We start from the raw sequence: 72,089 nt of genomic DNA on the forward strand, positions 1-72,089 counted from the left end.
TGGGAAGAGGTGTAATCCAGGTAGCTGTGGGAGTCGGTGGGTTTGTAAAAAATGTCAGTATCAGGTCGGTCATCATTAATGGAGATGGAGAGGTCCAGGAAGGGGAGGGAGGTGTCAGAGATGGTCCAGGTAAATTTAAGGTCAGGATGGAATGTGTTGGTGAAGTTGATGAATTGCTCAACCTCCTCGCGGGAGCACGAGGTGGCGCCAATGCAGTCATCAATGTAGCGGAGGAAGAGGTGGGGAGTGGTGCGGGTGTAATTACGGAAGATCAACTGTTCTACGTAGCCAACAAAGAGAAAGACATAGCTGGGGCCCATACATGTGCCCATGGCTACCCCTTTGGTCTGGAGGAAGTGGGGGGATTCAAAGGAGAAATTGTTAAGGGTGAGGACCAGTTTGGCCAAACAAATGAGAGTGTCGGTGGAAGGGTACTGTTGGGGACTTCTGGAGAGGAATAAACAGAGGCTTGGAGGCCCTGGTCATGGCGGATGGAGGTGTAGAGGGATTGGATATCCATGGTGAAGATGAGGCATTGGAGGTCAGGGAAACGGAAGTCTTGGAGGAGGTGGAGGGCGTGGGTGGCGTCTCGAACATATGTGGGGAGTTCCTGGATTAGGGGAGATGGGACAGTGTCGAGGTAGGTAGAGATGAGTTCGGTGGGGCAGGAGCATGCTGAGACATGGTTCGGCCAGGGTGGTCAGGCTTGTGGATCTTGGGAAGGAGGTAGAACCGGGCAGTGCGGGGTTCCCGGACTATAAGGTTAGAAGCTGTGGGTGGGAGATCTCCTGAGGTGATGAGGTTCTGTATGGTCTGGGAGATGATGGTTTGGTGATGGGGGGTGGGGTCATGGTCGAGGGGGCAATAGGAAGAGGTGTCCTCGAGTTGGCGTTTAGCTTCAGCGGTGTAGAGGTCAGTGCACCAGACTACCACTGCGCCCCCCCTTATCCGCTGGCTTAATGGTGAGGTTGGGATTGGAGCAGAGGGATTGGAGGGCTGCGCATTGTGAGGGTGAGAGGTTGGAATGGGGAAGGGGTGTAGACAGGTTGAGGCGGCTAATGTCCCGGCGGCAGTTTGAAATGAAGAAGTCGAGGGCAGGTAATAGGCCAGCACAGGGTGTCCAGGTGAATGCTGTGTGTTGGAGGTGGGCAAAGGGTTCCTCGGAAGGTGGGTGGGAGTCTCCTCCCTGACCTATCACCTTCATCTCCTCCCCCACTCACCCATTGTACTCCATGCTACTCTCTCCCCACCCCCACCCTCCCCTAGCTTATCTCTCCATGCTTCCAGCTCACTGCCTTTATTCCTGATGAAGGGCTTTTGCCCGAAACGTCGATTTCGCTGCTCGTTGGATGCTGCCTGAATTGCTGTGCTCTTCCAGCACCACTGATCCAGAATCTGGTTTCCAGCATCTGCAGTCATTGTTTTTACCTCATAGTATTAGGTGCATTAGGCAAGGGTAAATATAGGGAAGGGGAATGGGGCTCAGTGGGTTACTCTTCGGATGGTCAGTGTGGACTTGTTGGGCTGAAAGGCCTGTTGCCATACTGTAAGGACTTTAATCTAATCTAATCAAAATGAAAGTGACAGGGCTACCAGAGCTTATTGAATGGCAGAGCTGGCTTGGAGGGCCAAATAGGCCTACTTCTGATCCTAAGTCCTATGTTGTTAGCCTGTATTTTACTGTGACAAACAAAGATGGCAAACATGGTCAGACTGATACCTTGAGGTGATCAGTGGATGTTTCAGTGGCAATTTGGTGGATCCATGATCTAGCAGAATTTGATTCAAGGTATTGTCACTTTGCACATGGTTCAGGTGCATTAACTCACTATCAGGTCTGAGCTTTGGCTCAGAAAAAACATTCTTGTCTCAGAAACAGGAAGGTTGAACTTGTATGTATAAGACCTAATGGAGCCGTTTGAAGAGAAGGGAAGCATTCTGAGCAAACATTTACACCTCAATCAATATTGCTAACAAATAAATTATCCCTTCATTCTCTTTGTAGTGTGGAGATTTCTTAACATTACAATGGTATCTATATTACAAAAGTATGAAATTGTTAAAGTCTATCCATGCAAATAACATCACATCGCATAGGACATCAGACTGTAGAGCTTATGCTGGCTATTTGAAACAACTATTCAATTTGCAACACCTCCACCCCCATACTACATTTGAATCAAGGATTACAGTTTGAGCCATTGATTTCAGGAACTGTTATCTCGGTGGCCCTGGATTGGTCTCTGCAATGATATTACCTTAGATCTGTTTCCCGCCCACAAGCATTCATCTGAGCACAGACCAAGCAGGTCATATTGAATTTGGCAGGGTGACACATTCCATCCCAGCATGTCAACATTGGATTGGCTCAAAGTCCTATTTGAATAAAGGTTGTGCTGTAGCATTTGCCAAGAATTTGAAATACTTTGGAGAAAGACGATTTATTTCCATTACAAGTATCAACACAAAAGCAAAAGTTCAACTCACTTGACCTCGAACCCATCAGATTCAGACATTTTGATTGTGTCAATGCAATTTAGTGAAATCTGTTTCTAACATTAAATATAATTATCCTGTTCCTCATTTTAAAAAAGCATGGTGAAAACACTGATATCATCAATTCTAAATGCAGTCAATCAATAGAATTAAGTTTTGGTTTTCTTCTTCATCTGAAGTAGCCCCTTGAGGCTGAGGGTGGTTTTCACTTTCAAGTTGTGGTCCTGAGGTAAACAGTCCAGTGCTGGACTCCAGGTAGGGCAGGTGGTGTATGAAGAGCTGGGATGCTTGGGCTTTCACACGTTCCTTCCCCCAGGGGGCTTATGGAGATGATAGAGATGGTTGGCCTCTTCACAAATGTTTCAATACCAGTTTGGGCAATTCTGGGCAAGAGGTTGCTGTAAGTCAACGGCTTGTTGCATTTTGACGGGGAGGCTTTTCTCAGCACTTCTGGTCATTGCTTCCCTTGATGAAGCTTGGAATAAATAAAGCAGAGTGTGGAGAGAGAGAGCAGAGCTTGGAACTTCTGGAAAAACACAGTAGATCTGGCAGTAGCTGTGGAGAGAAAGAAGAATTACATAGAACAACATAGAACATAGAACATTACAGCACAGTACAGGCCCTTTGGCCCTCGATGTTGTACCGCCCTGTCATACTAATCTGAAGCCCATCCCATCTACACTATTCCATGTATGTCCATATTCCTGTCCAATGACGACTTAAATGCACTTAAACTTGGCAAATCTACTACCATTGCAGGCAAAACATTCCATACCCTTACTACTCTCTGAGTAAAGAAACTCCTTCTGACATCTGTCTTATGTCTATTTCCCCTCACTTTGAAGTTGTGTCCCCTCCTGTTTGCCATTTCCATACTTGGAAAAAGGCTCTCCCTGTCCACCCTATCTAACCCTCTGATTATCTTGTATGTCTCTATTAAGTCACCTCTCAACCTTCTTCTCCCTAACGAGAACAGCCTCAAGGCCCTCAGCCTTTCCTCATAAGACATTCCTTCCATACCAGGCAACATCCTAGTAAATCTCATCTGCATCCTTTCCAAAACTTCCACATCCTTCTTATAATGCGGTGACCAGAACTGTACACAATACTCCCAGTGTGGCCGTACCAGAGCTTTGTACAGCTGCAGCATAACCTCCTGGTTCTGGAACTCAATCCCTCTATTAATAAAAGCCAAAACACTGTATGCCTTCCTAACAACCCTGTCAATTTGGGTGGCAATGTTCAGGAATCTGTGTGCATGGACATCGAGATCCCTCTGCTCATCTGCACTCCCAAGAATCTTACCATTAGCCCAATATTTTGCAAACTGATTACTCTGGCCAAAGTGTATCACCTCACACTTGTCCACATTAAACTCCATATGCCACCTCTCAGCCCAGCTCTGCATCCTATTTATGTGTCTCTGCAACCTACTACATACTTCGTCACTATCCACAACTCCATCCACCTTAATATCGTTCGCAAATTTACTAACCCACCCTTCTAAGCCCTCGTCCAAGTCATTTATAAAAATGACGAACAGCAGTGGACCTAACACCCACCCTTGTGGTAGACTGCTAGTAACTGGACACCAAGATGAACATGTTCCATCAACTACAACCCTCTGTTCTCTTTCAGCAAGCCAAATACTGATCCAAACTGCTATGTCTCCCACAATCCCATTCCTCCGCATTTTGTATAATAGCCTACTGTGGGAAACCTTATCGAACGCTTTGCTGAAATCCATATACACCACATCAACCAGTTTATTCTCATCTACCTGTTTGGTCACTTTGTCAAAAAAAGTCAATAAGATTCGTTAGGTATGACCTACCCTTCACAAAACCGTGCTGACTGTCCTTGATCAGATTATACTTTTCTAGAGGGTTATAAATCCTATCTCTTATAACCTTTTCCAACACTTTGCTTTCTCTCTGCAGATGCTGCTAGACCTGTTATGTTTATCCAGCAATTTCTGTTTTTCTCTTGGAGTAAAGTGTTTGTTTTGCAAAATTTGTGTCAGTCCCAAAGACTACAACAAATGAGAAGGTGAACCAATCTTAGTTGGGATCAGTTTACATTCCAAAATTAGCCTTCTCTCTCCAGTCACCACTTGGCCCCATTTAAAAATGATTATTCGTTTCCATTTGTGGCTTCTGTGCCTGCATTTTGCCAATTTAATGGTTGGCATTTCTCTTCTTTTCCTAACTGGCAGGAGAGCAGCAGGACAATTTGTGGGTTTAGTTAATAACTGGCAGGCTGAGCTAACCTTCTGTCCCAGAGAATTTGGATTCCCCAATCCATCAGTAAGAATAGGCAGGCGCTGCACTGTAACTGTCAGTGGAAGCATTTTCCATTGAAGAGCTCCCCAATCACTTAGCTTTTGAAGCTGCAACAAAAACAGGAATGGGGAAGAGATTTGAGAAAGCTGTTCACTGGGTATCACACTTTTAGCTGGAGGTCCTGCTGAGGGATGTGATGGGCTGCAGTGAAGTGATTTTGCCAAAGGATAGAAGAAAGAGGGTAACATCTCAAAACCAGCGGGCATGTTCACAGCTGAAGTGTGCTTCCTCTAACCTGTGTATAGACCAGAAGTGGATCCAGGATCTCAGGAGGACAGGAAAGCTCAAGAGTCATATCACTTGGTGATAACTTTCCCAACATTCTACTGTAAGGCAACCTTCTGAACAACATACCTCGCAGGCCCACTTATTCCTCATTTCCGTGTCCCATCAGGCAACTATTCACACTCAATCTCAACAGATAGCCTTCCAACCTTCCCAATCACCTGCAACAAATGATACCCTCCCTCCTCAGCACAAATGCCATTATGAATGGTAGAAGGTCTGAGCATAAAGGCTGTGGCAACCTGTCCACATCATTAAAGAAGCTATTTTTGCTGTGCACTCAACTCCTGTGACCCTAATACATTGTTGACAGATTGGGAAACATAGCTGCAAATATCAGTACCCAAGGCTAATTGTGCCTTTATAAATGCTTCTCACCCCATTGAAGGGGGTTCCCCACGAGCCTCAGAACCCACTATGGGAATCACAGAAGGTGAGATGATCTAAAGAACCCAATTCTATGTCGAGTTCAACAGATGTAATATCCCGTGGGCAGGCAAATGTACCTCATCTGGGCTGGGAAAGATCCTGGCATTGTCTTCACATATTGAGGTGAGATGTTGTTTTGCAAGCGCTGTTCTGGAGTTTGTCATTTCACATTGGAACAACAGGTCTCCTTGAATTTTGAATCCCTTGAGTATATATCTGTGCATAGGAGATATAAATAATTATCAAAGTCAAAGCTTGGCAACCACAGATCAATACTGGTTTCCCAGCAAAAGGCACCTGGTGTTTTATCAACAGACCCTTTAAGGATTTGGATAACTTAATTAGCAGGGGTATTAGACAGGGAGAATTATCAACAGATGATTGAATGTTTTATGGATGCAATAAATCTTTTGGTTGCTTTGCTGTTCAATCATTGGTAATGTTCCTGAAAGGAACTTAAATGCAGCATTTCAGACCTCCAACCATCATTATCTTAGCATTCATATTGTTTCAAAAAAGTTTAGATAATGCAGACATCATTTATTGCCCTTCACCAATATCATGAATACAGAAGTTCATTAAATAAAATACATTCAAGGGATGTTTGAAATAGTCAACAAGTCATGTTGTATCTGGTTGATAAATTTCTATCAGAATCAATTCTAACAAAAAGTCTTGATGCATTCTCCTCACAGATGCTACCTCATCTGCTAAGAGGTTCCATAAATATTTGTTCCTTCATTCAGATGCCCAACTTCCACTGCACTTTGATTTTATATCAGTGAATGGTCCTTTTCTAATTTCTTATTGTTTGATGGTGCTGTGCTCAGATTGGCTTGTTTCTTGCACTACAACATGTGACTGCACTTCGCAATTTTTTTTATTGTTTACATCAGACTTTGGAACATCTTAGGTTCATGAAAGGCTAATGGATATCGTTACAACAATATTTAGACGATAAAGTTCAAAATAAATTGAGGTCATTGCCAAAGCATTGGCTTACGGTGACGAAAGAGTCAAATTTCGTTTTGTATTAGTTTGCTTTCAGTAATGTTTACTTTTTCTTTTGGAGTTTGTGTTCTCTAATTCCATATGTTTCATTTTTTTCTTGATAATGGAAAACCTGCTCTTTAATGTGCCTTTGACTATCATTTACTATCGGAAAGTCATTTCCAACAATGGAAAAGAAACAAAGAGAATTCTGGAGAAGCTCAGCAAGTTTGGCAGCAACTGAGGGGGGAGAAAACAGAGTTAACCTTTTGAGCCTGGCATGACTCTTCTTCAGATCTATTTTGCCTTTAATCAAAAAGGATACTTTTTAATTAGCATACTAAATAATTTTCAGTAGCACCTCAGAATGCTTGCAGAACCAAAAAGGGGAAATCACACTGTATTCTGATCTGTAAATAGTCAGGGAAGGTGAGAAAGCTTATAAGTAGGTAAATTCCTGAGATATCCAAAACAAAATTGCAGTGTACAGAGGATTCAACTATCCTAAGACTAACTGTGCCAGAATCAGTGCAAAATTCTTAAGATTCATTCAAGTGTTATTTCAGTGAGTACACAGTAATCCCATCAAAAGATGAGCAGCTTTGGACTTAGTTTTTAGGGGATGAAGCTGGCGAGTGAAAAAGGTTTCGAAAGGAGACTTTAGTGGTCATGATAGTTTGATTAGATTAAACATAGCATTGAATAGGTCAGTGATAGACCTAGAGTAAAGGTACTCAATGAAAGAAAGAACAATGTTACTCAGCTCAAATTTACATATGCAAAAGTGGACAGAAGCAACTATTTGGAAGTGTTGAAGTAGTGGGAGGTAAACAGAGAGGAGTTAGTCAAAGCTCAAAACAAATGTATTCACACAAAGAGAAAAGGTGAAACTCACAAATGTAGTCTCGCAGTATACTGGATAAAATGAGATATAAAATGGAATATATATTAATCACAGCCCAACATTGCAGAAAATGTGGGGTTTAGAATACAACTTTGAAATGAGGAAAGCAAAGAGAAGACATGGAGTCATCGAGTTATACAGCATGGTAACAGACCCTTCGGTCCAATCGGTCCAAGCCAAACATAATCCCAAACTAAAACATAGAACATAGAACAATACAGCACAGAACAGGCCCTTCGGCCCACAATGTTGTGCCGAACATTTGCCCTAGCTTAAACACCTATCCATGTACCTATCCAATTGCCACTTAAAGGCCACCAATGATTCTGACTCTGCTACTCCCACAGGCAGCACATTCCATGCACCCACCACTCACTGGGTAAAGAACCTACCCCTGACATCCCCCTATACCTTCCACCCTTCACCTTGAATTTATGTCCCCTTGTAACACTCTGTTGTACCCGGGGAAAATGTCTCTGACTGTCTTCTCTATCTATTCCCCTGATCATCTTATAAACCTCTATCAAGTCACCTCTCATCCTTCGCCGTTCCAATGAGAAAAGGCCTAGCACTCTCAATCTATCCTCGTACGACCTATTCTCCATTCCAGGCAACAGCCTGGTAAATCTCCTCTGCACCCTCTCCAAAGCTTCCACATGTTTCCTAAAGTGAGACGACCAGAACTGCACACAGTACTCCAAATGTGGCCTTACCAAAGTCCTGTACAGCTGCAACATCACCTCACGACTATTGAATTCAATCCCTCTGCTAATGAACACTAATACACCATAGGCCTTCTTACAAGCTCTATCCACCTGAGTGACAACTTTCAAAGAGCTATGAACATAGACCCCAAGATCCCTCTGCTCCTCCACCTTACTAAGACCCCTACCGTTAACCCTGTATTCCGCATTCTCATTTGTCCTTCCAAAATGTATATCCTCTCACTTGACAGGGTTGAACTCCATCTGCCACTCCTCAGCCCAGCCCTGCATCATATCTAAGTCCCTTTGCAGCCGACAACAGCCCTTCTCATTATCCACAACTCCACCAATCTTCATATCGTCTGCAAATTTACTGACCCATCCTTCGACTCCCTCTTCCAAGTCATTAATAAAAATTATAAACAGCAGAGGACCCAGAACTGATCCCTGCGGAACTCCACTTGTAACTGAGCTCCAGGCTGAATATTTACCATCTACCACCACTCTCTGACTTCGACCAGTTAGCCAGTTCTCTATCCAACTGACCAAATTTCTCACTGTCCCATGCCTCTTGACTTTCCTCATAAGCCTACCATGGGGAACCTTATCAAATGCCTTACTAAAATCCATGTACACTACATCCACTGCTCTATCCTCATCCACATGCTTGGTCACCTCCTCAAAGAATTCAATAAGACTTGTAAGGCAAGACCTACCCCTCACAAATCCATGCTGGCTGTCCCTAATCAAGCAGTGTCTTTCCAGATACTCATAAATCCTATCCCTCAGTACCCTTTCCATTACTTTGCCTACCACTGAAGTAAGACTAACTGGCCTGTAATTCCTGGGGTTATCCCTATTCCCTTTTTTGAACAGGGGCACAACATTCGCCACTCTCCAGTCCCTTGGTACCACCCCCCGTTGTCAGTGAAGATGAAAAGATCATTGCCATCGGGCTCTGCAATTTCTTCTCTTGCTTCCCACATAATCCTAGGATATATCCCGTCATGCCCGGGGGACTTGTCTATCCTCAAGTTTTTCAAAATGCCCAACACATCTTTCTTCTTAACAAGTATCTCCTCTAGCTTACCAGTCCGTTTCATACTCTTCTCTTCAACAATACGGTCCCTCTCATTTGTAAATACTGAAGAAAAATACTCATTCAAGACCTCTCCTATCTCTTCTGACTCAATACACAGTCTCCCACTACTGTCCTTGATTGGACTGTTCCTCGTTTTCGCAAACTAAACTAGTCCCACCTGCTGCTTCGTGCCCATATCCCTCCAAAGCTTTCCTATTCATACCTTTACCCAAATTTAAACATTGTAATTGTGCCCACATCCCCCACTTCCTCAGGAAGTTCATTCCGCATGGAAACATGAAAAAAAAATTGGTAAGTTTCACCAGTTTACAATTCGTAAAGAACAAGATGATAAAAAGAGTAAAGCCTATCAGAGATCTGAAAGGTAACCAGATCTGGATGAAAAAGGTGGAAGGGTGGATCTTTCTTTTGGGCCATGCTCCATGAAATAGTCAGAACAATGCAAACATTGCAGTTAAGGTCTTGGTTGGAATAAACAAATTGAGAAAGCAAATAAATTAGGTGTTTAATCTTCAATTATCTGTAAATAAATCACTGGGCCCAAATTATATTCTTATCTATTAGGGAGAATCAAATCTGAATCATTTAAGGTGTTGGATTTCCTGGCCCGTCCCCTGGCTGTAAAGGTATCGCAGACAGATATCAAAAGTAGCATTGGCAGTGGCTCCATAATAGGAAATAATGAACCGGAGAAAGACTTGACCCATCCTTTCAGTAACAGAAAGTCCTGCTTCAGCTGCCAATCAATTGGAGGCTGGACGTTGTCTAGCATTTTCATGCAGAGGCAATAGAACTGGATCCAAGCTTTGCTTGGGTGTTTAGTGATCTTGTTTGGGTTAGTCAACAGGCACCGCTAAAGCGGGTGGGGCTAGAATTTGAGGGACCATTTGGGGAGAAGGTTTAAACCTTCAAACTCCATTCCATCAAGGGGACCCAAAACTTGGGTGCCAATCCATCAAGGGCACCCAATCAAAAGAGGCTCCCTAACACCCAACTCCTGCCCATTTCCCATCAGCATCTATAGGGAAGTCTGTTAAACTGCTGGATGAGGCCCTTAAGATAGCACTCATTGTCTGCCCCTCACCAGCACTGATACAATTACAGTGACTTAGGGGTAGACCGTAAGTAGTGGGCAACTTTGTGATGGATTAAACATGGGCTCGCCTGCCCACCTTCAAACCTATCACCTCTCACATGCTCACACCATCCAACATAGCTGTCCAATGCCTCACTGCCCAGAAGTACCACACATATATAAACCCATGTCCTCTGTGATTCATTTCTCTTTTCATCGTGGGCTATTTCTAACTTCAACATTGGCCACTGCTGAATTTCTGAGACAGTCAGAGCTGACAGGCAAGCAGTTCGTATAGACATTCTCAATGGTGGGACTTCTTCCAATGAAAGGGCAGAAGTCTCATTCTCTGCTGGCTCAGGCCAACTACAGCATGACAATGGTGGCTTTATTTTCCAAGTTTGCTGGCTTGCAAGAAATCATACGATTTAAATTATTCAGACAGGTGACAAGGAAAGTTGATGAGTGCAGTGCTTCTAACATTATTCAACTTTGGATTTCAATGAGGCTTTTGACATGGTCCCACATGTTAAACTGGATAGCAATGTAAAAGTGCACTGGTCCAAGGGAAAATAACTAATTGGATCTAGCAAAGGGAGCAAAGGTCAATAAGTCTATGGGAGGTTTTGTGATTTGAAGGATGTTTCCAGTGGGATACTTCAGGGCTCGGTAAAGTCCTGGACATGGCTTTCTGTGACATAAATGGTTTAATTGCAATGTTTGCAAATGAAACAGTTGTCCATGTGCTTGATCATGAGGAATAAAGCTTTAGCCTACAGGAAGATATCATGGATTGGTCAGGTGGAATTAACAGTGACAACAGGAATTCAATCTGGCGAAATGTGAGACAATGACACTTGGAGAGGGTGAACAAGTCAAGGGAATACACAATTAATAATAAGATTCTGAGAAGTATAAGGGAGTATATGTCAACAGATATCAGTTAGTTGAAGGAAAAAGAGATAAAGTGCTTAAGAAGGCACATGGGTTACCTTCCTTTATTAGCTAAGGCATATAGTGCAAGAGCTAGGAGGTTTTTGCTATACTTGTATAACAGACAAGTTTGTTTCCAGCTGGAAATTTCTGTGCAGCTGTTGTCAGTACACAACAGGAAGGATGTTATCACATTGGCGAGGGAATAGAGGAGAATTACAAGGTTGTTGTCAGGAATGGAACATTTTAGCAGTGACAAGAGATTGGATAGGCAGCTTTTTTTTTAGGAACAGAGGCAGCTGGGAGAAGGTTTAATTGAGATGTATGGGGCCTTGATAGGGTGAGTAGAAGGGCCCATTGTCTTAGCAGTGAGGCCAATACCTAGAAAATATAGACTAAATATAATTGGTAGAGGGATTAGTAGGGGACTGAGGAGATTCTCTTTTATCCAAAGGATGCCAAGAGTCTCAAACTCATTGCCTGAAAGCGTGCTAACAGTAGAAACTCTAACTTCATTTAAAAAAAATACTTGGATATATGCTTGAAGTGTCATAACCTACAGGTGTACAGAGCATTATGGAAGAGTGGCATTAAGTTGAATGGCTGTTTTTTTGTGTGACAAGGATGGAAAAGCCAAACAGCCTCTCATTTTTACCTTAAATTTTGACAACGGATTCTCTTTAAATCTTTAGTACTGATGAATTGTAGCAGTTTCTATAAAATAGAGTGTGATTACAGTTCATGAAAAAAATAACAGCTGAGTGAGTGGTTTGCCATTTTTTTGGTGGTATCAGTTGGGGATGCACGGTGACCAACTAGAGCAAACAAGAATTTTTACATTAACATGGTAATTCAGACATCTTATTTCCTTTCAGTAAATGTTTTGGCGATAGAAGACATATTTCTCTCATGCTGCTAATTTTAGCCAAATATTGCTTTGAATAAAAATTGGGAGATAAAGCTGTAAAATACCAGTCATACTTGGTAATAAATGTACTGGTTGTACTGGAGTTCCATTTTTAAGTGTACAAGACAATGCAGAGGAGTGTGTCACATTTGCCAGTTTGATTGGATGTTCCTTCTGAGTTCCTATTTTATACTTGCATCATTTTGTGGTAAAATTAACAGCAGAAGAAACTTGATTCCAAAATATTCTGTGTGCTTTCTCCAGTTAGCGGGGTAATTAAGTGATAGTGAATCACACAGACTGAATCAGCTGCAGGACACAGTGTTGTGATTAAATGTTTTGTGAAGCAGAGATGTGAAAAACCCACCTCCATTTTCTCAGCCAAAAAAAAGCAAAATGAATATGTTGACTGAATGACTCTGATATTTATGGGGAGATGTAGATGGTGCAGGAGAGGCTGGAAAATGAGTGGTAAATGCTTTGAGGCTAATGATGCAAATTTCTTCCTATCTGCTCCATTAATTTTGAATGTCGCTATTGAGAAACAGAAAAACAAGCAAAAAACACATTCATTCCTCATCCCCCACTTATTTTCCATGCCAGCGAATATCTGCACCCTCCCTTGATCCCTTAACCTTTCATGTCAATTTATGTCCCCTATTCTTGTCCCAATGGCCTATACATACCAACTGATGCCTGATTACTAAGCCCCTCGACCCTTAGGCCTTCTAAGGAAACCCGTGGTCCTAACCTATCCCTATCCCTCTTCTTGGCCAACCAAGGTCTCGACACACTGCATGGCCCAAAATAAGAATCCATGGAAACCTATGTCCCTCTAATTCATCCCCACGTCCCCTTGTAGACCATATATCAACTTAGTGCCAACACATGCACTTACCTACCACATTTACACATACTAATGTCAACTCATCAAATATCCACCATGTGACAATATCCAGGAATTGATTTCTATTGATGAATTCAAATTTTAATAAATAACACTTACTGATTAAAAGAAAACTTTAATATATTTAACATTCTTTCCTCCCTTATAAAAGTAAGCAATGGAATTTATAGTACAACATTAAAGAGTTTATGACCACTTGGAACTGTCAATCACATCACAATGGGGTGGCACGGTGCTCAGTGGTTAACACTGCTGCCTCATACCACCAGGGTCCCTGATTTGATCCCAGCCTCGGGTGACTGTCAGTGTAGAGTTTGCATATTCTCCCTGTGTCTGTGTGGGTTTCATCCTGCAGTCCAAAGATGTGCAAGTCAGGTGAATTGGCCATAGTGTTAGGTGCATTAGTGAGAGAAAAATGGGTCTGGATGGGTTACTCTTCAGAGGTCCGGTGTGGACTTGTTGGGCTGAAGGGCCTGTTTCCACACTGTAGGAATCTAATTTAAATTGACTTACACCTTATTTTGAGAAAGAAAGGTTGTGAAATCAGTCATTCAGCATTAATCACATAATGATGGTTCTCATGCTTATGCTACTAGAAAGAGTGAAATAACAATCAATGAGTTTTAAAATGTTGAACAGTGTTTTCTTTTTCAAATAATTAAAGCATTTATATTCCCTAACAGATTGCACAACTTTTACACAGTTTTGTTTTGACAGCTCCTTTGGTTATTCAAATCAGTTTGACAATTCCACTTAATTTATATGCATTTTATGCACATTCATGTCTACTTTTAGCATTTCTGAACATCGCTTTATCTCTACAAAGGGATACACTTCTCTTCCAAAGAACTCTCTCAGCTTGAAATCATCTTCTGCCACATTTAAAGTGTAAGTCATGTTTTGGACATCCCAATAGCAACATCAGCTCAAACTGAGGCAAGTGTCTTTAAGATGAACAGTTGCCCATCTTCATATGCAACTCAGAACATACCTTTATTCCATTCCGAAAACACTGCAAAATTTGTAGGTGTTATGTACAGAAGTAGAACTTCAAAATTCAAGCTTGCATTGCCATTTCCCTAAGGGGACGGCAAAGGCCTAGTAGTATTATTGCTGGACTGTTAATCCAGAGGCCCATATGATATTCTGGGGTTCAAATCTCACCATGGTAGAATTTGAAATTAATTTTAATTGATCGTCTGGAATTAAGAATCCTTTGTCGATTGTCAGAAAAACCCAACTGGTACACAAATACGAAGCTGTCATCTTTACTTGGTCTAGCCTACATGTAACTCTAGACCCACAGCAATGTGATTGACTCCTAACTGCCCTCTGGGCAATTATGGATGGGCAACAAATTCTGGCCTAGCCAGTGATGCCCTCATCCTATCAATGAATTTAAAAAAAACTGGAGAGGATCTGTGCAAAATTGCGAGTCTCAATTTCCATATGAAAAGCTTTTAATTTTTTATTTTATCGCCCATCTAGTTCTCTGGTTGGTATAAGTGGACAGTTGTTTACAACAACAACTTACATCTATAAATCACTGATAATGAATGAATATCTCAAGATGCTTCAGAGGAGCATTATCACATAAAATATGGTATTGAGGCATGAAAAGGAGATATTAAGAACCGTAACCAAAGCATTTTCGAAGATGTAGTTTTAGGAAGTGTTGTGAAAGTGAAAGATGAGGGAGAGATGTAGAGAGGTGTAGTGAAATGCTATGAAGATGTGGGTGTACTGTATCTTTAAGAGAGTTAAAAGCTAACAGTGACAGCACCAATTGTTCTCAATAAGATACAATGTAACATTTGGTTCAGAACAGATAGAGTTATGTCTGGCTGAGTTGGTAGAGACAAAAAAACAAATTTGAATTTGTCCAAGGGTTTAAGGTATACCCCAAAGATACCAAATTCCAATCAAGTTTGAATTGAGTACATTGACAATCTTAAAAGCCAATGACACAATCCGATGTTTTAGGGACTGTAAGACAGGAGAAAATTGAACAGTTGGGAGGAGAACTATTAAGCCAAAGACATCAGCAGACTGCCCAGAAAAATAGGTCTCTGACAGGTACCTTTATAAATCAGTAACCTGTGAAGCAGAATCCCTCAGAAGAAGAAAAGAAGGTAGGAATACAGAGAGACTAGAAAGCTGCCTGGTTTTGAGATAAAAAGTCTTGTTTTGTCAATCTTAATCGGGGGTTTTATCGGACCAGTATTGTAGAAGGGGAAGGTAAAAGATAGGTTAGATGAAGGAGTTATGAATAGTTGTCAGTTGATTATTCTGTTATGCTTTAAGAAATGAATTTGTTAATTTTTACTTTGAATAGTTTTTGGCCTCTCAAATGTTCACAGATTACTGCCTGGGATAAATCTTTTCTGTGTTGCTGGTTTAGATTAAGCAGGAGAGTTTACCCCATGTCATAACAGACAGCATTCCGAAGGTCACAGCCTTGTCATTGAAGGCGGTAGAGCAGTTAAAATTACAGATTCTCAGTAGGCCAAAATAAGGTAAGTGGAGATTTCCTAAAGTGTTGTGAGGTTAGAGGAGATTATTTTCATCAGGAGGTGTTAGGCTATTGAGGGAATTGAAAACAAAATGAAAATTTTAAAATCAAGATATTGCATGTTGGTCTGTGAGAACAGGGGTGATAAGTGAACATGATTTGTTGCGAGTGAAGAGATATGCAGCAGAGGTTTGGATGACCTCAAGTTTAGGAAAGGTAGACTGTAGAAGACAAGCAAAAATGTGTTAGTCAAGTCTAGAGATAACAATGGTGTGAGTGAAGGTAAGACAGAGACCAGGTCAAACAATATTATAAAGTTGGACATGTGTGGTCTTAGTTAACATTGAGATCTCTATTGTACCTTCCAAACGTACCATGATTAACAAATTTTGAATCAGATACATTTGTTAGATTCAGGGATTTTTGATCATACCAGTCTAAACCTGAGTCCAACCTTAATGGGATTGGTTTAGATAGACTAGAATATTGCTTTTGGCAACATTATTCCTTTTGAAGATGACTGAATTCACAAGTTTCATAATATCATAACGTCATAAGATAAAGGAACAGCATTAGGCCAGTCAGCCTATCAAGTCTGCTCCACCATTCAATCACGGATGTTATGTTTAACTATTCTCAATCACTTGGTCTCCACAGCCCTCTGCAACAATGAGTTCTACAGATTAACCACTGATATGTTGAGACATTAATGTTTTGTTTTTCATTGTGTTTAAAGATGTAGTTTTCACTGAAACATAAACAAATAATTTTGCAGATATATTTTAATAGTAAAACAGAAGTTTATTGCACAAAGTAAATAAAGATAAAATAGAATAAATCAAACTATTAACATACAGCAAAAGTTTAAAAAGTTTCAAAATACAAAGTAAACTACAATCCTACTAATCCCAACAACACTCCTTTCTAGCACCCAAACACTTGATATAATTCTCTTCTCTATTAAACAAATCACTTGACTTAGTTGTGATCCAATGTTGTGGTTTGAAGAATTTGATCACATCTTCCATGAACCATTTTTACAGTTGAGCATAGACTTTCTCAGCTTTAAGTACATCACTCAGGGTTTTAACCAACACTTCCAGTCTGGGACCTTAAACTTAAAACTCCTTAAACCTAAACTCTTGGAATATGGGGAGAATTTGGAAACAGAACTGGCTCAAAGATAGAAGACAGAGGGTGGTGGTGGATGGTTGTTTTTCAGACTGGAGGCCCGTGACCAGTGGAGTGCCACAAGGATCGGTGTTGGCTCCACTGGTGTTCATCATTTATATAAATGATTTGGATGTGAGCATATGAGGTTTAAACAGTAAGTTTGCAGATGGCACCAAAATTGGAGGTGTTAGTGGACAGCTAAGAAGGTGACCTCAGATTACAGTGGGACCTTAGTCCGCTGGACTATTGGGCTGAGGAGAGGCAGATGGAGTTTAATTTAGATAAATGTAAGGTGCTGCATTTTGGGAAAGCAAATCTCAGCAGGACTTATGCACTTAATGGTAAGGCCCTAGGGAGTGTTGCTGAACAAAGAGAACTTGGAGTGCGGTTCATAACTCCTTGAAATTGGAGTCGCAGGTAGATAGGGTAGTGAAGAAGGCATTTGGTATGCTTTCCTTTATTGGTCAGAACACTGAATATCGGAGTTGGGAGGTCATGTTGTGGCTGTACAGGACGTTGGTTAGGCCACTTTTGGAATATTGCGTGCAATTCTGGTCTCCTTCCTATCGGAAAGATGTTGTGATTCTTGAAAGGGTTCAGAAAAAATTTTAAAGCATGTTGCCAGGGTTGGAGGACTTGAGCTACAGGGAGAGATTGAATAGGCTGGGGCTACGTTCCCTGGAGCATTGAATGCTGAGGGGTGACCTTATAGATGTTTATAAAATCATGAGGTGCATGGACAGGATAAATAGACAAAGTCTCTTTCCTGGGGTGGGGGAGTACAGAAGTAGAGGACATAGTTTAGCGTGAGAGGGGAAAGATATAAAAGAAACCTAAGGGGCAACTTTTTTACACAGAGGGTGGTAAGTGTATGGAATGAGCTGCCAGAGGATGTGGTGGAGGCTGGTACAATTGCAACATTTAAAAGGCATCTGGATGGGTATATGAATAGGAAGGGTTTGGAGGGATGCTGGCAAATGGGACTAGATTGGGTGGGATATCTGGTCAGCATGGATGAGTTGGTCTGTTTCCGTGCTGTACATCTCTATGACTCTATGACTGTGAACCTTCTTCAAATCCTACTAAATTCATAAGCTCTCAATGTTTCCCAGAATCAAAAGTAAACAAAATAAAACAGATGTTTTTAACTGAAAGCCTAACACACATATATTTATTTTGTTTGCTCATAAAACATCTTCCAGTGTACATGATTTGCCATGAGCATGCAGCAAGTATCTCCCTTATCCTTTTTAAAAATTAATCACCATGGCTACAGAAATAGTTACAAATTAAGCAGTCAACTCATTCAGACATACGGATCAAACTTCACACACCACAAGGTGAAAATGACTCTCAAATAAATATTAAAATATTGATAAATTACGCATCTTACAGAAGAACATAAGGATTAGGCCATTTGGCCCATTGAGTCTGCTCTGCCAGTCGATCATGACTGATCTGTTTCTCAACTCCATTTTCCTGTCTTCTCCCCATAACTCTTTATCCCCTCATCAATCAAGACCTTCCTATTTTTGTATTAAATGCACTCAATTACTTGACCTCCACAGCCTCTGAAGTAATGAATTCCACAGATTCACCACCTTTTGGTGAAAGAAATTCCTCTTCTTCTCCATTCTAAAGGGTCATCCCTTCATTCTGAAGTTGTGCCCTCGGGTCTTAGTCTCTTACTTTTGAAAGCATCTTTTTGATGGCTAGTCCATCCAGGCCTCTCAGTATTCTGTAAGGTTCAATCATATACCATGCATCCCCCATCCTTCTGAACTCCATCGAGCACAGGCCAAGATTCTTCAACAGCTCTTCAGACATTCCTGGGATCATTCTGGACCCCTCCAAGGCCAGTACATCCTTCCTTCAGTATGGGGCGCAAAACTGCTCCCAACATTCCAGTGGTCTGACCTGTGCTTCAGCAGTTTTCTCTGCTCTTCCGTTCTAATCCTCTCGAAATGAATGCTAACATTACGTTTACCTTCCTAACTGCCAACTAACCCTGCATGTTAACCTTAAGAGAATCCTGAACTCGGACTCCCAAGTTGGTTTGTGCTTCAGCTTTCTGAAGCCTTTCCCTTTTTTGAAAATATGCCTTTATTTCTCCTTACACTTTCCCACATTCTTTGCCATCTGCTACTTCTTTGCCCACTGTCCCAGTTTGGGCTAGTCCTTCTGCATCCTCCCCAGTTTCTCAACACCATCTGTCCCTCCACCTATCTTTGTGTCATGTATCTTCATTTATCTTTGTTTCATAAAAAGTCCAAGTGAGTGTCATTGAGCATGAGGTAATCGTGATTGTCTTTCAGACAATTAAGAAGTGATTCTCAAAACTGAAATTGGAGAACTATTCTTTTTCAGTGGGATCGATCTAAAATGAGATTGTTGCTTTTCTTTGAAATTTCTACATGGCGACCTTCTTAATAAATCTAGACAGTGAATGCAACAATGAGTTGCAGAGCCGAGTGAGGTATCAGTTTGAAAGAATTAACAATGGCTCCATTTAGTCGCTCATTTTGCGTAGATACAATGAGTATCACTGAAAGGTTAATCTAGCCAGGCTCATGGAACTGATCTCCAGTAAGCGAATTCTATCTCACCAAGAAAGTTTGATAACATCTGTTCATAAATCTTGGAATATAGCTTTAGTCTTGGAATTTCCCAACAACTGTAGAATGTATCAGGAAATTTAAAACTAATGTGTGCCACACACAAAGCCACACAATTAGTGCAGTGACTCATTTCCATGGTTATGCAGCTCTGCGCAAAGTACGTTTGTGCCAATGAAGTTGAAAAGTCAGGCTGTCAATTTTAAGAATTTGTTTCTCAGTGTGAACAAATTTGTTGACAGATGATGAATAACTGACCATTGAATTTGATGCTTCACCCTGTTAAAGTACTATGATGGATCAGTGCTAACCCTGAGTCAAACAGACCAGGATGATCCCAAGCTTTGACTCCAGGATTACCACATGAAGGAAAATTGGATTGACTGGGCTTGAACTTGTTGGAATTAAGAAGACTGAGAGGGGATCGCATAGAAACATACAAAAGCCTGATGGGACTGGCTAGGTTAGATGTGGGGAAAATGTTGCCAATGTTGGGAAGTCCAAAACTTGGGGTCACAATCTGCGAATAAGGGGTAAAGCATTCAGGACTCAGATGAAGAAGAGTTTCTTCACTCAGAGAGTTGTGAACCTGTAGGACTGTCCACCACAGAGAGCTGTTGAACCAGTGCGTTAAGATATATTCACGAGAGAGCTGGATGTGGCCTTTGTAGCTGAAGGGATCAAGGGGAATGGGGAGAAAGCAGGAATGGGAGACTGAGATTGCATGATCAGCCATGATCATGTCAAATGGTGGTGTAGCCTTGAAAGGCCGAATGGCCTACGCTTGCACCTATTTTCTATGTTTCTACGACTGTGTAGAAACAGGTAAAATAGCCAATGTGCCATTGGTTGCATTACCACTCTTCTTGGGTAGGGATGGGAAAAAATTGTTTCAAGTCAATCAGTACCTCTGATAAACAAATATGAACTGCTGTTACCCTTTGACTATTGAACACTTGTCAACAATCATTGTAAAATTAATTTTGGATCACTCTAAGAAACAGCCAGCAAAGAAATGATGTACTGAATAATTTCCTTTCATGGCCCAATTTAGAACATAGTCACTTAAGTGAAGTTTTGGAAAGCTGTATTCAAAGCACAAGTTTCTTAAATGATATGTCTCTTTAAAAACAAGCACATATGCCAATGCTGTCCAGTGAAATTTGCTTCTTACAAAATCAGCTGGAAACAATTGAAATGCTGAAACTTTTTGAAAATGCAGCAGGAAGTAACAGTAACCGAGATATTAAGAAGTAGATCCTATTAAATTCTAAAGCAGTGATTATTGATTGTTTAACTTGAAGAATAGTCTCTTTAGTAAACCAGCAAAATGAAATCATCCCTCTGAATAACAAGAAATACTCATAAGCTGAGCTATTCAACTAAACAAGCAGGCACATTGTTTAACACTGTAACGAGCTTTCAAATGTTATTCTGTGAGATTCATGTGGATAAGTAAGTCATAACAAAGCAAATGATGCGTGACACCAGCAGATACTCATGTGCGATATTGTGGAATCTCTGTGAAACCTGGCTTCATTAGTGATTTGTAGGCAATGTGAGGGGGTTGGGTAAGTGAGATTGTTGAGAAGAAAGTGAGGACTGCAGATGCTGGAGATCAGAGCTGAAAAATGTATTGCTGGAAAAGCGCAGCAGGTCAGGCAGCATCAAAGTAGCAGGAGAATCGATGTTTCAGGAAGAAGGGCTTATGCCCGAAATATCAATTCTCCTGCTCCTTTGATGCTGCCTGACCTGCTGCGCTTTTCCAGCAACACATTTTTCAGTAAGTGAGATTGTTTCACTTGTTAAACAAATGCATTGAATACCTTTAACTTTCAATTCAGCTTATCTTTGGAAAAATTGAAATATCAGTGGGGCAACACCAAATTTGGTCCTGTTATAAACCATTCTAACTTAAAAATGAGCTGATAATCAAGCCAACATATCATTCAGTTTCCTCTGTACCAATTTGCAGATATACCTCTATCCGAGTGACCGAAGCCCCCAGAGGGAATGGAAAGAATCATTGTGCTTATACACACATTGGGATCAGATGTCAATGATAAGACTTTTGATATCATTTTCATTCTGGCCTGCCCTCCATCTGATCCTTCTCACCACTACAAATCAGAGGTGGCACAGTGCAGAAGATGGCCATTTAAGAATTATAATTGAGAGGTTTCTCTGTTGTAGTCAGGGAAGGCGAGGTGGATATTTAGAATATAATCCTATGGCCTATTGCTTTAAGGTTTTCAGACTAACTGCTTCCAGGTTTTGCAGCTAAGATATAGTCATTGTAAAGTGTTACTTTTTTTCCACTCCTGGTGTCTTTTGGTGTGTTTCTGTGGGACCCTTTACATTTTCCCTACTGGCAGCACAGTAGCTCAATGGTTAGCACTGCTGCCTCACAGCACCAGAGACCCGAGTTTGATTCCTGCCTTGGGTGTCGAACAATTCCTAAGCATCTGCTCCCCACCTAATCATGCACCTGTCCAGGCGCCTCTTAAATGAATCTACCATACCTGCCTCTAATACCTCTGTTGGCAATGCGTTCCAGGCACCTACCACCCTTTGTGTGAAGTACTTGTTGCGTGTATCTCCCTTAAACATTTCACCTCTCACCTTGAAAGCATGACCTCTCGTTATTGAATCCTTCAACCTGGGAAAAAGCTTATCTCTATCTACTCTATCTATACCCTTCATGATTTTATAGACCTCAATCAGGACACCCTCAATCTCCCTTTTTTCTAATGAAAACAAACCTAATCTATTCAACCTCTCTTCATAGCTAGCACCTTCCATACCAGGCAACCCTTGTAAACCTTCTCCGCAGCCTCTCCAAAATATCCACATCCTTTTGGTAATGTGGCGACCAGAAGTGTACATAGTATTCTAAATGTGGCCGAACCAATGTTGTGTACAATTTTAACATGACCTGCAGTTCTTATACTCAATAGCTCATCCAATGAAGGCAAGCATACCATATGCCTTCTTGACCACTCTATCCACCTTTGCAACCACCTTCATGGTACAATAGACCTGAACTCCCAGATGTCTCTGCTCATGAACTTTTCACAAGGCTCTTCCATTTACTGTATACTTCGCTGTTGCTTTAGACTTCCCATAATGCATCACCTCACATTTGCTTGGATTGAACTCCATCTGCCACTTCTCTGCCCAACTCCCCAGTCTATCTACATCCTCCTGCATTCTTTGACAGTCCCCTATGCTTTCTGCTATGCCACCAATCTTTGTGTCATCTGCAAGCTTGCTGATCATATCAACAGTGCCCTCTTCTAGATCATTTATGTATATTAAAAACAACAGTGGCCCCAACACTGACCCCTGTGGAACACCACTGGTCACCTTTCTCCATTTTGAGAAACTCTTTCAACTACTACTCTCTGTCTCCTGTTGCTCCACCATTTCTTCATCCACCTAGCTAGAACACCCTGCACATCATGTGACTTCATTTTCTCCATTAGTTTACCTTGTGGAACCTTATCAAATGCCTTGCTAAACCATATATATGAGATCTACAGCCCTTCCTTCGTCTATCAACTTGGTCACTTCCTCAAAGAACTCTATTAAGATTGTACGGCATGATCTCCCCCGCACAAAACCATGTTGTCCTTCACTGATAAGCCCATTCTTTTCTAAATATAAATAGATTTTATCCTTCAATACCTTCCCACCACTGACATCAGGAACACTGGTCTGTAGTTACCCGGAATATCCCAACTATCCTTCTTGTACAGTGGGAAAACATGGGTAATCCTCCGGTCCTCTGGCACCTCACCTGCGTTTAAGAATGCTACAAAGATATCTGTCAGGGTTCCAGCTATTTCCTCTCTCACTTCCCTCAGCAACCTGTGAAAGATTCCATCCGGTCCTCAGGATTTGTCCACTTTAGTAACCTCTAACTTACCCAATACATCTTTCCTACTTATGGCAGGAATTACCAAGGCACACTCTACATGACTGCCAACAATCACACAAAGAGGATGGGTAGGAAAAGACGAGTATGATGCCCTTAGCCAAGTTCAGACTTGGCTCTGTTGATAGAGCTGAAAATGTGTTGCTGGTTAAAGCACAGCAGGTTAGGCAGCATCCAAGGAATAGGAAATTTGACGTTTCGGGCATAAACCCTTCATCTGTTAGAGCATTTGTTTATGAACCTCAAAGTTGTGGATTTGAGTCCTCCTCCAGGATTTGAGTGCAAGACTCATCTCTGCAGTACTGAGGGAGTGCTGTTCTTTTGAATACGGTACTTAACCAAGGTTTCATCTGCTAGGTCAGATAGATGTAAAAAAACTGCAAAGCACATTTTCAAGGCAGTTATCCCTAGTGTGCTTGCCAATATTGAACGTTCTACAAAATCATAGTTCATTAAGACATGCTTGAGAATGCTTGTTGGGTGCTGTGTTTCCTTCATTACAGCAGTAACTACACTTAAAATGAACGTAATTCATTGTAAGACACTTTCAATCATCTCGTGGTCATGCAAATCACTATAAAAATGAAAGTCTTTTATTTTCACAATATGAAAAATAATATAGGACAAGATAAAAAGTTCATCTCAAAACATGAACTCTGCCTCACTCTCCAGAGGCGCTGTCAGACTTGCTCAGTCTTTCTAGCACTTTCTGTTTTTACTTTTAAGGTAAGACATATGTTTATCCAGCACTAAACGTCGACTCCATTGGGTCTTCTTTAAATATTCCTGTGTGTAAGCTGAGAGGCTGATATACAACCCACTAGAGAAGCATCAAATGAAAGTCACTGCACAGATCAGAGTCTATGACACAATTGTGAATGCAATAACTTAGTATTCATTATTAAGGCACATACGCCAAACACGAAAAAGGTGCAACACAAGTAAAGGCCATTCAACCCCTTAAATCTTCAATTTGTTTTCTGCATGTGAGAAGAGGAGAATTGGCTGCAGTATGAGGACCTAAAATAGTAGTCGGACACTTAAGCAAAGCTAAGGGTTGTGAAGGAGTGTACTATTTAAAAACCAGAGTGCTGGAGGAGTGAAGGGGAGCCACAGCTGAGAGCAACAGCTGATAAAAACACATTCCATGCCCCTTGCAATTTGTTATTTAGATAGCAGTTCCCTTTCCAATAAACAGACTTAAGTTTTGGCTGCTCTTGTTGAATTTGTTTCATTTGCGATTAGACAATAGGGAATAATTCTTGATAGCTCATTGATCAATGGGCTGATGAAATGCAATCTGCAAAATAAACTGATAAACTCAAAACAATAGGAAGTGTCCCCTACAAAAGTATTATCCCCAATTTGGGTTATTGACTTTGCCCAAGAAGTCAGGTTTGAACTAATGGCATCCAATGTATTCCTGAGCCCCGTGCTAAAGCCAGTTGGAGAATTATGAGAAAGTTCAGCTTGACATGACAAACAAGTCTGGATATTGCAAGTCCTACCTCAGAACATCATACTTTTGAATTTCACAGGATGGGAATGGAGTCGGGTCAGGATTTGAGCGTACAGGGCTATTTAACTCATTGGAGAAAGTGAGGACTGCAGATGCTGGAGATCAGAGATGAAAATGTGTTGCTGGAAAAGCGCAGCAGGTCAGGCATCATCCGAGGAGCAGGAGAGTCGACGGAAGGGCTCATTGGCTATCTCATGTGGTTTTGGGCAGTCAGAAGTTGAAACTCAAAATGTCCAATGTATACCTGCTAAGAGGAAATCTGAACCTTGTGCACCTCTTTGGATAGCAAGGGTACCCATTTGGACAGAAAGAGTCCTCCTTTGGTGATGGTCTTGGGAGCCCTCCATTTCTGTTTCCAGCAGCAGGAAGAGTGGGAGCTTGGACCAGGGGGCTGTTGGTAAAGGTGAGTCATTAATTTAAATCCTTAAAAGCTTACCCCAGAGAACAGAGATTCATGGGAAAGGAGGGACTCTTTTTTTACCCTCAGTTATGGGAGTGAGTGTTTTCTAAACCCAAGAACCTACCCTTGTAGTGTCTCCCACCCATCCACCTCCATGAGCCTTAAACACTAGGGACACATGAGGTAAGCTTCTCTTCCTTTCTACTTTCTTATAATGGGATTAGCAGGGTTGGCAGTGCAGGGAGAGGAATGTTTCTCCTGCATGATGTTTGAGGTGAGGGACACTATTCTTGTCCCATCTATGTGCATCTGCAGGAAGTGCACCCAACTCTCATCCTCCAAGAGCATGTTAGGAAACTGGAGCAGGAGCTGGATGAACTTCAGATCATTTGGGAGGCAGAGTCTGGGATAGATAAGTAGTTACTCCTAGGCCAGAAGAAAGCTGGGAAACTGCAAGAAGGGGGAAAAACAGTCAGTACAGGGATCTCTTGTGGTTGTTCCTCTGAAAAACAAGTATACCATTTTGGATACTGTTGGGGTGATGACTTACGAGGAGCATGCTTTGGGGTGCAGATCTCTGGCACAGAGTCTGTTCCTGTTGCATAGAAGGGAAGGAGGGAAAGGAGGAGAGTGTTAGTCATAGGGGACTCAATAGTTAGAGGGTCAGATAGAAGGTTTGTTGGGAATGAAAGAGACTCACATTTGGTATGTTGCCTCCTAGGTCTGTCATGTCTTGGATCGTGTCTTTGGGGTCCTGAAGGGAAAGGGTGACCAGCCCCGAGTCATGCTCCACATAGGTACCAACAACATAGGTATAAACAGGGATAGGGATATAAGGCAGGATTTCAGTGTGGAAGCTGAGAGCCAGAACAAACAGAGTTGTTATCGCTGGTTTGTTACCCGTGCCATGTGATAGCGAGGTGAAGAACAGGGAGAGATATCAGCTGAACACATGGCTGCAGGGATGGTGCAGGAGGGAGGGTTTCATGTTTATGGATAATTGGAGCTCATTCTGGGGAAGTCAGACCTATACAAACAGTCGGTCTTCACTTGAACTGGAGGGATACAGATATCTTGGGTGGGAAATTTCCTACTGATATTTGGGTGGGTTTAAACTAGCTCAGCAGGGGGATGGGAACCTGTGGTGTAGTTCCAATACACAAGAGGATGAGAGTAGGGAGGACATGGACAGGATTTCACGGTCACAGGAGTGTGCTGGCAGACAGCAAGCTGGTTTGAAGTGTGTCTACTTCAACGCCAGGAGTATCCAGAATAAGGTAGGTGAGGTTGCAGCATGGATAGTTACCTAGGACTTTGATGTTATGGCCATTTTGGAGACATGAATAGAGCAGGGTCAGGAATGAATGTTGCAGGTTCCAGATTTAGATCTTTTGGTAAGATCAGGAAAGGTGGTAAAAGAGAGGGAATGTGGCTTTATTAGTCAGGGTGGCTGAAAGAACTTTTGACAAGGACTTGTCTACTGAGGTGGTATGGGCTTAGATTAGAAACAGGAGAGGAGAGATCACCCTGCTGGGAGTTTTTTATAGGCCTCTACAAAGTTCCAGGGATATGGAGGAGAGGATTGGTGAAATGAATCTGGGTAGGAGTGAAAGGAACAGGGTGGTCATTATGGGGGACCTTAACTTCCCCATCATTGACTGGAAATGCTGTAACTCTAGTACGTTGAAAGGATCAGTTTATGTCCAATGTGTGCAGGAGGGTTTCCTGACACAATATGTCCAAGAGCCAACAAGAGGGGAGGCCACATTGGATCTGGTGCTTGTTAATGAACCAGGCCAGGTGTTTGATTTAGTGGCAGGTGAGCACTTTGGAGAGAGTGACAATAAATCGGTTACTTTCAGTTTAGTGATGGAAAGGGATAAGTACATGCCACAGGGCAAGAGTTATAGATGGGAGAAGAGCAATTATAATGCGATTAGGCAAGATGTAGGAGGCATCAAATGGGGTAGCAAAATGCAGGGGATGGGACAATCGAAATATGGATCTTGTTTAAGGAACAGATATTGCATGTCCTTGAAAGGTATGTCCCTGTCAGGCAGGGAGGAAGTGATAAGGCAAGGGAACTGTGGTTTATGAAAGAAATTATATCTCTTGTTAAGTGGAAAAGTGAGGCTTATGATGTTGAGACAAGATGGTTCAGATGAGGCAATGGAAAATTACAGGTTAGCTAGGAAAGATTTAAGGAGAGAGGTAAGAAGAGCAAGGAGGAGACATGAGCAGTCTTTAGCAGGTAGAATAAAGGAGAACCCTAGAGCTTTCTATTGGTATGTGAGGAATAAAAGGATGATTAGGGTAGGTATAGAGCCAGTCAAAGACAGAAGTGGAAAGTTGTGTGTGAACCCTGTAGAGATTGGAAAGGTGCTAAACAAATATTTCTCATCTGTTTTCACTCAGGAAAAGGAGAATGTTGCAGAGAAGAAGACTGAGATAAGGGCTATTAGACCAGAAAGGATCGAGGTTAGTAAGGAGAAGGTATAAAAGTAGATAAGTCTCCTGGACTGGATGGAATCTATTTGAGGATTCTCTGGGAAGCTAGGGAGGAGATGGCAGAGCCTTTGGCCTTGATCTTTGAGTCATTATTGTCTACAGGTTTAGGACTGAAGGTTTGCAACTGTTGTGTCCTTGTTCAAGAAGGGCAGCAAAGATGACCCAGGTAATTATAGACCAGTGAACCTTACTTCTGTTGTAGGAAAGGTTTTGGAAAGGATTATATGAGATAGGATTTATAATCATCTAGCAAGCAACAGTTTGATTGGAGATAGTCAACATGGTTTTGTCAAGGGCAGGTCGTGTCTCACAAGCTTCATTGAGTTTTTTTGAGAAGGTGACCAAGCATGTGGATAAGGGTAGGGCAGTTGACGTGGTGCACATGGACTTCAGTAAAGCCTTTGATAGGCTACATGGTCGGCTACTGGAGAAAATGTGGAGGTATGGGATTAAGAGTGATTTAGCAGTTCAGATTAGAAACTGGTTTTCTGTAAGAAGGCAGCAAGTGGTGGTTGATGGAAAATATTCAGCCTGGTGCCCAGTTATTAGTGGTGTGCCACAAGGATCTATTTTGGGACCACTGCTGATTGTCATTTTTATAAATGACTTAGACACAGACATAGGTGGATTGGTTAGTAAATTTGCAGATGATATTAAAGTCAGTGGAGCAGTGGACAGCGTGGAAGAATGTTATAGGTTGCAGGGGGACTTGGATAAACTGTAGAATTGGGCTGAGAGGTAGCAAATGGAGTTCAATGCAACTAAATGGGAGGTGATTCGCTTTGGGAAGAATAACAGGAAGGCAGAGTACTGGGCCAACGGAAAGATTCTTGGTAGTGTGGATGTGCTGAGGGATCTTGATGTCCATGTACATAGATCCGAGAAAGTTGCCACCCCAAGTTGATTGTGCTGTTCAGAAGGCATACGGTGTGTTAGGTTTTATTGGTAGAGGCATTGAGTTCCAAAGCTATGATGTCATGAAAGTTTGCAGATGACAGCAAAATTGGAAGTGTAGTGGACAGCAAAGAGGGTTACCTCAGATTACATACAGTGTGGAAACAGGCCCCTTGGCCCAACAAGTCCGCACCGACCCGCCGAAACGTATACCACCCAGACCCATACTCCTGCATTTACCCCTTCACCTAACTCTACGAGGGGCAATTTAGCATGGCCAATTCACCTAACCTGCACATTTTTTGGACTGTGGGAGGAAACCGGAGCACCTGGAGGAAACCCACGCACACACGGGGAGAATGTGCAAACTCCACACAGAGAGTCACCTGAAGCAGGAATTGAACCCAGGTCTCTAGCGCTGTGAGGCAGCAGTGCTAACCATTGTGCCACCGTGCCACCCACATGTAGTCAAGCGTGAAAAAAGATTTGCAGGATTAATAGCAATACCAAAAGACTCTGGCAATCAGACATAAGGTGTTCTCCATTTCTTGAGGCTGAAATTGTCGGTGCAACATCGAGGGCCGAAGGGCCCTGTTCTGCACTGTATTGTTCTATGTTCCATGCTCTATTTTATGGGGTGATCAGGTGCCTTTGGAATGTTTAAAAGTAGGCAAGAATTTTTACAAAAAGCTTAAACTCCCCCCAGACGAGGAGTGGTCCTAGAGATTATGGCTGCATTGCTGGCCACATTCTAAAAGTCTGTTGACTCTGAAACAGTTCCTACAGATTGGAGGAGATCTAATATAACCCCTCTATTTAAAAAGAGAGACAAAGAGAAAATAAGGAAGTATAGACCTGTCAGTTTGACGTTGGCAGTGGCAAAATGCTCGAGTCCATGATATAAGATTTAATATCTGAGTACTTGGAAAACGGTGGCAGATTCAGCATTGGATTTACGATAGGAAAATCATTCTTGTCAAATCTACTGGAATTCTTTGAGGATGTAATGCATAGAGTTGATGCAGACATGCCAGTGGATGTGGTTTATTTAAACTTGTAGAAAATGTTTGGCGAAGTTCCACACAAAAGATTAGCATGTATGTTTGGGTGAGGGACTGTGAGGGGATAAAGGTTGAAAGTACTTTTTTTTGTTTATTGCTTATTTCAGTAACTTCAATACAGGTTTTCCACAGTTTCATGATAAGATAGTTTTTACCTTACTGTCCATGATTCCAATGACTGACCCCTGATTCTGGAGAATGTGGCTCATACACAATTCCCAGCAGCATGAAGATTAAATGGGATTCAAAACTCAGCATTCCTGGTCAAGTTCCTGTTCAACCAGCTTGTTTCGGCTGTTGCATGCCTTCATTAAGACTGGATAATCTTTTAGAAACTGTCTGCAGGGGTACTGCATCATCCACCTCCAAAACAGCAGAGGAGCAGTTTGATGATCCTCAATCCTCATCTTCCATCTGTCGATGAGTCAGAACAAAATCCACAGCCTTCCACCTTCAGACAAGCAACTTCATACACAAGGTAAGGCAGCAAGGATGATTTAGGCTAAATGATCTGTTTCCATGCTGAATGACTCTTAACTCAAGGTTCATTTTATATGGCTTCATGTCGACTTTGATGGTCTGTATTAATTTTATGCTTTTAGTAACTTAACCCAAACACTCAAGTTGGTCTCCAAAGGAATATGCGTTTTGAATCACATGGTTTTATTTATTGTGCAATTTTCACCAATGTTGCTACCGCATTATTTGTACTAACTGTGTGTGTTGATGGCCCAAGACTGGCCTCTGTGCAATCCACTTCTGCGCTCAACAACATCTCCTGGCCTGAGTTCGGAAGTTGCCCGCCTGTTCACTGTAAGCCATAAATCCGGGAAGCCATTTTCTTGAAATTGGACTTTGGAGCTGGGAGTTCTCCTCACTGTATACCTTCAACTCACAGGTGAAAATCCAGCCCTAATAGAACATAGAACATAGAAAAGTACAGCACAGAACAGGCCCTTTGGCCCATGATGTCGTGTCGAGGTTTAATCCTAATGTAAAATATAATAATTTAACCTATGCATCCCTCAACTCACTGCTATCCATGTGCATGTCCAGCAGTCACTTAAATGTCCCTAATGATTCTGCTTCCACCACCACCACTGTAACACATTCCATGCATTTTCAGCTGTCTGCATAAAGAACCTACTTCTGATGTCTTCTGTATACATTTCCCCTAATATCTTAAAACTATGACCCCTCGTACCCGTCAATCCTGCCCTGGGGAAAAGTCTCCGGCTATTGTCTCTATCCATTCCTCTCATTATCTTGTATACCTCTGAAAATAAAAAGCTAGTAGAGTTGAGCCATGGTAGAATGGCTCCCATCAAGACAATACCAGTAAATCACAGGAGACCATCGCACCATTGACAACCTCACTTCCATGGCAAGGCCATTCTGTTATTGTAGGTTCTTCCAATTCCAATAAATTCAGGCAAGATCACCTTGTTGGAGTCCAAGTGCTAGTTGCCCTCTGTTACAACAGCGATTGCACTTCAAAAGGACACTATTGACTGTTATACCCTTTGGGAGCATAAACACAAGCACTGGCTCATTGGGCTGAATGGCCTTTTTATATGCTATAAGTTTTATGTAAAATCATTTGGAGGCATCCCAGAAGAGAAAGATGCTAGATAAATGAAATCTATCTTTCTTCTGATGTGCACCCTTAAACTATCAGGGCATGTGCTTGAAATTGACTGCTAACATCCGAATAGTACATGAAGTAAGATCATAAAAGACTGTGGACATCAGTTACTCACATCAATGTGCTGCGGAACACACCTGGCGCCTTGACTCCTGCCAAAGGCATGGATTCCTCATGGTAGATGAACTACTGATTGTGCCCTGACAGAAATAGGAAACACTTCAAGACAAAACAAACCTCCAGTGACTTTGTAGGCTGCCTGACTGTCGGAAATGCACATTCTCACTGTCCTAATCAATTCCTGCCATCACCAAACACACTGTCTAATCCTATTGCAACGTTGTGTAAGTTATAAGGTAAGTAAGATGTCAATGAGCGACAACAAATCAAAACAAACAGTCTCGACAACTGCTACTGGCTGCCTTACAATGGACAATTATCTCCACTGTATTAAAGACCACATATTTTCCACTTTGGAATACAAAAGAACTTTTATTTAAACAAATGAGATGGGATCTCAGAGGTATTTTCTACTTTCAATTTAACTCTTATTCCATCTATTGTTCTACATTTTAATCCCAGCAATCAAGTTTCCCTTCAATCATACATTGGACTGAAATGGCCCCTATCAATACCACAAGTTACATCCTGAGTGATCGAAAACAATTAATTTTTCTCATTCTTTTTAACTGGTTTGCAGACGTTGGCATGTTCAATGACACCATCCTTCTCCATTGTCTGTCCTCCACCATCCAGCTAGGAGGAAGTGAATTTGTTTGGTTCCACACTTATCTAATCCACCATTGCCAGAGAATTACCTGCAATGGCCTCTCTTCTGGCTCAAACCTTGGTTTCCCTCTTTTTTGTCATCTACATGCTTCCTCTCAGTGACCTCATTTGTAAACACGATTTCAGAGTTAACCTGCTGATGATACTTAGTTCTACCTGGAGTATTACGTGCAATTTTGGATCCCATATCTCAGGAAGGATGTACAGTAACAGCCCTGTAGCGTGTTCAGAGGAGGTTCACGAGAATGATGCCAGGAAAGAAAAGCTTAGCATACGAGGAACATTTGAGGACTCTGGGTCTATACTCGATGGAGTTTAGAAGTATGAGAGGGGATCAAATTGAAATATATAAAATACTGAATGGCCTGGACAGAGTAGATGTTGGAAAGATGTTTCCATTGGTAGGAGAGACTAGGACCTTAGGGCACGTTCTTAGAATGGAGATGAGGAGAAACTTCTTCAGCCAGAGAGTGGTGAATCTATGGAATACATTGCCGCAGAAGGCCAGGTCATTGAGTAGATTTAAGACTGAGATAGATAGGGTTCTTGAATATCAAGAGGATCAAGGGTTATAGGTAGGAAGTGGGAAAATGGGGTTGAGAAACTTATCATCCATGATTGAGTGGCAGAGCAGTCTCAATGGACTGAATGGCCTAATTTCTGCTCATATTCTAATGGTCTTATGGTTTCCCCACTCCTTGTCTTGACCCTTCTATTTTCTCTCATTCGTCCAACACCTAATCTTGGAGAAGCAGAAACTTCCTGCAACAACATATTGGAAAATCAAATGCGTTGTCTTCAGTGCAAATCACAAATCTACTCCAAACCACCATTTCAATGTTGCTTGATTATGTTCTCATGCGGTTTCAATCATGCTTTTGTTACTTCTAGACTTGAGAGTGCTCGTGCTTTCCTGCTCTCCAAACTTTGCTGCCCATATCCTGAAATAAAGCAAGTTCTATTCATCCATCACCACCATATTTGTAACATTCATTGGCTCCAGGTCCAGAAATACATCAGATTAAAACTCTCATCCAGTTTTCAAATCCATCTGTGCTTCATCTCCCTTCCTATTGCAGTATTCTCTTCCAACCTTCCAGATTCTGAAATAACTGTGTGCTCAAACTGATCACTTGCACATTCCTGATTTTAATTGCTCTACCATTGGTGGCAATGCTTTCAGTTGTCTCTGCCTTAAGTTTTTGGCATTCCCGACCGAAAGCTTTTTGCTTCTTTACCTTGCAACTTTGAGGTGTCAGTTAGTCATTAATATGGGTTCAATCCTTCTACTGGCTGTGGTGGTTTGAGGAAGTTTGCTTCCCCACTTTAACCAACACTCATGAAATAGCTACCCTCAAGCAGTATATAACCAGTTATGTCTCTCTAATGGTAGGAGATACCTATTGCTGTTTCTGAACTCTGACTCCTTATTTCCCCACTTTCTCCTTAAAACCTAAATGTTATTCATCTATAGAACATAGAACAACACAGCGCAGAACAGGCCCTTTGGCCCTCAATGTTGCGCCAACCTGTGAACTATTCTCAGCTCGTCCCCCTACACTATCCCATCATCATCATCCATGCGCTTATCTAAGGATTGTTTAAATCTCCCTAATGTGGCTGAATTGATTACATTAGAGGTAGGGCATTCCATGCCCTTACCACTCACTGCGTAAAGAACCTGCCTCTGACATCTGCCTTAAATCTATCACCCTTCAATTTGTAGTTATGCCCCCTCGTACAAGCTGATGGTCTATGTGTGAAATTTCAGTTATCAGTATTTAAGTGAAGTGCGTTTGAGTATTTTACAATGCTAAAAAGTTGCTATGTATTTCTAAACTTTTAACATTGTCCAAATAGTAGCTAGATATATTACTGTCATCAGATATTATTACATTTAATGTACATTTTACAATTTATGTTAAATGTAAACTGTAAGTCTGCTTTTGGAATTTTCTGCTAAAGATTTTCCTCATCTGAACAAGCAACAAAATTTCATGGATTTAGTTCTTTTTGCTGTGTGTAATCCTAGTTCCTTTGGACAGTCTGCTGCTTCATTGTTGCTGCATGGTTCAGATTCCAGTATCAAGTACTGAGATGACTAATTTTGCTGCATTCTTCTCAGAACCAGTCTGCTGCAGATGCACAAATGTCGACCAAGAAAGCTCACAAAAGCTGGCCAACAGCTTCGTAAAAGTTAGCACATTCCCTGGAAAGTGGACCTCTCAAAACCAGTTCTGAATTTTAGCCATATGAGGCGCAGTTGAGGTGTGGTGCTGAAACTGCAGTGGAACTGAACAGGTCATAACAAATGTTACAGAGATAGCCAGAGTTTGATCATGTTATTTATTTAGAAAAAAAGTCCAAATAGAAGACAGCAGCTTGAGCCATGGTAGAAGTGTAATTTAATGAGGGGAAATGTGAGCACTGAGTGTGTGAGAATGGATCTCTCAGAGGAGATGAGGGCTGCTCCCTCATTGGCGGATTTTTGACTATTCAAGCCAAAAGTAGCCCCGCAGATATAGAGAATCCAATCTAAAGAATCTAATCATATAGTTACAGATATTTTAGGTTTGGAAAGTAGCTGTAGGATTTGCAACAGAATTCCATAAGACAAAAACAAAATGGTGGGGTTAATGTTCTTCTTCAAAATAATGGATAGGTATATTAGAGTCATCAAATATTATTACCACAGCAATTCTGGTCTATAGTTCTCTCTTAATTGAATGATAAAGGATCTGTTTGTGCAGCAGAAATAAAAAAAAGTTATTAATTGTTGTAATCATTTATTTAAGAAAAATGAATGCTTGAAAATGTGATTTTTCAGGAACTGGCAACAACAGCTGGAGCCTGGGCTAAGCCTGGTGAAATTTCTGTGGATTTGCAATTTATTACGTTCTAACTGATTATCAAAACCACTCCCCATGCTCACCCAGGTCAGGTGACCAACACCAACATCTGCCTGACAACAAACTTGAATGATTTGGTTACTAAGGGGCGGGGTTGTGGGGGTGTTCAAATGATGGTGCAGGAAGTATGAGGTTAGACTGTGAAATGTAAGAGCAGATGTAGGCCAGTCATTCCATCTGCTCAGCCAGCCAATGCGATCATGGCTGATCTGATCATTTTCAAAGCTCCCTAAGGGTCCCTTCACTTTTTCCATGAATATTGTTTCTGGAAGCTTTTCCACTATATTAATTAGCATGGAGTTACTAGGAGTGTTATTAGACTCTCTGAAATGCCACCTAATTTGTGACATGATTCGTTTCTACCTTCATCATCTTTCTTGGGATGCAGACCAACATTTCTTGCCCACTGCTACTAATCTTTGAACTGAATGGCTTGCCAGGCCATTTCAGAGGGCAGCTAAGAGTGCCCTCTATGAATATCGAGAGGCATACAGTCCAGATCAGGATCAAAAAGTGGCACTGGAAAAGCACAGCAAGTCAGGCAGCATCTGAGGAGCAGGAGAGTCAACGTTTCAAGCCTAAACCCTTCTCATCCCTGATGAAGGGCTTCTGCCTGAAACATCGACTGTCCTGTTCTTTGGATGCTGCCTGACCTGTTGTGTTTTTCCAGTGCAACACTTTTCAACTCTGACCCTCCAGCATCTGCAGTCCTCACTTACTCCATACTGTACAGACCAATCAACGACAGCAGATGTGCTTCCCAAAAGGATATTATTGAGCCAGCAAGTTTTTAAACTGAAATCTTATCAGCCACAAAGTGGGATTTGAACCCATGCTCCCCAGAACAATAGCCTGGACCTCTGAATTATTAGTCCAATGGTATTTCCACTGTCTTGCCACATCTATTCATGAAAGCTACATCCTTGACCTTGTTCCCCTCAGGCATGAGAGGACTTGACTCCTGAATCCCAATACACCTGCTACATACAGGCATCGCCACTGCACCCCCTCTGTCAGGGTGGTAGAGGTATTGGGCGCCCACCTTCTCTGGGCTCCATGTTGATGGCTGTTAAGGGCCTCGTCCTGTCATGGGTGCTATTTAACTCACAGCAGAAGGAGTCTCAGATTAAGTGGACAGTATGGTAGCTTTAGGTGCATGGATTATGGTGGTTTGGGATGGGATAGAAACAGTTGGGTCAGGAGGAGAACTTCCTTTGCAAGTCCACTGAGCTGAGGCAATCCCTCTTGCAATCTTATCTTCCCCCAGTGTATCAAGTCTTGCCACCCACCCTATCAATCTTGCTCATCAGCCTGGTTCTGACAATATTCTGGATATAACTTGGAGCCTGGCTTCCTCTTCTCTGGGAGTACCTGTAGTCCCAAGCAGTATTTCTACTGTTGCTGCTGAGGTGACAGAAACGCTACCCGTCCTGATTTTGACAGCCTTGAAAAGAGGGACTTCCTCTTGAGAGTAGGAATTGAGCCTTAAGGCAATTCATTCCAGTGAGAAATTGCAATGGGGCCCCATTTAGTATTGTCCCTTTCACTGACCTTTTATCTGGGGGTGCATTTGGGACTGTGCCCCTATAAAGTCCAGCTTACTGTAAGCTTGAGACAGTTCCGAATTCACATCAATCACCCGTAACCTCCGCGCTGACCAAGCAACTTTGAAGCTAGGGTAGAAACTAATTTTTAGACTCAGTTTAGGTAGAGTGGGGAATCATAGGCAGGAGGGGAGGATATGAAAGAAAAAAAGTGACCAGAAAACTGAAGGGAGGTACATTTCACAATAAGGTAAGCTCATTTTAAACACACCATGGAATTGTCGTAAATGAAATTAATGGCAACAAATTTACCAGCAAGTCTCTGGTGAAATACTATTCAACTTTGTTTTATCAGATGAATGTAGGTCAGAGCTACAAACAAGAAGCAGTTATTCAGCAGTGGTGTGAGGAACCAGTGCTCATACGTGACTGTGGTGAAATCATAAATGCTGTAGGCACTTATGAGTTATGAGGGTTTCTTGTATGGTGAAAGAATACACTGAGGTATTCTGTTTATTCTATGGGACTGAAACATGCCTGGAGCCTTGGACAACCTTTAAGTCATTTTCTTCTGTTAAAACTAATTGTCAAGTGAAAACTTATAATTGCACCGAAGAATTAGCAGAAAATTTTCCTTTTCGCACGGAGTAAATATTTCTTGACAGCAAATGTAGTAAGCTAACTGCAGGTATCTTCTTTTGTTTAAACTATATTAATGATTATATTAAACTAACACAGACATGAATTTATTGTGGTGTAAATACTGCACTGGGAATATTAAACTCTCAAACTATTTAAATATTGATATTGTAAACAACCCAGTAAGGTGCTGCTGTTGTGCCATAGTCTCCTTTTTTACCACGCTCTCTGTTCTTATACAATTCAGGCTCTGCATTGCTTAGATGGTCTATCTTCAGCCCTGTTTCCTGAAATCATGAGGTTCTGTGTCTTCTTCATCTATATTGCAAGAGTAAATTTACTGACCTGGAGCTTGCACTGAAGTGCTGGTTCTCTGATCCATACTCCTGCAAAAAGAGAATTGACTATTTTCTCTCTTTCAGAGTATTTCATGCATTTATGATGCTGCCTACTTGAGTCAATTGGAAGACTCTCATCCTTGTTTTGAAATGTTTCCACATTTTTCCCATCCTTGGTAACACACTCCATGCCAGGGCCCTCTGCAAACATCACACTCCTCCATTCTGACTGTTCGCACACTCTCAATTCTTATCACTGCCACCATTCACTGCTCAGACCTTTAGCTCCGACATCCCTCTCAAGATTTCCTTCATGAAACCTACTAGGCAACAGTAGTTACCTAATAGTATTAACATTGAACCAAATTCAGAGACTCAGCTGATATTCTGGGGACACAGGTTTTAATCCCACCATAGCAGATGGTTGAATTTAAATTCGATAAAAATTTGTAGTTAAGAGTCGAATGATGGTCCTGAATGCATTGTCGATTGTCAGAAAAACCCGTGTGGCTCAGTATTGTCCTTTAGGGAAGGAAAGTGCTCACCTAGCCAGTGATGCCCTCTTCCTGAGACTGAATTTTTAAAAATTCCTCCTTAGTGTATAGTTCTTTACTGAACTCATTTAATATCTACTTATGTTGCTCAGTTTGACATTGGCTTGATAATACTTCTGCAACAGAAATGCGGACATTTCGCAGTGTGTAAAATGCAATGCATGTTGTTGTTAATGATTTTCTGAGAGATGTGGTTACCTGTTGACCCGCTGGTTTTATCTTGCTACTTGGAGAAAACTGAACGTGAGAGTCCATCAACAAATGTATTTGTGCACACTGCTTTGTCACTGCACAGTGTGACTGAGTGAGATGTAAATGTAATTATGCTCATCTAATATCTAGCACTGACAGCAAGGCTGTGTGAAGCAGGTGTTAAAGATCACTGACACATACACACATGTCATATACTTGTCCCCGGTGCACTTTTCACCATGTGTGGGAGTAGCAAGGCTGTGGTATTAGGCAACAACAGCATGTGCTTGTCTGCTTGGTCTGGGACCATTGGCTCAATGCTGCAACAAAGGATTTTCCGGCTTTATTTGGCCAGATTTCTGGAGTTGGGCTTGAAACCATGACCATATGATAAATGCGCAACTCTCGTTTCCATCTTACTCCCTGAATTCTAAAGTGCATTCTGTTCCTATTGTGCTTCTTGTTAATATGTTCAGTTTGATTTCGGCGCATAATCTAGGCTGATTGTTTAGCGCACTATAGACAGTGTTGTCTTTTGGATGAGATGTTGAACCACTTGGTTGTTCAGTTCATTTTTATGTTCGTGGGATGTGGATAGAACTAGCTAAGCTAGTGTTTAGGGCTCATCCCTGATTACCCTCGATTGTTTGATCTAAACCTTTAATCGAAATGACGGAGATTCTGATGGTAGTCAGATGAATGTTCACTCCAATGATATTTCAAAGCTGCTAAGTATGTATGTCTGGCTATGCAGCAGTCATGAAGATATTAAGCTGCCTCACACAAGATGTTTTCTTGATGATTCCACATGCGCATGGCTAAATGAAAGAATTTAAAATTGCTGAGCGTTGAAATAAATTGAGAGGAGTCGTTGGCTCAGATGTCAACCACACCAACAGGACCAACAGTAACAGTCATTCAACTCACTCCTGTGTGCAGGACCTTGAGTGCCAGAATTGTCTGCGAAGCGACAGTTGTTACATTCAGAAGAATGGCTTGAAGCATTTTGATGCATCTCGAGCAGTCAAATGTGCTATGTTACATAAACACCAGTACTTCCTTACGAGCATTTTACTTGAGTGATCCAGTCTGATTGATATGGATTGTGGCATTTATTGGCATGCCTCACTTGACAACTTGATCTCTTGCCTAGACTAACTTATTGAGAAGTCATTTCCTCAGAGAAAGGGGATGGGGAGGAGACGGTTAGTCATAATATTTTCTCAATGTGACAGACTTGGAAAGGTGTGTATTTTGAGACTTAGATTTAACAGTGCAACCTTCCCATTGTTGTGAGGATGAAGACCAAACTGAGATCAGCAGTGGTTTCTGTTTCTCCTTACCAACACACAACTGCAAAATATGTCTCACTCACTGTTGGGCAGAGGGACTTAGGAGTGCTCATACATGAAATGCTAAAAGTTCATTTGCAGGTGTAACAGATAATCAGGAAGGCAAATGGAATATTGGCTTTCATTGGTAGAGGGATTGAAGTTAAGAGCGGGAAGGTTCTGCTGCAATTATACGTGGTACTGGTGGGGCTGCACTGGAGTATTGTGCACAGTTCTGGTCTCCTTATTTGAGGAAGGATATACTGGCTTTGAAGGCAGTGCAGAGGAGGTTCACCAGGTTGATTCTAGAGATGAGGGGTTACCCTATGAGGAGAGGTTGAGCAGCCTGAAACAATACATGCTGAAATTTAGAAGAATGCGAGGGGATCTTATAGAAACATAAAATTATGAAATGGATAGATAAGATAGAGGCAAGCAAGTTGCTTCAGATTGTGGGTGAGACTAGAACCAGGAGACATGGCCTAAAGATTAGCACGAGTAGATTAAGGTCAGAGATGAGGAGGAACTGTTTTTCCCAGAGAGTGGTGAATCTATGGAATTCTCTGCCCCAGGAACCAGTAGAAGCAGCTTCATTAAAAATATTCAAGACACAGTTGGATGTGTTTTTGCATGGTGGGGGAATTAAGAGTTTTGGGGATAATGCAGGTAGGAGGAGCTGATACAATGGATAGATCGGCTATGATCTTATTGAATGGTGGGAGAGACTCGATGGGCTGAATGGCCTACATCTGTTCCTATAGTTTATGGTCTCATATTCACATGTCAGTCAAAGGCTATGTGTAACAGAGGTTGTTTGGCAACATGAATTAAAAGTAGTCCCCTTTATTCCAATGATGTAGGAAGACTAATTACTGACCTTAATTACACTAACATCAGCATTATTTGCATTAACCATCCATCTTTTCTACTAACTTAGTCAGTGAAAATGTCTCTTTTCTTTTTCACTGTCAATTAAAATTATTTTAAAGACTACTCCTAGACTGACACCCAGATAATTGCATTTGACTGCAGAGGATCAAGGGACTCATTTTCATTCCTTTTCTTCCAGCTATGAAAAGTAGCCAGAAGAGATTTTTATTAAACTGAACAAATTGCTAATAAAATCATTAAGTGTTTCAGCTTGCAAGCGAATCGAACTGGATTTTGCACCTGGGATTGGGAAACAGAAGTCAGCACTGTTACCAGGCCCAGAACCTGCCTCTGGAAGTAAAGAGGTCACTCCTGGGGAATTTTAATGGTACATCCACTAATTAACATGAGACAGGTGAGTGAAAGGGAGTGGGTCACAACATGGGAGTGCACTCTCTCCAGCTTGAAAAGACAACAATTTAGTTACGAAAGGGATTCAGTAACCAGGCTACTACAACTTTCAAAATGAAACTGTTGGCTGCCCAGAAGAAAATCTGGTATACAAACAATAATACCTGGAAATCAGCATATTGGACCTCCATTTTGAAGTTTACTGGATGAGTCAGCCATTATGCCTCGTTCTTCAGTTTTATTTTATTTTTTGCACCCAGACCGACAACGAAGGTCTCTTGACCTGCCTGGAGAGCTGACCCTAGACTTCCTGAAGAAGGGTTACACTCAAAACATCAACGTCTCCATCTCATGATGCTGCCTGGCCTGCTGTATTCTTCCAGCCTCCTGCTTGTTTATATTGGGTGACCACCTTCAGTCATCGAAACTGGCACCTACTGGTGCAAGAAACTGGAGGCTGACTGGAAAGTTTTAATTGGAATCTTATAAATGGATTTAATTAGGTCCTCAGTGAGTCTGATTAGCTACTTGGTCTGCATGAGTGGGACATCTGATCACCTTGACCGAGCTGTTATGACCATAGTGAAATTGAATAACAATATTCAACACGCATCATTTGACGTTAATGCCTGTTTTTCTTGGACTAAAAATGCTGGGTCCACTGTTGTTTCTCATATACATAAATGATTTGGATAAGAATATAGGAAGCATGATTAGTAAGTTTGTGGATGTCACCAAAATTAGTGATATATTAGACAGTGAAGAAGGCTATCTAAGAGTACAACAAGATGTTGTGGTTCTGTTCGCCGAGCTGGGAATTTGTGTTGCAAACATTTCGTCCCCTGTCCAGGTGACATCCTCAATGCTTGGGAGCCTCCTGTGAAGCGCTTCTATGTATGTGGCGCTTATTCAGTGGGCACAGGATTCCCATTTCCTGGCTTGTCTCAGCGTCTCTCGCCTGTAGGTGTTCAAAGTTTGGGAGAAAATTTGTAGCTCGGGTGCTCGTTGTTGTGGTTCTGTTCGCCGAGCTGGGAATTTGTGTTGCAAACATCTCGTCCCCTGTCTAGGTGACATCCTCAGTGCTTGGGAGCCTAGACAGGAGACAAAACGTTTGCAACACAAATTCCCAGCTCGGCGAACAGAACCACAACAACGAGCACCCGAACTACAAATCTTCTCCCAAACTTTGAAGTACAACAAGATCTTGACCAACTAGACCAATGTGCCAAAAATTGGCAGATGGAGTTTAATTCACATAAATGTGAGGTGGTGTATTTTGGTCAGGCAAATCAGGGCAGGAGTTACACAGTTAAGGGTAGGGGCTTGAGGAGTGTTGACGAGCAGAGGTACTTCAAGATGCAAGTGTGTAGATCCTTGAAATTTACGTCACAGGTAGATGGAGTGGTGAAGAAGGCATTTGGCATGCTTGCCTTCATTGGTCAGCTCATTGAGTCCAGGTATTGGAATGTCATGTTACAGCTGTACAAAACATTGGTAAAGTCACTTTTGGAGTACTGTGTACAATTCAGATCACTCTGCTATAGTGGCATTATTAAACTGGAAAAAAGATTTCCAAGGAAGTTGCCAAGACTAGAAGGTTTGAGTTATAATGAGTTCCTTATGGAAGGGAATTGTTTGCAGTTTTCTGGTGGGCATGATGTAATGAGTGGAGTGCCACAAGGTTAGTATTGGTGTCTCAGACATTTCCAATGTATAGCAGTAACTTGAATGAAGGAACTGAATGCACAGTTGCTAAATTTGCTAATGACACTAAAGTTGGTAAGAAAATAAGTTGTGAAAAGTGCACAGTGAGACTGTAAAGGGAGTTGGACAAGTTATGTGATAAAAATATGGCAGATGAGTTATAATGTAGAAAACTGTGAACTTGTCCTCTTTGGCAGTAAGAATTAAAAAGCAGCATATTATTCAAATAGAAACTGCTTCACAAGGGCTCATTTATGTACTTCCAGCAACTTAACAACAAATTCCCTGTGAACAACAGAAAGACAGAAACCACAATACAATTTTTCCATCTTCCTCCTTATGAGCAAAGTAAATGGCTCATCGCCTTCAATGCAATGCTGCCCTCTCTAAAAGTAAACAATAACTCAGCATATGTTTAACTAATCTATTGATGGAGAATTCAAGATTATCCACAAGTGTTGCCATTAGTGAGGGAAAAAAAAGAGGCAGCTAAGCAGCTGTGACTCAGATTCCACACTCAGAACGCTAAAAATTGTAAACTGCATTTTGTCTCCACATCTAAGGAAGACTACGATTAGATTGGAGGCAATACAATGAGAATTTCTGTGTGTGAAAATGAATGGTTGAGAAAATTGGGCCTATATTCTCTGGAGTTTAAATGAATGACGGACAAACTCATTGAAGCAAACAAGATTCTGAAAGGGCTTGATATGGTAAATACTGAGAGGCTGTTTCTGCTGGCTGTGTCCTATAGACCAGTAAGACATAATCTCAGGGTAGAGAACCAATTATTTTGGATTCAGATACAAGAAATTCTTCCATTCAAATGTTTGTAAGCCTGCTACTATGCAAGATTGTAGCGCTCCATCATTGAAGATGTTTAAAGTTGCTCTGACAGACCTTTTGGTTGCTGAGGAGATCAGGAGCTATGGGGAAAGGTCAGAGAAGTGAAGTTGAGGCAGAAGATTGTATAGTGGAGTAGGTTCAAGAGGCCGTATGGTCTACCCCTGTTCATATTTCTTACATATTTTTGATTTCTGAGAATAGAACTTCAAATGTTAATAGAAATGTCACCATGAATCCTGGTGAAGCTACAATAATTGGAGAACAGGAATACACAAATTCAAACCCCAATTTTCAAGCACTCTCCATCCCCTCACAATTTTGACATAGTTTAAAGAGCCAAGGAAACAGGCATAACTATCAAAGGTTTTGATAATCCAGTGCTGGAGTCCTGAAGAGCTTTTTAAGAGGAGGCCATGGCCTAGTGGTATTATCATTGGACTATTAATCCAGAGACTCAGGTCATGTTCTGGGAGTCTCTGGTTCAATTCCTGTTACAGCAGATGGTGGAGTTGGTATTCCATAAAAATCTGGAGTTAAGACTCTAATGATGATCATGAATCTATTGCCAATTGTTGGAAAAAAAAATCTGGTTCACTAATGTTCTTTAGGGAAGGAAACTACAATCCCACCTGGTTTGGCCAATATGTGATTCCAGACTCACAGCAATGTGGTTGACTCTTAAATGCCCTCTGGGCAATTAGGGATGGACAATAAATGCTGAGCCAGCCAGTGATGTCCTTGTATTGTGAATGAATAAAAAAAAAGTCAACCCTATAGAAGGCTGTTTGACTGGCAAAAATACTAACTGCATCCGTAAACAGGGTAATGGCGTGACATGACCATATCTTTTGGATAGAGATTGTGATGAAGATCGTGCAGGAGGTGAAGCACACACTGAGTTGGGATCATTTACACACCTCAGAGAGCTTGGCAATGGTCCTGAAGACATTGTGCAATTTAAACAAAACCAAAGAGGAAAATGAATGTCATTGTGAAGTAATATTATTTTATTGGAGGCAGTTCAGAGAAGATTCACTACGATGATCCCCACTCTGAAGGGATTGTCTTAGACCGCAGAAAGGACATTTCCCCTCATCAGAGAGTCAAGGAGCTGAGGTCTCAGAATGAAGAGGTGCCAATTTAAGACTGAGATGAGGAGGAATTTCCTCTCTCAGAGGGTTGTGAGTCTTTAGAACAACTTGCCTTTTGGGGGCTGAATCCTTGTGCATATTAAAGGCTGAGAAAGATAGATTGATCAGTAGGGGAACAAATGTTATGGAGAATAGGCTAGAAATTGGATTTCAGGATCAGCCAAGATTCGATTAAATATGGAGAAGGCTGGAGGGGCCACATGGTCTATTCCTGTTCCTATTTTATATGGTTTTATGGTCTTAAATATACAGGACTATGTAAACTTACAGAGTTCTGAATTATTCCATCTGAGATTTGGCATAAATCTGTCCCTTTTATTTTGCCCTAGTAATCCATCTTGATCCTAGTCTCCCAAACACAATTTATTCATTACTTTTCATCCTCAAACCATTATGCAGTTGCCAATGTGATGTGGAACTCATTTGAATTCGGTGATGTCACGCTTCCACTAAAATGTGTTTCACTTTGGACCCTAACTGATGGTGCCCTAGGGCTAGATTTAAATCGATGTCAACGGTAATAGTTAATCTATTAGATAATCTTTGAAATGATTTCTGTATTTGAGGGTAGTTTAAGCCATAACAAGTTAGTATGGTATAAAAGCCAAGAACAACATGAAGATTGACATCCTTGAGAGGCCTCTGACATGCATGGTGTGTGATGCCCAGTCAATAAACCTTGTCATGAGTGTTAGTGCCATGGTGAAGACTTGTATATTCTTGAGTTCTGTACATAGCCGTGAAGAACTTCAGTAAAGAACTTCAATGCAGTAATGTCAATCTACAGTAGGCTGCATTGAATTATATACTGCTCATCTTAACTAAATATACTGGCAATGTCACTAAACACAACCAAGTGCTGCTGATTCGTGTCCTCTTTCTTCTTGCTGGTGTATCTATTAATGCCATTAATGACAACAGGTAGTATCAGTCATAAAATCAACTGGGAGATTACCTTGTCCAGCTAAATGGAAATATATGATAAATTTTCAGTGAAAAACATTGTAGAGATTTGGAACAAAATGTGGGATCCACATAGTGGAAAATCTCCATAGGTTCAGTTTTAACAAGAATTTACATTAATCGAGCTCCTTTCATGTCATGAAATGTCAGAAAGTGTTTCTTTGGAACATTATGAGCCAATGTATGACATTGAATCACACAACAAGATATTTTATCTGGTGACCTATAACTTTGGTCAAAGACATAACCTTTAAGAAGTGTCTGAACAGAGGAAAGTGAAAATAAATAGACCAGAATTAGAAAAGGGCAGGTATCGAAGAGGGTGAGGGAGACTAAAGGATTGGTAGGGTAAGGGAATGCAAGGTTTTTAACACAAGAATGAACATTTTAAAACAAAGACTTTTCTTGACTGGGAGCCAATGTAATGTGCACAGGGCTGATCAAGAACCAAGACTTGCTCAGAGTTAAGACACTGGTGGAAGAATTTTGAATGATCTCAAATTCACAGAGGGAAGAACGTGGGAAAGACGCCATGTTGGAACTGTTGAGTTTACAGGTGGTGAATGCTTGGGTGAGGGATTTCAGCAGCAGAAGCAGGGTGAACTTGATGTTACCACAGTAGAAATAGTCTTTTATGAGTCTGAGAGATGATGCAATCATAAGATCACAATCTCACTTTCGGATGAGATGCCAAGATTGTGAACATGCTGATTTCATCTCAGATTGTTATGAGGGAGAGGTTTTAATGAGGAAGCAAGTCTAACTCGTCCTTCTGTATTTCTTAGATTTTTCAAAGTTTTTCAAATGTCCGTTCACTCAACAGTATTCATAATATTTTGCTCATTGAGTCAGCAACGGCAAAAAACTACTCTAAATCTATGCTAGACCCACGTTCCAGCACTAGGTCTGTAGCCTTGAATGTTATGACATTTCCAGTACTCATACAATACTTCTTAAATGTTATGTGGTTTCCTGCCTCATTCACTCTCTCAGGCAGTGCATTCTAGATTACCCACCATCGTCTGGGTGAAAATACTTTTCCTCAAATCCCTTCTAAACCTCCTGCCTTTCACCCTAAGATTATGCCCCCTTGTTCTTGAGCCTTCAACGAGGGAGAGCATCTTCCTTCAACCCACCCTGTCAATGCCCCTAACAAGGCTAGGAAGTTACTAGGAAGCACTTTGACACACAAATGGTGGTAAATATTTGGAACTAAAGAAGGAGCAGGATTCTGAAGCTTCTACTTCCAAATAGACCTGTTGGATTATAACCTGGTGTTGTGTGATTCTTAAATTTGTCCACCTCAGTCCAACACTGATACCTCCACATCATCATTACAATTAAGCTGTCCTGCCTTTTTGTTGCTGTTAAATTCCTGCATTGCACACTAGCCCATCCGCAAGATTTGGCTTTGCTAGTCTGAACGCACTTTCTCAACAGTTGGTGAATCTAAGTATGTGCTTACAGCAAGAAAAGAAATGGTCTATATAAATTGCAAAACCTGATTTGCTGGCCATGGGTCATTTCATTTGAAGAGTATCAAGACTTCCGATGGGTTTGATTAATGTAAGAGACTTGGCCTAACATTGAATATTGAATTCATTAGCTTTATTGTCACATGTATTCACATGAATAGAAGGAGGAGTTTACAAGTCACCACTTATGGTGCCATCTTGGATACAATGGTATCTAGGTACAGAGTCTTGAATACAAATTCTTAGGAAAAAGAATTCAGAAAAATAAAGAAATAAAAAGTCCAACATTGCAGACCATCAAAGTACAAAATCATGGTAATAAAGAAAAATAAAGAAATAAAACTTCAGAATAATACTTCCACAGTAATATAAATAAAAAAGAGGAAATGACTATCAAATATAAAAAAGAATTTAAGATAAATCCCACTTAGTCCATTTCACAGCTCTAGACTTTAGGATCTGAACCCTGTTGGAATCCTGGGCTGGACCCACAACAATGTTGAAGAAGACGTAACGTGTGTCACAGCCAAACCGAACTGACAAAAACGGGAAAAGTCACTGAAGCTGCTGAAAGGAATCCCAGTCATAGTACACAGTGTACCATTTGTCATCCTTTTCCATTTGTGATAAGCATCTGTATTTCACAGGGATCTGCATTATTCCTCCTTAGCGTTTGTTGATACATCTGTACAGGGTTGAAATATCTAGGACTGGCCCCACCTTCTTTTCATATCACTGGGCGAAACATCCCTGCATCATTGACTCCCTGAGCTAAGTGGTTCACGTACCTTCCTCAGCCATGAGGTATTCAGTTGGTGCACAAACACAAGCACATTTTGTATAAAAGGTCATTGTGTGTCTTTTTTGCCACCCAAATGATTATTTGCCCATCTGCTGCTTACAAAATAATTTAAAAGCTTTACCGATTTCATTTGTGTTGCTGAAGCCACTGTTGCAATCTGAAATGTCAATCACTTGTTGGACTGAACGGAGATGAATCGCTCAGCTAGTAGCAACTAATTACTCTGATTAAAAAGCTTTGTTTTACGGGTGTCAGCCCTGAGGGGTGAAGATTTCAAATGTGATTTGACAGAAGCAACATCTGCAAACAATGCCAAAACCCAAAAAGTTTTGTTTAATGGCATGCTGCCAAAATAAGGTCAACATCATCCTAACAGACCATAAGGTTGCTCTCTCATTAGAGAGAGATGACTGGGGGTGGTTTAACCTGAGGGTCACCATGCCTTAGGCGAGGAGAGAGGTTGAGAAGGAGAGTCCTTTATGGTAACCTCAACCAGTGCAGGCACTGAACGCAGGCTATTGGCATCACAAACCAACCATCCAGCTAACTGAGCTAATCTGGCTCCCAAAAGAACTCTCTGTCAACTGGTGTACATAGGCTTGGAATTTCTGTGAGTTTTTAGAAAATTTTAGGAAGACAAGTGAGCCAGCTGCGACTTGACTCCCTCTATCTGTTAATTGGCACCTGATCAATATACCTCTTGATCATTATCATTCATACAGATTACCTGGCTATCACATTTTCCTGCCAAAGTGTATCAGTTCATGTTTCTCTGTATTAATCTGCCATCCATCTGCCTGTTCCACCCACCTACTTGTTCCACCCATCTGTTTATGTTCTCTTGCAATCTATCACTACCCTATTACCAAATTTAGCATCATGCGCAAATTTTGAAATTGTGCCCTACACAAAATCTGCATCTTTTATAAATGTGGTTTGTATGATCTTAAAGTATCAACAGCTGGGAAAGGCCCAGTATTTACCACCCTCCAGTCTGAAAACAGCCATTCTCTTGCCACCAACGTTCCCTTTAAGCTGTTTCCTCTGTGAGGATCGGTGAGCTGATGCATAACTTCCACCTCCAGGAGCTGCTGCTATACACGAACCTCAGAGGTCCAGGTGCAGTGAGGAATGGTGGGGAATGTTACTTACCTCTTAACCAAATTTATATTCATGCTGCCAATATCACTTTCATTCCAAGGCCTTCAAATGGACTGGCCAGTCTGTTAGGTGGCATTTTATTAAACACCTTTTGAAAGGTCTATTGTTGTTTAAGATTATAGTTCTGAAGGACTTAATGTTCAGGTTACATTGACCTTTGACCAAAGTGGCGATGGTGCACATTTTTTTGGGTGGAGACTGTTGTGATCCACATCTTAGATGTCTTCTGTTCATATCCTAAGAGTCCTTAATAATTGTGTCTGACTAGTAACTTGAGACCTGGACCTAGTGTTCTTACGCAATAAGCTACACGTTATCTAAGGCAAACGTCTTTTCAGTTAAGACTTAGTTGGGGTCTATCCAGAACAACCAATAATTAGACAGTGCCTAGACATATTGTAGACAAAGGAGGATTGTCCCAAACCCGTACACAATAACTTCTACACCAGAACTGAAAATGTGTTGCTGGAAAAGCGCAGCAGGTCAGGCAGCATCCAAGGAGCAGGAGAATCAACATTTCAGGCATGAGCCCTTCTTCAGGAATGAGGAAAGTGTACCAAGCAGGCGAAGATAAAAAGGTAGGGAGGAGGGACTTGGGGGAGAGGCGTTGGAAATGCAATAGGTGGAAGGAGGTTAAGGTGAGGGTGATAGGCCGGAGTGGGGGTAGGGGACGGAGAGGTCAGGAAGAAGATTGCAGGTTAGGAAGGTGGTGCTGAGTTCGAGGGTTGGGACTGAGACAAGTTGGGGGGGGGGGAAATGAGGAAACTGGAGAAATCTGAGTTCATCAATGACTGTATAAGCGCTGCCTCGTGCTCCCACGAGGAGGTTGAACAGTTCATCCACTTTACCAACACCTTCCACCCCGACCTCAAATTTACCTGGACCATCTCAGACTCCTCCCTCCCCTTCCTAGACCTCTCCATTTCTATCTCAGGTGACCAAATCAACACGGACATTTACTATAAATCGACCGACTCCCACAGCTACCTAGACTACACCTCCTCCCACCCTGCCCCCTGTAAAAACGCCATCCCATATTCCCAATTCCTTCGTCTCCGCCGCATCTGCTCCCAGGAGGACCAGTTCCAATACCAAACAACCCAGATGGCCTCCTTCTTCAAAGACCGCAATTTCCCCCCAGACATGATCAACGATGATCTCCACAACATTTCCTCCACTTCCTGCTCCTCCACCCTTGAGCCCCATCCCTCTAATCGCCACCAGGACAGAACCCCACTGGTCCTCACCAACCACCCCACCAACCTCCATATACATCGTATCATCTGTCATCATTTCCGCCACCTCCAAACGGACCCCACCACCAGAGATATATTTCCCTCCCCTCCCCTATCAGCGTTCCAAAAAGACCACTCCCTCCGTGACTCCCTCGTCAGGTCCACACCCCCCACCAACCCAATCCCCACTCCCGGCACTTTCCCCTGCAACCGCAAGAAATGCAAAACTTGTGCCCACACCTCCCCCCTTACTTCCCTCCAAGATCCCAAGGGATCCTTCCATATCTACCACAAATTCACCTGCACCTCCACACACATCATTTACTGCATCCGTTGCACCAGATGTGGCCCCCTCTATGTTGGGGAAACAGGCCGCCTACTTACGGAACGTTTCAGAGAACACCTCTGGGATACCCGGACCAACCAATCCAACCACCCCGTGGCTCAACACTTCAACTCCCCCTCCCACTCCACCAAGGATATACAGGTCCTTGGACTCCTCCATCGCCAGACCATAGGAACACTACGGCTGGAGGAAGAGCGCCTCATCTTCCGCCTAGGAACCCTCCAACAACAAGGAATGAAGTCAGATTTCTCCAGTTTCCTCATTTCCCCTCCCCCCACCTTGTCTCAGTCCCAACTCTCGAACTCAGCACCACCTTCCTAACCTGCAATCTTCTTCCTGACCTCTCCGCCCCCACCCCCACTCCGGCCTATCACCCTCACCTTAACCTCCTTCCACCTATCGCATTCCCCCAAGTCCTTCCTCCCTACCTTTTATCTCAGCCTGCTTGGCACACTTTCCTCATTCCTGAAGAAGGCTCATGCCCGAAACATGATTCTCCTGCTCCTTGGATGCTGCCTGACCTGCTGCGCGTCTCCAGCAACACATTTTCAGCTCTGATCTCCAGCATCTGCAGTCCTCACTTTCTCCTAGAACTTCTACACCAGATCAAGATTCTCCTGTATCTCAACAAAAAAACTCAATCTACTTGGTATGAAACATTTCCTTTGACAAATGAGTGCTGCTTTCTGTTCATTTTCTAGTCCTGTTGACTTTGTCCCAGATTACCATTTCTGAAAACTTTCCTACCACAGAGTTTAAACGGACTGGCTGGACCCTGATACCATCTGTCCAAGCTGCTAGTTTTTCAAATAGTTCCAATTTGAAACATCATAGGATGCTTTTCTACATAACAGACATATTTCAAATTAGTTTATTGTTGTATAAGGATATGATGCTTAATTATCAGGACTGTGCTTCTCTGTGTCTTCACAATTCTGTTCATCATAGTACAGAGATAAGGGAAATCCAAGAAAGAAATCCGTGATATTGTTTTCATAGAGCATTATCCTTTCAAATGCTTTGCAGCAACTTCAGACCACTCAGTATTATAGTGTCATGGAATTTGCTTCCACTGTTCACAGCCACGCAGAACCCCACCTTACACTAACAGCTGTCCGTCACTGTCATTTCTTGTCTTCTGTACAGTATACTTGTCACAGTGCCACCTCTTTTAAAAGGTGGTGTCTTTGCTCTTGAACTCAGCTCAAAGTAAAAGATATTGCAAAATTCTTAATTTTACCTCTCATCTACAAACATAGGGAAAAGCTAGGGACAAATTGATCATTTTAGTACTTCACTTCTGTTTTACTCAGGAGAAGGAGACACAGAATTTGGGGAGAAGACAGTGAGATCCTTGAGCAGATTGACATAGAGAGTAAGGAGGTATTGGAGGCTTTGGTGAGCTTAAAAGTGGACAAATCCTCTGGTCTGCATGAGTTGTATCCTCAGCTGTTGTGAGATGTGAGGGAAGAAATTACAGGGGCTCAAGATTTAATTTGTATCTGGCCACAGGTGAGTGCCAGAGGACTGGAGGATAGCTAATATAATTCTACTTTTCAAGAAGCGTGGTAGGGATAAATGAGACAATTACAGATTGCTAGTTGGTGATATTACCACAATACCTTCTGTACATATGTAAATACTCATATAAGTCCACTTTGCAATTGGCTGTAGTATTTTCAATCATTTAACAGCCAGTGTTACAGTTAGACCCAGCAAGGTAGATTTGATTTTCCCATTTAGCAGGAGTATTCCACATAGGCAGCAGGCAGACCCTGCTCATACTTCCCTGGAGTTCTCACTGAAACTGGGCTTGTGCCTTGTTCCTGTAGCCCACCAGTAAGGAGACAAGTTGATTTGAAGCTAAATCTTGTTACATGAATTACAAACTGTGTCAAAAGACAGCATCCATGGATTAGAGCTGCCAGCTCTGATTGGATGTACTGCTGGAGATTCCATTGTATGACCTGTCATGTCGAACCATCCCCTTTCACTTAAGCAGCATTTTTCCACCTTACTTAATATTCTTATCAGTAATAAATTAGCCAGCTCAAAGAAAGTCATAATATTTTTAATGCTCCCATAACTAAAGTACAGCAGATTCATCTTGAATATTTAGACGCTCCAAAACTACCGTGAAGGGCTGGCAACACAGGCGTAGGCATTAATGCATCATTATCAGCGTCATGCTTATTTTGATAATTTTTAATGCGTTTGGTAAGCAGATATCCTACTTTTATTTATATTTTCCCATTTAGTTCTGGTACATGTAGACTCAATATATCAACTCCTTCTACATAGAAAAATCTCATTAGAGTTGCATAGTTCTCTCCAAATAAAAATAAACTTCTTCAAGATTTATCGCAAAAAATTATTGCATCGAATTATACATTACCTGTCGTTGTCCTCTGTCCTCCTGTTATGCTCTTGTCAGTTTCTGCGAAATGTAGCTTTTCCAGCCAGTCTGGAGAAAGAAACTTCCCTTAACCTTAGCTTGCTGTGAATTTGGAGCATTTTCTTTTTGTTTTTATTCATGATTTATGGTTATAATATTGGCTTGATTTTATTTCTGTCTGCGGATAAGCAATTTTTGTGAGAACAATGGCCAATTTGCTTCCATCTATTGAAAGGGGCAAGAATGGGCAGTTTCATAACCAGAACGGAAAGCGCAATTGGGAATGATAAATCTCTAACTAATCAGACCGAACAAACTGACCTAACCGAATCGCCCACACCCACTATTTCTTATTTAAAAGTTACTATAAAAAAGATTGATAATAATTTGTTCTTGGCATTTTTTTCTTCTTGCATATTTATTTTCCTCACACTAGAGGTTTGTTGAGCTCATTCAACTGACCTTACAGTTTGATTCACAGACTTCCTTGCAGTAAACCCTGAGAAAGTTATGTAGGATTTTTTTTTTGCCCCCGTTGAGAATGGTCTTCTAATTCTTCAGGTTTCATGTGGCCATCTCACTTATTTTCGCACTGTGCTGTGCTACTTTTGCTGTGTTTGGATTACAGCAGACTTGCACTTCCTCTGTCTCACAGCCAGCCATGAATCAGGCTGGAATCTGGTACGGGGCCTGTCAAAAAGGCTGTGACAAGAAACAGCTTCTCAGGAAAGAACCCATGACAGCTTAATCTACATGAGAATACAAACCTGTCTCAATCAGCTACAGGATAATTTGTACAGAACCGGGAGAATTCAAACATGTTATTTTTTTTTTAAACTGGTAACTATCTTTACTGGCTGGATCCGCCAGTAAATCTTTTATTTCTGGAGGGGTATCATATGGACAGTTTATTTCCACAGAATTTGCAATGTATTGGTTATCCAGACACAGGCCTCAAATCTTTCCCATGGTAAATGTTTTTCCACCTCGTAGCCTATGATGTCAATGTAAAATGCTCCTCAAGCTTCCTGGACTAGTTACAAACAAATCACTGGAGACTCGAAACATCTGGGGCCTTAGCCAATTGCATTCCTCCATGAATACTGGTATCTCAATTTTCTCTTTGTTTTTTTTTAATTGACATTGTGCAATTTGAGAAATTTATAACCAGGGAGGTTTCTGAAGGATCAGGGGTGTAATTGGAAGTACCTGCCTCTTACTGCACACTGAGCGCATTTATATCAGCCTGTCAATGTTTCGGAGCAGAGGCCATTAATCAAACTTTCAACAGGGAGCAGGTATTTTACCACAAGAGAGTAGTATTTTGTCATTTGCTTTGCGGGAAAATAGTCAGGAGCTCTCCCCCACCCCATACTTCAGCCCCTCTGATTGTTTGCCTTACATAACATCAGTGTTAGATTTGGATGTCACAGCTTCCATCTACCCTTGATACTGCAATATTTGTAGCATTGGTAAATAGCTCTTCTAATACTTGTCCACTGGACTGGACAGCACTAATTCCTAATGCGATCCCACAGACTTGTTCATTATTCAAGTATCTGCGCGATCTCAGTGACACAACCCGTCTGAAAGCAAGCAGTTCCTTCTTTGCCATTAGCTTACTTTCTTTATAATACAGGATCCAACGATAACAGGAAACTTCTATTCTAGGCACTGGAGGTAAAAAGGTTACAGAGCCATGTCAACAGGGGAAAGACTTCTGCAAGATGCTGTGTGCTGAGCTCATGATATGAATTGTGCAAAGGCATGCGTGGTGATTTGGTGATGTCACTTGGGGTTAAAATTATCCTGCAGATGCCTACAAGCAATGCTTAAAGGAATTTAACTCTTCCATGAAGCAATCCTTGCTCCCTGCCAAGATTGTGATTTTCCTGAGGCTGTGGTAACATGGTTTGCCTCTAACAGAGATTAATTATGAGCCACACAGCTTCTCCTCAACCATCAATAAGACCATAAGTGGATTGGTGGTATGATGTTGTTAAGGTTTTAACATCCCACCCAATCCCAATCCACTCATTTTTATGTGGGTGAAATTACTTGCATTAAAAACTTTAAATATTTTTCATTTTAACCTTAATAGCAAGAGGCCTAACAGGTAAGGCAGATGTCAGGGTTGGAAACGTGGGACTGGGATATCATAGCGATTACAGAGACTTGGCTCAGGGATGGACAGGACTGGCAGCTTAATATTCCAGGGTATAGATGCTATAGAATGGATACAAAGGGGGGCAAGAGAAAGGGAGGAGTAGCATTTTTGATTAGGTATATCAATCTTGCTATACGAGGGAGGATATTCTTGGGAATACGTTCAGGGAAGTTATTTGGGTGGAACTGAGAAATAAGAAAGAGATGATCATCTTATTGGGATTGTACTAAAGACATCCCAATATTCAGCAGGAAATTTAGAAACATATTTGTAAGGAGATCTCAGTTATCTGTAAGAATAATAGGGTGGTTATGGTAAGGTTTTTAAGTTTCCAAACATAGACTGGGCCTGTGTTAAGGGCTTGGATGGAGAAGCATTTGTGAAGTGCGTATCCCAAAATTGTCTGATTCAGTATGTGGATGTACTTACAAGAGAAGGTGCGAAACATGACCTACTCTTGGGAAATAAGGTGGGACAGGTGGGGGCTCCAGCATTTTCCCCTCCACTGATGTCAAGCTAATTGGCCCATGATTCACCATTTTATCTCTCCCTCCTTTTTTTTAAGGAGTGGAGTTACATTAGTTACCCTCTAGTGCATTGGAACTCTTCCAGGGACCATAGAATGTTGGAAAATGATCATCAATGTATCAGTAGTTTCTAGGGCCACTTCCAAAAGTACTCTGGGATGCTGAACATCAGGCCCTGGGGACTTATCAGGTTTTAATCCCATCAATTTCAAATAAAGGAATGGCTAGAAAATGGGAACCCTTCAAAATTTAGATAACGAGGGCCCAGAGAGAATATGTTCCTATTAGGGTGAAAGGCAAGGCTGGGAGTGTAGGAAATGCTGGGTGACTACAGAAATTAAGGTTTTGGTCAAGAATAAGAAGGAAGCATATTTCAGGTGTAGACAGCAGAGATCAAATGAATCCCTACAAAAGAATAAAGGCAGTACGGGACTAGGTGGACAATGGGGACTAGTAGATGTGGTGTATCTAGATTTCCAAAAGCCATTCAACAAGGTGCTGCATAAATTAAGATGCTTAGCATTACGGGCAATGTATGGAGAGAAGATTTGATAATGAACAGGAAGCAAAGCATGGGAAAATATGAATGCTTTTCTGGCTGGCAATCAGTAATTAGTGGTGTGTATCAGGGATTGGTGTTAGAACTGCAATTATCCAAAATTTAAATAAATGATTTGGAGTTGGGGACCATGTGTAGTGTGTCAAAGTTTGTGTATGTCACTAAGATGAATGGTAGAGTGAAATGTACAGAAGACTGTGAAACTTTGTAAAGGGATGTAGATACTTTAAGTGAGTGAGCAAAGGTCTGGCAGATGGAAAACAATGTTAATAAATGTGAAGTCATCCATTTTGGTAAGATAACAGTAAAAAGGACTATTACTTGAATGGTAAAAGGTTGCAGCATGCTGCTATGCAGAGGGACCTGGAGGGATCATAAAAGGTTGTTTTGCAGGTGTAACAGGTAATTAAGAAGACAAATGGAATTTTGTCCTTCATTGCTGAAAGGATTGAATTTAAAAGCAGGGAGGTTATGTTGCTGCTGTATAAGGTGCTGGTGATGGCATACCTGGAGTTTTGTGTGCAGTTTTGATCTCCTTACTTGAGAAATGATGTACTGGCAATGCAGGGTGTGCAGAAGAGGTTCACTAGGTTGATTCTGGAGTTGAGGGGGTTGGTTTATGAGGTGAGACTGACTGGACTGGGATTATATTCATTGGAATTCAGAAGAATAAGGGGAGAAGCTTATACAAATAAATAAAATTATGAAGGTAATAGATAAGATGGAAGTAGAGAGGCTGTTCCAAATGGCAGGTGAAGCTAGGACAAGAGGGCATAGTCTCAAAATTAGGGGGAGCAGATTTAGAACTGAATTGAAAAGGAACTTCTTTACCCAGGGGATTGTGAATCTATGGAATTCCCTGCCCAGTGAAGTAGTTGAGGCTTTCTCTGTAAATGTTTTTAAAGCTAAGATCGATAATGTTTTGAACAGTAAAGGAATTAAGGGTTTTGTGAGTGATAAGGTATGTGAGGCTGAGTCTACAGAATGGATTAGCCATGATCTTATTGTAGGGTGGAGCAGGCTGGAGGAGCCAGATGGCCTACTCCAACTCCTGGTTCTTATGTTCTTATGTCAGAGTATACTTAAGAGGGAAATCAGGAGGACAAAACGGGGATATGAGATAGCTTTGGCAAATGAGGTTAAGGAGAATGCAAAGGGATTCTCCAAATACATTAAGGACCAAAATGTAATTCGGGAGAGAATAGGCCTCTTAAAAATCAGCATGGCCGCCTATGTGTGGAACCTCAGAATATGGGGGAGATACTAAATGAGTTTCACAGTGGAGAGGACTTGGAAGATATACAATGTGGGAAAATAAATAGTGACATCTTGAAAAATGTCCATATTACAGAGGAGGAGGTATTGGACATCTTAAAATGCATAAAGGTGGATAAATCCCCAGTACCTGATTAGGTGAACCCTTCTGTGGGAAGCCAGGGAAGTGATTGCTGAGCCCCATGTTGAGATATTTGTATCATCGGTAGCCAGAGGTGAGGTGCCAGAAAACTGGTGGTTGACTAACATGGTGCCACTATTAAAGAAAGGTGCTAAGGAAAAGAAAAGGAACTCTAGACCAGTGAGCCTGACATCAGTGTTGGGCAAGTTGTTGAAGGGAATCCTGAGGGACAGGATTTACATGTACTATACAACCTCAATTATTCAAACATCAATTATCTGAATTTCAGATTATCCCAACAAGATCTCAAGGTCCTGTAAAAACAGTATTAGGCAACTCAGCATTCAGTTATCAATTATTTGGCATTATGGCGTACATTGCCGGATAACCGAGAAATGTTCAGTAACCGGTACTCAATTTACCACTTGTTTATGATCATATCAGTTATCCGAGTGATCGATTATCTGAACATTTCTCCACTCGTCTCATTCAGATAATCCAGGGTCTACTGTATTTGGAAAGGCAAGGACTGATTAGGAATAGTCAACACAACTTTGTGTGTGGGAAATAATGTCTCACGAACTTGATTAAGTTTTTTGAAGAAGTAACGAAGAGGATTGATGAGGGCAGAGTGGTGGATGTGAACTATATGGACTTCAGTAAGGCGATCGACAAGGTTTCTCGTAGTTAGAAAGGTTAGATTACATGGAATACAGGGAGAACTAACCATTTAGATACAGAACGGCTCAAAGGTAGAAGACAGAGGTAGTGGTGGAAGTTGTTTTTCAGAGTGGAAGCCTGTGAGCAGTGATGTGCCACAAGAATCAGTGCTGGGTTCACTGCTTTTTGTCATTTATATAAATGATTTGGCTGTGAATATAGGAGGTATGGTCATTGCAGATGACACCAAAATTGGAGGTGTATTGGACAGCGAAGAAGGTTACCTCAGAGTGCAACTAGATCAGATGGGCCAATGGGCCGAGAAGAGACAAATGGAGTTTAATTTAGATGAATATGAGGTGCTGCATTTTGGAAAGGCAAATCAGGGCCGGACTTACGCTTAATGGTAAGGTCCTGGGGAGTGTTGCTGAACAAAGAGACCTTGGAGTGCAGGTTCATAGCTCCTTGAAAGTGGAGTCGCAGGTAGATAGGACAGTGAAGAAGATGTTTGGTATGCTTACCTTTAATGGTCAGTGTGTTGAGTGTAGGTGTTGGGAGGTCTTGTTGCAGCAGTGCCAGACATAGATTGGCCACTTTTGGAATACTATGTGCAGTTCTGGTCTCCCTGCTTTAAGAAAAGTGCCATTAAATTTGAAAGGGGTGAGAAAAGATCTACAAGGATGTTGCCAGGATTGGAGAGTTTGAGCTATAAGGAGAGGCTGCATAGAATAGGACAATTTTCCCTGGAACATCAGAGGCTGAGGGGTGTCCTTATGAAATCATGAAGGGCATAAATAGGGTAAATAGACAAGTTATTTTCCCCAGTGTGGGGGAGTTCAGAACCAGAGAGCATGTGTTTAGGGTGAGAGGGGAAAGATATAAATGGGGCCTAAAGGGCCACTTTTTCATGCAGAGGTGGTGCGTGTATAGAATGAGCTGCCAGAGGAAGTGGTGGAGGCTGGCACAATTGTAACACTTAAAAGGCATCTGGATGGGCATATGAATAGGAAGGGATTAAAGGGATATGGGTCAAGTGCTGGCAAATGGGACTAGATTAGGTTAGGATATTTGATCGGCATGGATGAGTTGGACTGAAGAGTCTGTTTCTATGCTGTACATCTCTCTGACTCTGTTAAAGGTTACTATTTAATTGCTGTATTAAATTAAAACAGAAAGAAGTGCAGATACTGTGATTCAGAAACAAAACCAGAAATTACTGGAAGACCTCAACAGGTCTGGCAGCAACTGTGGAGAGAAATCAGAGTTAACATTTTGGATCGAGTGACCCTTCCTCAGAACTTGACCAGAAATGTTAACTCTGATTTCTCTCCACAGTTGCTGCCAGATTTGCTGAGCTTTTCCAGCAATTTCTGATTTTGTTTGCACTTGTTGTGTTTTTTTTTACAGCTAAGTATTCAGTCAATTCATGTCTTTTTGCCTGTGATAAATGCAACACACAACAGAGTCAATGGAGTATGGGGTTACAGTGTGTGGCTGCAATGGGCCGAATGGTTTTCTCCTGTGCTGTAAACTGTTTAACTATATGACCAGCAAGTGTAGCTGAGACTACAGTTAGATCAGCAATGATCAGATTGAATTATAGATTAGGCTGGAAGGGCCGAATAGCCTACTCCTGTCTGCCATCTTTGTTCCTATGAATCACATCAAATAGTGATGTCTGTCCCTGTTATCATGGTATCACTTCAATGTGGTGAAATGATTGTTGAGACTGAATAAGACTTTATTGTGAACCAGGTCTCAGACTCTCCAGCGATGTTATATCTACCTCCCAGTTTTATGTTATGATCATGACATTGCAACAAACTAAATTGAAACTGCAAAATTGTTTATTGTTGCTAAATTCTTGGAGATTTGATTTTGTTTTTAAAGTTTGGTTGAGCCTTGTTAGCTGAAGAAAATCAAAGAGTTGAACTAGACATTCCATTGCTCTGTCACCTTTCCCCATTACGTCCAGGACCTGGGTTTGTACGAACTACAGACTGATGGGATGAGTCTCCTTTTTGACATCTATATGGATCTAAAGAGGAAACTGTTTGGCCAGTCTCAATCCAGTTCCTCATAGGAGTGAGTTCACAGCACAAGAGAAGCCATAATTTGGCACGAATTCATGGTAAATTGGCAAACACACTCTAAAAGTAAATACCACATTTCCGAGCACTCACATCCATCATGGTTTTGAGTGCAGTTAAAAAGCACTCTTTAAAAAAAGGAAAATTGAGTCATCTTCAGCAGGAATTTTGGTTCCAATTTTTCTGTAGTTACAGACAATTGAATTTGGCAAATATACATAATGGCCTGCTGCATTTTTACTCAAGTATTGTGTCAACTTGGATTTCATCTTACCTGGCAACAATCTGGTTAATTGTATAATATCCCTCCACATATACATCGACCAAATGTACAGTCAGACAAACAAAGAGACATTCTCTCTTTCTCTCTCTCTCTCTCACTCACACTTACACACACACAAACACACAAATACACACACACAGAGTTGGACAAACAAAGATGTTTTCAGTTTTCCTCTCTCTCACACGCACAGTCAGACAAAAAAGCGACATTCTCTTTTTCTCTCTCTGACACACAAACTCACATACACATAGGCATACACACAGACACACACCATCTCACATACACAGTCAGACAAAGAGATGTTCTCTCTCCTCCTCTCTATGTATCACACACACGTATACATACACATTCATGCACACAGTCACACACAGTCACTCAATGAAAAGTTCTCTCTCTCCCTATCGCTGCATCTAACGCAAACAGATGCATAATTCTGCACATCCTTCAGAAGTGGGCTTGATGCTCTATAAGGTAATAGTTCTGAAAGGGTTAATGTTAAAATTCCATGAACTCCATCTAATCTGACGATGGCACACACAGCCGGTGTATGTTGAGAAGTAAATTAAGTGTACTTACTGCTATCATGCAAGCAGCTATCTTGTTAAATAAAACAAGTCGCTTTTCTGTTTAGACCTCATAGTGACCAAGCCACACACAGGAGGACGGAGACATCTTTCAATCCCTACTGTTTTTTGGCAGTGATGAAGCTGTTACCTATGCCACTTAACAAGGCTGATCGATACCTTCCAGCCACCAATTGGATTCATTTCTCCCATCAACCGAATAGATTGTAACCTTTACTTGTGTTCACCTATCACTACCTCATCCCTCCGACCCTCTCCCCACCCAAATCCCTTCCCCACCATCCTACCACTTTCTCTGCACCTCCCCTCACCCCAACCCCTAATCCTGAAAAAGGGTTATACTCAAAGCATTGACTTCTCCACCCCCTGATGCTGCCTGGCTTGCTGTGTTCTTCCAGCATCCTGCCTGTCTACTTTGGATTCCAGCAGCTGCAGTTTAGTTGTCTCTAACTAGATCGATATATGCTGCCAACTTCACTACAGGCTGAGTGAGGAGGAAGGGTCCTCCCGTTCAAGCCACTTCTGTTTGAAGAATATTCATCCCCACCTCCCCCACCAGCATACACTCACCACTTACTCCCTCCACTTTTACCAGGGCCTGCTTCATAACTATGATGATCCACCTTGATGCCAAGGCTCCATTGCGGGTCCTAGTACAGGGGCTACTGCAATCCCAACATGGCCATTTGTAACATTAGCACTGTTGTAGTTGAAGAGCAATGGTCCTCTGGTTGTTCGACAGCTTGTGGACATGGTACAGCCAGAGTCAAAAGAAAGCCATGGCCAGCATGGATTGAGGATTGGCTAACCAATAGAAGACAGACAAATTGGACGTCAACATTCAACCTGTAGTATGCCACAGGAATTAGTGCTGGGGCCACAATTATCTATAATAGATATTAATGACTTGTATGAGCAAAGTGAATGCACTAAAGCTATGTTTGTGGATGACTCAAAAATAAGTGCGAAGGCAAGTGAATAGGATGACACTAAAAGTTTGCAGACATATACAGACAGGTTAAACAAGTGTGCAAAAATTTGGGAGAGGGAACAGAAATGGGAAATGTGAGCTAATGCACATTGGCAGGAAAATTAGAGGAGCTGAATGTTATTTAAATGAAGAAAATCTGAAAAAAGCTCCAGAACAGAGGGATTTGGGACACCTTGTCCATGAAACACAAGAAGCTAACATTTAAGTTCATCAAGTAATAGGGAAAGCAAACATAATGTTGGGCTTTGTTTTGAAGGGGTGGAGCCTAAAAGTAGGAAGGCTAAAACAATACTAGGCACTGGTCAGACCACCACTAGAATACTGCAAACAGTCTTATCAAAGAAAAGATATTCAGGCATTGAAGACAGTCCAGACAGGTTTGCTCAACTGATACCAGGTATCAAGAGACAGTCTTATGAGAAGAATTTAAGGAGGTTGGGCCTGTACTGTTGGATTTTAGAAGAATGAGAGATGACCCTAATAAAACTTCCAAGATTGACAGGATAAGTATGGGAAGATTATTTTCTCTTGTGGGAAAGTCAGAGACCAGAAAGCATAACCTCACAATGAGGGATCACACATTTCAGACAGAGATGAGAAGGAATTTCATCTCTTAGAGGGCTGGGAATCTGTGGAATTCTTTACCACAGAGGGCTGTTGAAATTGGGTTATTATGTACATTCAATGTTGAGACAGATACATTATCAAGTGAGTCAAGGGGTTTAAGGAAAAGACAGGAAAATGGCATTGAGGGTTATCAGATCAGCCTTGACCTCATTGAATGGTGGAGCAGACTTGATGGACTGAATAGTCAGGGAAAGTGGACTTACCCTGACTTTCAACCCAGAGAGATTTCTTGCAGTAATTTAATGAATGTGCCTCATTAATCAAATGTTACTACATCTCTCATATCTGATTCCAATCCATCTTACCATATGTTGTTCCCACAACAACCTACCTCTCAGCAGATATCCGCTGAAAGACTGGTATTACTCGTGCATGTCAACTTTGAGAATCCTCAATGCAGCAAACAAACTTTGGCAGCAATTCTGGCATTGCCCTACATTGGCACAACAGTCACACAATCACACTGCTCATGGCACATATGACATGTCTGACAATCCCTTGCACATACATACCCATTCTCTCATCCAAGTCACTGTTTGACCACCAGGTCACACAGCTTACCTGTGCTTAGCTATATCCCATCTAAGCACCCTCTCTACATCATCCCTACTCAATGTGAACCCACATCTTGTCATTGTCGAGTAGGGGAACATCACATACAGACAAACAATCAATGTCAAGCATGAGGTTTTGTTGACAGCCAGTAACACTAATCGCACACAATGCAACCAAATGCTGGTAGTATAATCAATGACCAACTGAATCTATGATAGTCTGCTACTCTCATCTCCTGGAATTGGATGTCTATCAGGTCCTTTTGGCTTTCCATGCCTCTAAGAGCTGAGCTCTGTCACGGACAAAGAAAGCTTTACCGTAGTCCTGTTCCAGGTCTCATAGTTCCTCAGAAACAGCACTTTGCTTTGTTGCCTGCTCCAAACATGCTGGGGATGCCATGTTAGGATGAGGTGGCACACTGCGTCTGGATTACACTGGAGGGCCCCATGAACTGGAGCTTTGCAGTACAGGGACAACATTACATCTGAACTTTGCCTCAGTCAGGGGTTGTTCAATAGTGTGATAAGCCATGATTGCAATGGGTATCCCCTTGTCCTCTTGAAGCCAGTCTTTTAAGGCCTTGAATGGGCCCTTAAATGCACCCAATGCATGAAACTGCTCCAGGATGTAGGAGTATTGGAAGCTACCAGAGTAGTGGACACATACTTCTGGAAGTTGTAACAGTGATCACAGAGCAGTTGAACATTGATTGAAAGGAACCTTGTGATTCCCCCATCACCATCCTATTCCCAGCTTCTGTACTCCCTCCCTTCAGTGTTGACTCATGCACCCTGTTAGGCAGATATACCACTGCTGCCCCAACAGGCCCTCCTTTGCATCCTCCTGTAAAAACAGGTCCCTGAACTGCACTTGATGCAGACCTCTGCCTGGATAGTTGAACTGTCCAGGCTGGAAATGTCAAATACTAAGGGGTATGAGTTGAAGGTGAAAAGGGGAAAATTTAAAGGAAACGTGCGAAGGAAGCTTTTTACAATGGTACTTATTGCCTGGAATGTGCTGCCAGGAGAGTTGGTAGAATCAGATATAAATAAAAAAGAGGCATGAAATGTCATTGACAAGTAGGGTTAAGGAGAATCTGGACTGGAGGGCAGATTTTATGAAAAAAGGTTAAGGGAGCTAGGGCTTTTCTCATTGGAGTGAAGAAGGATGAAAGGTTACTTGATAGAGGTGTACAAGATGATGAGAGACATAGATAGAGTGGATAGCGAGAGACTTTTTCCTATGGCGGAAATGCCTATCACAAGCGGGCATAATTTTAAGGTAATTGGAGGAAGGCTTAGGGGAGATGTCAGAGGTTAGTTCTTTACACAGAGAGTGGTGGATGTGTGGAATGCACTGCCAGCAGTGATAGTAGAGTCAGATACATCAGGGCCATTTAAGTAACCTTGGAAAGGCACATGGAAGATAGTACAATGAAGGGTATGTAGGTTAGTCTGATTTTAGAGTAGGATAAGAGGTTGGCATAACATCGAGTGTCGAAGGGTCTGTACTGTGCTGTTCTGTTCTATGTTCTGTGTTGCTCTTTTTAAACAAAAGAATTATATTGTTTATTTTCTGGGCTTCTTGGACCTTGCCTGAGGCAAAGATTTCTGTTAAGGTCACAGCAATATCATCCCTTGTCTCCCTCAGTTTCCTGAAACAGATCCTATCAGGGCCTGGAGACTTCTCTATTTTAACATTTTCCAAGACGATCAACACCTCCTCTTTTTTAATATCGCGTGCCTACAAAATCAACATAGCCCTTTCTAAACTTACTTTCATCTATGGCGAATACTGATTGAAAGTACTCATTGAGGACCTCACCACTTCCTCTTACTACGCGCATAAATTCCCTCCTTTGTCCTAGAGTGAGCATATCCTTTCTCTAGCTAATCCTCTTGTTCCTGATATATGCGTAAAATGCCTTGGGATTCTCCTTAATCCTACTTGCCAATGACATTTCATGCCTCTTTTAGTTTTCCTAGTTCCTTCTTTAAGTTGTTTCCTGCTTCCTTTAGATTCCTCAAGGGCCTTGTCTGATTTCAGTCAAAGCTCTGCTGTAAAACACAGTTTTACAGTTCAATTGTTGCCTATTTAATCTCTTTCATGTCCCTTCACAATCATGTTACCTATATCTGTTGCCCATAGGAATCTCAGAAGCAGGACTTTTTACTGTCTGAATTCCTGACAGGATTTTTCTCCCCTTAAATGTCCCATCAAAAATTCAATTAGTTGGATAGTAAAATTACATGCAGATAATTTTAACTACGCCACTTACCATTCCACATACTCCTGCCCCCTCGTAAAATATTATAAGCTGAGAATAGGTTAGATGCTAACATTTGAAAAATGTCAAACCCACTCTAACCCACCTCTAGAATGCCCACATGCAGTTTCAGTTGAAGTGGGAGACTTTGAGATTCTGGAAGAAGTTGGGACTACTAAGGAAGACAGAATGTGGACACTGGTGAGCCAGGTAGGAAAGGTTTTCACCTCTGCTATTGGTGGATATCTGAATAACATGAGCACATGGACAGTCCACAGTTCAAAGGGCTATCAGTATTGAGATACAACCCTCTCCAGAGAAAGTAGCATGGCTCAGGCTGTGGCAGTTTTACAGCACATTTATATGGTCAGGGATTGATGTCTGTCTCATGGCCATCAGCCGAACATTGAGATGATGCCACTGAGTTGGTGTCAGCTTCCCCACGCAGTGGGAAATGGGCTGTTCACTCAGTTACTCTGAGGTTTAGGTGTACATTTTCAAAATTTAAGAAGCATTTATTTAATTGAAAAGGTGCAACCAGGTTGACTTGCCATTTGTTAATTAAAGTGATACCTTTGGGATAACTGTTCTCTGGATGACTCTATAGCAATGCAGAGTCCACTTGTAATCGCCCTGTTTTATATCTGCAATAAATTATTATTCCATTTGCAATTTGGTAATCTCGGATCTCTTCTGATAAATACAAGATGAAAAGCTTCAATGACAAGTCTCTTTTTTTCAGTGAGTATTACTAATATATCCTTCTGTTAACCAAAATGCTGTTCTATTGATTCAGGTTCCAAAGAATAATTTGGTAAGAATTCCTCAATTTATTAAAAGCTTTTCCTTCTTGATTTACAAAATTATTCTGAAAAAAATGCATAAAATCTTGTGTCTTCTAACTGCACAAATACAATGGCTGATGTATAGAAAAGTTGTTTAGTGCCCAACCAAATCGACTCATTATAAATTGGGCCAGTACTTGTCTGTGTTATTTGCTCAAAAGGAGTAATGAATATTTATGACAAACACTTCCCTTTTTGAACCTAGCAAATAGCCAGATGTTTTGTGAATCCTCTTTTGCAGAAAAAAATCTTGGCTGAGACTTGAGGGGTGGGAGTGGGATTGGGGGAAGGGGTAAAACTACAAAACAGAAGACTTAGGTTGTCGAAGACATTGTGACATCCATAGAGTTTGGAAACGATTAACATTTGAACAGAATCGTCACTGGTCTGGAGATTCATTCAGAGACAATGTGCTTGTATAAATCAATCAAATCACAAGGTTTGGATCATTTGAAGATCATAATGACTTTTACTTGCTTTCTGCAAATGTTCCACTCAAAAAAAACGAAGACACCTTGGCTCCTCCAGTATATTTAATTATTTGCATTCTATCAACGTCAAGTGACTCTTTATAATTGTCATGGAATAGTTGCTCTCTTAAACGTATAAATATTTGCTTTCTCCTCTGTACATTTGCTGAGCAAAAATTTCTGATAGCTCTTGATTTACGACAACATGATGGAAAATATACTCTGGATCATGATGCTGAATTCAATCACTTTAACGCCCTTTCAGCACAGACTCTGCTCAAATTCTCAGAGCAGGCTTGAGTTTTGACCATTGAAGGGGTTGTGTTGTGATGCTACTTCATATTGTCTAAAGAGGCATTCAGAATAACATAAATTAATTACTTGTTGTGTCTTTATAATATCATTGTTTATGTACTGAGATAGGGTTGGAGTTGAAAAATAGATATATTTGTGAATTTGTTGTAGTCAGAAGTAAATAATAATGTGGCAGTAGGATATAGCTGTTCATGGACTGAGTTCTGTCAATGCTCCAAACTGGATATATGAGATGAGGTGATATTAACTTGTTTGACAATTTTGCCAGTGGGTGCTAATACTGTTAACAGGCTCTCTTTCCTCACTATTACTGTTCCTTATATTCGGGAGCAACTCCCTACATCCCTCCCCTCACCCAATCCCCGACATCACTTCCCTTGGAAACTACTTCCCTGTGTCCACTATACCTTTCACCTCCGAGGTCCTTGAGCATGTTATTGACACACAAATCTGCCCCCATCTTTCTCAAACCCTACACTTGAAATCTTGGGATGGCCTTGTTATGCGGTGGGTAATGTCCCTACCCCTGAGACAGAAGCTCAAGGTTTTTGTCCCACTCCAGGACTTATTGGCAGGGAAGATGTACTGATGGCGTATGTAAAAAGGTTGATAATCAATCTGCAAATCTCTCCAGTCAGATGCTTTGTCAGGGAGATCGTAGAAGCAGAAATGATAGCAACTTTGAAGAGGCATTCAGACACACAAGAATTGACTAGGAATAGGGGGACTTGGACCATGTGCAGACAAATGGGAATAGTTTAGAATGGCATCATGGTTGGCATAGACTTGCTAACTAAAGAGTCTGTTCCTGCGTTGTACTATTCTATGTTCTATGTTCACTACTGTATAAACTGCCTCTGATGCATTTACTGATGGCAATCGCATTACAAGTACCCTTTGGTTGATGTACCCCTTCAGGCCTTCTCCAAGTTGAACAGCTCTTGTTGGAGGAAGCAATAAAGGTGGCAAAACTACAGAATGTATTTTTGGTGAGGGGATATAACGTCCATTAAGAACAGTGGCTCAACAGCAGGGCTACAGACTGGATTAGTAAAGACCTAAAGGACATGGCTGCTGAACTCAATCCTCAGCAATTGGTAATGGGGCCTATAACAGGGAGAACCATACTTGTGCTCATCTTCACCATTATACCTAATACAGATGAATCTACCCATGAGAGTATTGTTTAGAGTGACCAGAGTCATCTCCTTGCAGAGATAAAATCTAGTCGTCATAATGAAAGTACTTTCATTGTGTTGTGTGGCACTACCACCATGCTAAATGGGATAGATTTTGCATGGATCTAGCAACTCAAAGTTGTGGCCCATTAGGAGCAGCAGAATTGTGCTCCAACACAATATGCAATCTCATGGCCCAACATATCCCACATTCTATCATTACCCCAAGGTGAGGAAACATGTGCTCCAGATCTAGCCTTTCCTACCTGGTCTAGTTGTTCTAGTATAGCTAAAATGTCAACATCTACCTGGCAATGTGGTCAACTGTCTAGGGCTGATTTGTACATGAAGAAAGGACAAATTCAATCTCAGCCATTCCCATCAAATCAATCGACTGTCAATCATCAAAAAACTTATGGAAGGGAACACCCAAAGTATTAGCAAGCAGTACTTGTTCAGCAATAACCTGCTCATAGATGTTCCATTTAGTTTCCACCTGGACCACTCAGCTCCTGACCTCACTGCAATTTTGGTTAAAACATAGACATAAGAGCTGAACTCTAGACTATTGACGCAAGTGACTGCCCTTGACATCAAGACTGCAGCAGGTTTCCCCTTATCACATTCTACCAATCAGAAAACTGCTACGGAGAACACCATTAAATCAGATAAACATGATTTTCCTTCCACGAAACAAACTGATTACTTTATGAATACATTGTGCCATCTATAACCTCATCATTGATCAATTCTAATGCCTTCCGCCTAACATAAGTGACACGATCTGGAGCACATGTTTCCTCACCTTGGGGTAATGATAGAATGTGGGATATGTTGGGCCATGAGATTGCATATTGTGTTGGAGCACAATTCTGCTGCTCCTAATGGGCCACAACTTTGAGTTGCTAGATCCATGCAAAATCTATACCATTTAGCATGGTGGTAGTGCCACACAACACAATGAAAGTACTTTCATTATGACGACTAGATTTTATCTCTGCAAGGAGATGACTCTGGTCACTCTAAACAATACTATCATGGGTAGATTCATCTGTATTAGGTATAATGGTGAAGATGAGCACAAGTATGGTTTTCCCTGTTATAGGCCCCATTACCAACTGCTGAGGATTGAGTTCAGCAGCCATGTCCTTTAATCCAGTCTGTAGCCTATAGTATCCTGTTTTCTCTTTCCTCTCCTTCTTGATTAGAACAGCTACTTTCCATTCTGATAGAACTTTTTCAGCACCTTGTGATGCTTGGATAATTAATACCACTGCAGTTGTTAGTTTATTAGCCATCTCGATTCACACCTCAGGATGATGGCCTTCTGGATCTGAGGACATTAGCCTTCAGCTACATCAGTTTGCTCAGTACTATCTCCCCAGTGATTTCAATTTCACTTTGTTCTTTCCACATCCTGATCTACAGCTCTCACTATAATTTTGTATCCGCTTGTGAAGACTGAAAATATTTGTTCATTTTAGCCATCATTTCCTTACTAGGTGCTATTAACTTTGCATTCTCTCTCACAAAGATCAACACTCATTTTACTTTGTCTTGTCCTTTTTAAATAACGATAAAATTTCCAGCTAGCTTCTTCTCAGACTTAAATCAATTTCTTTTAATTAATTTTTTTGTCACTCTTTCCAATCTTTATGTTTTGTCTAACCATCTGACACATGAACATGAGAACATAAGAAAAAGGAGCAGGAATAGGCCACCTGGCCCCTCGAGTCGAAAGTGAGGACTGCAGATGCTGGAGATTAGAGTCGAGAGAGTGGTGCTGGAAAAGCAAAGCAGGTCAGGCAGCATCCAACGAATAGGAAAATCGATGTTTCAGGCAAAAGCCCTTAATCGGGAATTCAATGAGATTGTGGCTGATCGTTTTTTGTGGACTCAGCTCCACTTACCTGCCCGTTCACTATAACCCTTAATGACCATGACTTACTAAGTTGTCTTTAACAAACTTTATCTTTTTACCTTAGTTTGATGCTTTCCTTAACTTCTTCACATAAAATCCTCCCTTTGCAGTTTTTCTTTACAGTAAAAAGATTGTGTAAACGTAGCAAATGTTTCCACTTCTGACCTTATGATGGAAGGAAGGTCATTGACAAAGCAATTGAAAATGCTGGCCCTCAGAGAATATCCTGAGGAACTCCTGCAGTGGATGTCACAGAATTGAGATGACTGATTCCAACAACCACAACCATCTTCCTTTGTGCTAAGTGTGACTCCAACTAATGGAGAATTTATTTATCTATTCCCCCGGTTCCCACTGACTCCAGTATCCAGTGCCTCCAATTGTTTTTGCTCTCCTTCCTATCGGAAAGATGTTGTGAAGCCTGAAAGGATTCAGAAAAGATTTACAAGGATGTTGCCAGGGTTGGAGGATTTGAGCTATAGGGAGAGGCTGAATAGGCTGGTGATGTTTTCCCTGGAGCATTGGAGGCTGAGGGAAGACCTTATAAAGGTTTATAAAATCATGAGGGGCATGGATAGGATAAATAGACAAGGATTTTTTTCCCTGGAGTGGGGGAGTCCAGAACTAGATGGCATAGATTTAGGGTGAGAAGGGAAAGATATAAAAGAGAACTAAGGGGCAACTTTTTCATGCAGAGGTGGTACGTGTGTGGAATGAGCTGCCAGAGGAAATGGTGGAGGCTAGCAAATATGATGCTGGAGGAGGCCAAGGTGGAAGATCCACTCAGCACCTCTGGCTGAAGATTATTGTCAATACTTCAGCCTTATTTTTTACACTGATGTACTGGCTCTGTGACCATTGAGGATGAAGATATGTGTGCAGCCTCCTCTTCCAGTGAACTGTTTAATTGTCCAGCACCGCTGAATCTGACAGGACTGACCTAATCAGCAGTGGCACGGTGGTTCAGTGGTTGGCACCAGGGACCCAGGTTTGATTCCAGTCCAAGATTCAGGCGACTGTCTGTGTGGAAGTTTGACATTCTCCCCATGTCTGCATGGGTTTCTTCCGGGTGCTTCAGTTTCCTCCCACAATCCAAAGATGTGAAGGTTAGGTGAATTGGCCATGCTGAATAGTGTTCAGGGATGTATAGGTTAGGTGCATTAGTCAGGGGTAAATATAGAGTAATGGGTTTGGGTGGGAGAGTCGGTGTGGATTTATACGGCTAAAGGACCTATTTCCACACTGTATGGATTCTAAGATTTCTAAGCTAAATAACACTGGTATCAGGGGAATCCCTCTGAAATTACCTTTGGAGTACAATTCGTTGGTCTATGTTTGGATCAAGATTCTGATGAGGTCAGGAGCATAGTGGGCTATGACAGAACTCAAACTGAGTGACAATAAACAAGTGCTTCTTGAAGCATGTCAATGACCCTTTTTATCAACTTGCTGAATGAGAGTAAACTGAGTGACAATGGCCAGATTGAATTTGTCTTGCTTTTTGTGGTGAGGATATACTTTTGATGTTGCCAAGTAGATGTTAGTCTTACAGCTATAGTGGAACATATTGCCCAGTCATGCAGCTAGTCCTGGAATCAGATCACGAGATGCAGAATGTGGTTGAATTCTATTTTGCTGCTTTTTAGATTAGATTACTTACAG

The sequence above is a fragment of the Hemiscyllium ocellatum genome, chromosome 5, assembly GCF_020745735.1.
Source record: "Hemiscyllium ocellatum isolate sHemOce1 chromosome 5, sHemOce1.pat.X.cur, whole genome shotgun sequence".
NCBI classification, from domain to species: domain Eukaryota; kingdom Metazoa; phylum Chordata; class Chondrichthyes; order Orectolobiformes; family Hemiscylliidae; genus Hemiscyllium; species Hemiscyllium ocellatum.